General features: G+C 36.3%; 3 protein-coding genes across 3 annotated transcripts in view; all 3 read right to left on the bottom strand.

The window, feature by feature from the left end:
• The window catches only part of EPYC (epiphycan), a 17,480-nt gene extending 1,479 nt beyond the window's left edge, over positions 1–16,001 (bottom strand). The window contains exons 1-5 of the mRNA XM_059847880.1: positions 15,834–16,001; positions 5,229–5,382; positions 2,589–2,747; positions 1,794–1,996; positions 114–209 (exon numbers count right to left, since the gene is read on the bottom strand). Of these exons, the coding sequence (XP_059703863.1) occupies positions 114–209; positions 1,794–1,996; positions 2,589–2,747; positions 5,229–5,382; positions 15,834–16,001 (780 nt within the window). The remainder of the gene's footprint in view (positions 1–113; positions 210–1,793; positions 1,997–2,588; positions 2,748–5,228; positions 5,383–15,833) is intronic.
• Positions 16,002–36,866: 20,865 nt separating this feature from the next.
• KERA (keratocan) lies at positions 36,867–46,624 on the bottom strand. Its single transcript, XM_059846812.1, has 3 exons — positions 46,527–46,624; positions 44,070–44,964; positions 36,867–39,495 (listed from the first exon to the last, which is right to left on the bottom strand). The coding sequence occupies exons 2-3, from the start codon at positions 44,953–44,955 to the stop codon at positions 39,323–39,325; spliced, it is 1,059 nt and encodes a 352-aa protein (XP_059702795.1). The 5' UTR covers positions 44,956–44,964; positions 46,527–46,624; the 3' UTR covers positions 36,867–39,322.
• An 8,867-nt stretch (positions 46,625–55,491) lies between these two features.
• On the bottom strand, positions 55,492–66,694 carry LUM (lumican). Its single transcript, XM_059846811.1, has 3 exons — positions 66,264–66,694; positions 62,267–63,163; positions 55,492–56,523 (listed from the first exon to the last, which is right to left on the bottom strand). Exons 2-3 carry the CDS (start codon positions 63,141–63,143, stop codon positions 56,369–56,371), a joined length of 1,032 nt encoding a protein of 343 aa, XP_059702794.1. The 5' UTR covers positions 63,144–63,163; positions 66,264–66,694; the 3' UTR covers positions 55,492–56,368.
• Between the last annotated feature and the right edge of the window lie 5,395 nt (positions 66,695–72,089).

The raw sequence follows: 72,089 nt of genomic DNA, 5'->3' as shown, positions 1-72,089 counted from the left end.
GTAAGAGCAGTTTTGGATAAAAAGAAGAAACACTGCAAGACAAATATTTGCCCTTCCAAGTTGTGCATGCACTTTTGAGCATGATATAAAGAGCCATTTCTTTTGTAGCCTACCTGAAGATGAAGAGCTTGCAGGCTTTCAGGGAGCGGCAATGGAATGTGATCCAAGTTATTGTCAGTGATATAAAGATGCTGCAGTTCATCCAGATTCTAGAGGAATATGGAAAAAAACAGGGAGAGACATATGAGAGACATATTTGAAAATCTCTGGCAAGTAAGTTTGAAATCTATCACTGCAATGAACACCACTGAATAGCAAAATATTTTGTTTCAGCATGATATAGTAAAAAGACAGAAATTCACAGACAGTAATGAACTCTGATTTGCACAGGCTGAGAATGTTGCTGGTAAGGGTTAGGTGTTCAGAATAAAATGAAGGGGAAAAATGTTTTTCAAATATCTACAGAATTATTAAAGATGTAATTTTAATGATGATGATGTTTCCTTTCTTTTTTGAAGACCACTCAATTTTGCAGAAGTGTATTGTGTTGAAGCAAATTATAACTGTATAAGAAATGCCTAAGTTAAAAATACATTTCTCATTCAATTTCAAAAGGTAAATAATTTTCTCTTGACTTGAAGGAAGGAGTGCTTAGAAATCTGGCAGACACCATAGTCTGCTCACAGTGGCCTTTGAAAGGTCACAGGGATCAGAAGAAGTGCCTGAGGACTGGAGGTAAGCCTGTGTCACCCTATCTACACAAAGGGCAAGGTGGATCTAGGGAACTACCATCAAGTTAGCTTCACCTCCATCCCTAGAAAGGTGATGGAGTGCCTCATTCCAGAGGCCATCTTCATACCCAGGGATGATAAGAAGGTGATCAGGAGTAGCCAGCACTACTGGATTCACTAAAGGTAAATCATTCTTGACCAACCTGATTGCATTCTAAAATGAAACAACTACCAGAATGGATGAGGGGAAAACACTGAATATTTTCTACCCTGACTTCAGCAAGGCTTTCAATGCTCTCTCTCATAGAATACTCTTAGCAAACTCAGGAAGTGTGTACTGGAAGAGTGGAGAGTGAGGTGGATTGAGAACTGACTGAACAGCAGATCCCAGAAGAACAAAATAAGCAATGGCACAGCCTAGTGGGAGGTCTGCCACTAATGCTGTCCCTCAAGGTTCAGTGCGGGGCCTAGTATTAAAGTGTTCATCAATGACTTGGGAGGAGGGACAGATGCCTCCTCAGCAAGTTCACTGATGACACAAAACTGGGAGCAGTGGTTGATACCCTAGAAGGATGTGCAGCACTCCAGAAGGACCCCAACAGGCTGGAGAGATAGGACGAGTAGAACCATCTGAAATTCAGCAAAGGCAAATGCAGGGTCCTGCACCAGCAGTACAGACTGGGGGCCGATCTGCTGAGAAGCAGCTCTGCAGAGCAGGACCTAGGGGTCCTGGTGGGCAACAAGCTGTCCATGAGCCACCAATGCCCTTGTGGCCAAGAAAGCCAAAAGAGTCTTAGGGTATATTAGGAAGAGCATTGCCAGCAGGTCAAGGGAGGTGATCCTGCCCCTCTGCTCAGCCCTGGTGAGGCACATCTGGGGTGCTGTGTTCACATCTGGGCTCCTCTCACAAGAGAGAGGCATGGAGATCCTTGACCAGGTCCATTTGAGGGCTACAAAGATGATTGGAGGGCTGGAGCATCCCTCTTATGAGAATAAGCTGTACTTCTAACCACATCCTCTGGAGAGAGTAAGAAAATATTTTCCCATCACATGGAAACTTACTTTAAATGCCTCATTTGGTATCCCTCTGCGACCAAGCCTGTTCTTACTAACATCAATGAATGTTAAGGTAGATGGTAGCTCAGGGAGTTGCCTTATCCTGTTGTCACGGAGCACCAACTCCTGAAGTTGGGGCAATCTTCGGAAGGCATCCTTGTGGATATCTGATATGAAGTTTGCAGTCAAATCAATTCTCTTTAAGTGGTCTGGCAGAGAAATAAGATACAACAGACTTACAAGAATGTATTTCCTGAAATTTAAAAAAAAACCCTGCCTGTGTCATTTTTTATACATCTTTCAGTGAAAGACTTCAAAATTTAGTTTTAAGATTTCTGTGTGTTTTGGGAAACCTATAAATTACCATCTTTTGGAAAAATGACACTTAAAAGGAAATAAACATATTTTCTACTACCTTGTTCCTCATTTCTTTATTTCAACACTTTCCTATATGAAAAAATTTGATATATTGACATCTTTATAAAATACACTCAAACACTGTTCCAATTAAAAAAACCCCTAAAAGTAAATTGAATATTTGGGGGGTTTATTACTTTTCTAAAGATGATTGCAAGTAACAGCAAAAAGATCAATGATCACTGTAATTTTTAATAATTCTAAAGTTTGACAGAGATTCTGCATTTAATGTATGGACCTTTATGCTCCAAATTACCAAAATACATGTGCATTTATGTGTAAAATTTGCCATAATCAAACATAATATAAAATATTTCCCTATATTTCTGGCTGATATGGAAATAATCAAAATTAAGTTGATTTCAATAATACTGTTGTCCATACTTAAGTTAGCAAAGTCATTTCTGCTGATCTTCTTGATTCTGTTATAGCGTGAATAGAAATAGGTGGTTTTCTTAGGCAATGGTGGAACAGCATGAAGCTCACGATCATCACAGTAGACTGTGGTCCCCAGGCATGTACACAAAAGGCAAGTGGGAAGACCTGTCAAGGAATTTAAAAGAAAACACTTTGTTAGAAAGGTCATGAATAAAAGTCATACGTAAATTGCTACAATAAAATGCTCACATAAGCACCTAATCAGTCTTTGTCTATGGTAAAGTTTACTTCCCATTCTGGTTTGATTAAGAAATCATATAATTGCAATGCTAAAATGATTAAATTCTTTTAAAAATGAATTTATTTTTCTCCGTATGCCTAGAAGAACAATTAACTTGTTCTAATAAATTGTTTCTCAGACTATAATAGACTATTTGGTGACAGCAACCAGCCAGAAGTTGATTTCCCTTTAAGCTAGCAGGTGTATACTTCCATCTAAATGGAGGAATGATAGCTGATGAATTATATTTTCTACCTAATCTGTCTCTCTGACACTCTCTTTATCTCCTCCCCCTCCCTTTTTATATTTCTTTCTGCCTCTCTCTCTGTCCCTCACATTTACTATTAAATAAAATCCATCCTATTGACTTTGGCATATGGTCTCATTTACACCTTTATTCAGGCAGAGGCATCCCTCTAACAATTTTAATAACTGGATTGTAACACTTGTGACACTGACTTTTTGATACATCTTTTATGAGTATATTGTGAGTATACATTATGAGAATAAATCAGCATTTCTGTTTATCAGTTTATAATCCCATAGAAATACTTTTCTATTTCATGTTTTCCTTCTCCTTGTAGCAGATGGGGTGGTTTGCTCATGTTATTTATAGAATAGTAGGATAATTCAGGAATATGAAAACGTTTTTCTTGCAGATTAGTTTGTTGTCCAGGTCAGACGTGGCTACATGAGAGATGTACCTTCTTAATCTGCCCCAATTACCTGCAGGTTATTGAGGTGCCTTTTGAGGCAAGATTAAAGAATCAGTAACCAGAGTACTCTTTTATTTTTATGTGATAATCTCTACTTGGACATCCAGGAATACAATTTGCCTTGAGATAGGAGTCTTTTCATGCCTTCCCTAAGTTTTCTCCACAGGACAGATTAAATTGGCTGCAGAGACTAGGTTTGATACAGGGAAAAAATTATTCACATCTTGAACTATTCTGGCAAATCTAGACCTAAATGAATATTGAGTTAAGGATGGCTGGTTTTTTTTCATAATATTGCAACATAGTACCATAGTATGGGGAAAGGGTTTCACTCTGTCCTATTTTTGATCTTGGAGGAGTGGTATTTTCCACCTGTGTCTGGTGGACACTGATAAAAACAGAGGTAGGGGAAGAATTCAAAAAGATATCAACAAGAAAAATGAGTTTGGCTTAATGTTACTGAGCCTTGTAGTCTTTTATTTATTACCAGGCCAATAGCAGCAACATCTGACAGGAAAATATGTTGCTAAAATAAAGGAAGACAAAAGAAAAATCTGATTTGATACATTACTGTCTTGAGCATTTCTTTAGTTGATGAACTACTTGATTTTCATTCAGTACTCAAAAATGTTGACAGATGCAGAATTAATCATATAGAATATTTACAGGATATAATGTAACATCTTCTAATTTTCAAAATTGAAAAAATAATGTGTGGACCTGCTTTTTTTCTTTTTTTCTGGAATCTCCTTGGAAGTTCTCATTCCATTTTCATTTGTTTTGACAGTGTATGTTTTTGCCTGGTCAAGCTCACTTCTTGTATGTACCAAAATAAGATTATGAATTATTAACTTCACTGAATACACAAATTTGGAAGCAGGAACTCTGGGGTTTATGTTTGGTTGTTTTCTTTTTTTTTTTTCATTTTTCTTCTATGTGACTCAGCTGTAGTGTTGGGCATAGTAGAAAGTAGGATTTTCCTGTTACTGTATGCTGATCACCATACAACACAAAGATCCCTCACAGGAATTGATAACTCCAGTGAACTTTACCTACCATAATTTAGAGGAGCTTTTGACAAATGCCAAAAGTTAGCAGTGCAAAATTTGTGTGGGAGAGGGACAGATTGTATTTTGAAATTTTAATTCCCCTGCAAGATTTATAAAGTTCTTATTTCACTATAGATAGTCAGAAGAACTGCAAATTGTCTCCACTAAAAAGTTCTAAGTAGCTCCCTTTCCTTAAGTTTTTCAGTTTATAGCTTTCATGGCCAAAAATTCTTCAACATTTTAATTATACTTTGTATTACACATTTATAAAAAACATGTAGCAAATCATTATAAGTAAGACAGTTGATAATGATATTGAAATCTAAGACAGAAAGACAAGTACTGGTAGCATTGCCAACCATCAGCAAATTTTCAAGTTGTAAATCTTCTGGAACAACTAGCACAGTGGTTTTCATAGTGAAGTAGTATGGAAACCTTTAGACTAGGCTCCTATCTGACTTTGGAGGAGGATTCAAGATAGATTCTTTCTTCAGTAAGAGACATACAGAAACTATGTACTTCATTTTCAGTAAAAAAGGAAATCAAATGGGCTTGCTCAAAATCAACACTACACACAAAAACATTTCTCTTTCCTACTAACCATCTTGAGTCTGGGGTCCAAGAACCCCTGACCCCTGTGCTGAAGACCCATCAATTAATTTTGGTGTTGATGCTTCATCCTCAGTTTCTTCTGTCAGTGGTGCAGAAGAATAACTCTCTTGAATTACAGACTGTAGTTTTGTCCCAATATCTGTCTAGGAGAAATTAAAAGGAATTGTTACTGTTTACTTCCCTTGGAAGCTGTTTTTCTTGAAGTTATTCATATACTTCCACTAGAGGTCACTTATTTTCTGAGATTTAGTGCTGGAGATGCATTTTATCCAGGAGCTATGATGAATTCTGATGATATAGAAACAATTCATGAAAATCCAACATACTTGTTCACTTTTTGTCTGTGTTTTGTGCGTTTTTAATGTATGTGCACATGCACATACTTCATTACTGAAAATATATACTAGCAAATTTATTTTTCCATATTTATTTAAAGATAAATTAGATTTGTGATAAAAATTGATAATTTGTATATAAAAAAGGAAAATTTGCTATGAAATATCAAAAAGGGGCAGTTCATTTACCATAAAATTATAAATTGTACCATCATAAATCCAAATCCCATATAGGTGTGCAGGCTCTGCTTAGAACACTAACGTGATTTTAGAATATTACAAAATAATTCTGAACATGGTTTAAAAATATTACTAAAAAATTCTGAACTCCAGCTTCACATTCAACTTTCTAATATGTTAAAGACTCTAGTTAACTTCATTCATTAGTGGCTGTATTATGTAGTATGAAAAAATTGTTATAGATAAAAATATTAGATAAAACCTTGGTTTTAAAACTCTTACAAAATTTGGAAGATCCTTGTATGAAACTAGAAAACTTATTTTTTTGTCCTTCAATCAACATAACTAATCAAGCATTTACATCTGTCAGGTTAACTCTAATTCTAAAAATGAATTCTTTGATTTTCTTGTATGACAATTCAGGATAAAAATTAAGATATAGCAATTTTCTTGTATCGCATCACCGCTCATAAAAAGAGTATTGCAGACTTGCCAGGTTTGTTGCAGAGGGGTCTATGTTAGCAAAAATGCAGAGTTGCTTTTAGTAATCACCCAGACAGTTGTGTGATCTTTGCAAGTTACTTTCCCAGTGTATCTTCATTTCCCCATGTGTAATAATATTGTTCAGCAAAGCCAGAGCCCCTTTTGAAAGTTCACTCTTTATTTAAATCTATAACAATTAATTAGTATTATTTTAGGGTTTTACACATCTGAGGTGTTAAAAATGTAGGTAATTGTGGAGACCCTGGAGGGCATCCCCTAGTTTAGGGGGACAGAAGAATCTTCCCCCAAAAAGCTGTTAGACCCCTTGGCTCCTACCCCTGTTCCTATGTCCCTGAGCCCCTCCCTCCCTATTCCCTGATTTGCCTTCATCTTTGTACTGCCTCAAGATCAGGTTCACCCCCTGCCCCTCGGATGGAGAGAAGCCCGGACCCTCCATGTGTGTACCTGGGACCTGAACATCTTACAGGGTGGCTGAATAAAGCATCTGTGGATGCCATGCAAAGGCCCTTTGTGCTTCCTTACCCTGGGCTTTCCTAGCAGCAATTCAGGCTGCAACGGTAATGCATTTAATTCAATGGGTGCTGCACCCCTGTGCTGCAGTTAGCACTCTTTATCTTTTTCTAAGACACAGCCAAATACAGGAATTTTGTCTCAGTGTCATTATTCCAAGCACAAAGGCACCAAAGCCCAAAATTCTGCTTCAATTTTCATCCACTGCAGCTTTCTAGCACGACACCACCACAAAACTGAATCCTGAGTCTTTCCCCTGACCAAGCATCTCCTTTTTTGAAACCATCCCACAGCTACTGCTTTCTTTTCTGTCTTCATGAAGAACCAGTCGTTGAAATCAATCATAGTAGTGTTCATAAATTATAATTGTAAAAGACAGGTAAAAAATAATTGACTGGCCAAATAGTTAGAATTTTTGAAATTTGATTTCGTATGTAGACTATAGAAGTTAAAGGAACTAAAACACCAAAGATCTGGATTCCAAGCACAGGCAAATCATTGCTGTATTTGATCTCTATTTGAATCTCTTTGTATGTATATATATATATATATATATATATATGTTTAATATGTAACCAGCAGCTCGAGGGATGTGATTCTGCCCTTCTACTATGTTCTTGTGGGATCCCACCTGCAGTACTGCATCCAGCACTGGAGTATCCAGCACAAGGAGGACATGGGCTTGTGTGGAGCAAGTCCAGAGGAGAGCCAAGAAGATGAAGACAGGCTGAGAGAGTTGGGGCTGTCCAGCCCAGAGAAAAGTAGATTTTCAGTGCCTAAAGGGGATCTACAAGAAAGCTGGAGAGAGACTTTTTAGAAGGACATGTAGTGATAGAACAAGGGGGAATGGCTTGAAGCTGAAACTTTTATATATTATTAAATTCTTTACTGTGACCGTGGTAAGGCATTGGAGATGGTTGCCCATAGAAGTTATGGATTCCCTTTCTCAAGACAAGGTTGGAGAGGGCTTTGAGCAACCTGGGCTAGTTCAAAGTGTCCCTGTCCATGGCGGGGGGTTTGGAAGTAGAAGATCCTGGTCCCTTTTACACAAACAATTCTATGATTCTATGAACTGTGAAAATTTCAGAAAAAAACACTTTACATCCCATAATAGACTATCTTGCAGCATAGCTATATATAATTACAAGCAGTATTAAGCATTATGATCCTGGATTGCCTTAGAACATCTAAATAACTACCTAAAATCTAATTTTTTTTGTACATAAATAATTTGGTTTAGGTTATATAATGGCAGTAAGTTCAAATATTTTACATCAATTAGTTTCACTGAAGACAGAGACCATGAAAGCAATAAAAAACAGTAAGCACTCTGAACCACACAGGCTCAGATTTTGACTAAGAACATTTTAGTTTTTCTGTATATTCTTTCATTGTAGTCTACTAAGCTACAGATGCTATTACTAATTAGAGTTTATGGATAAAACACAGTTGCAAAGTTCACAAAATGCAAGGTAATCAAATGAGCAAGATGACCTTCAGCTTAACTGAGTAACTTGAGTTGATGTAAGTGAGAGTAAGGATGTACCTTGTTCTTTTGTGCAGACAAATACACAATGTTACCATCTGCAGCACTGACAGTAGACAGCTTAACCAGGAATGGACTTGGGGACAAATCAAAAGAAGGCTTTGGGAACAAAGGAAATGGGACAGATGTTCTCCGAATGGAGGAAGCCTAGAGGGGGAGATACATTCCAGACTTTTATTGACCCGGGTTAGTGCTGCACTAAAGTTCTTGCACATCCTGTCTACTTCTTCACCAGATTTGTGGAAATCAGATAAGAATCCCTCTTCTGAACTTCGGAATTAAATCCAGAGATTTAAGATCCGTTAATGTCTTTATATGCAACTTTTGTTCTACTGAAAGTAACACTCTGTAGAAGAATATTTTCAAGATAAGCTTTGTAAATAAGCTTCAGACCAAAGATAATTTTCCTTTCATTTGTTATGGGGTTTGGGTCATCTACACTGACTGCCACCTCCCTGCATATTTGGGGCATGCTTTATGGAACTTACCATCTTGGGATTTGTTATTTACTTTTTGCTTTCTGATGGTTCTTAGCTGATTAATCACTGCAGCCATTGGGTAGCAGAGTGGAGGTGTCAACCTCTAGTACTTGCATTTCTACACTGTTATCTCTTTCTTACTGTAGGATGTTACCTAGATTTGCAGATATACAGTTGAAAGTCTCCCAGCAGTTTCCCTGCAAATGCACTATGTCTGGGGTTTAGGGAAACTGTTCCAAATAGTTAGATTTATCTATTCAGTGTTCTGCAGTTGTGTCATAAGAAAATAAAAATTATTGATGTTAACTTAATGATGTTGCAATTTTTATACTTGCAACAGAGTAGGAGTTCATTGATATATGTGTTTTACATACCAGACTCAGAGCATGAGCAGTATTTTCTTGCTGTACATAACTTGGACTTGAACCAGTGACCTAAAGGTAAAAGTCTGTTTCCCATTATTGGTCATCTGATCCATGCAGCTTTGTATCTTTTACAAGTTTGATAAATCATGCAAGATTATAACAAGACAAAGATGTTTCTTGGACTATATGCTGTACAGAATAATCCCTCATTTTCCAGATGTTTGTTTATTTTTGGCAACTGGACTTTAATAAAAAAAAAAAATTGAAACATAAATGATTGTATATCACTTAATGACATTATTTTCCATAGGGTTTTTTGGAGGGAGGTGGGAGCCTGCAATTAGGCAGGGAGTGGACTTTTATTTCATCTGGAACTTTAAGAAATATTCTTTGTGAAAAATCACAAAGCAGGAAGAACATTGTAGAGAAATACAATAAAGTGTGTTTGCCAATATCTACAAGTCTTCAAATCTGCCTTCCAAGACAGTTTTAATACACGGCATAAGAAAAAACAGAAGGGTTATCACATCACTTATCTTTAGCCATCTATGTGGTTAATAGTTACCTTACTCTGTCTTTGGAATCAATCAAGAGATTTTGAGAATACCAGTGCAGATTAGTCCCAGAGCATGGCAAAGGACAGTGATATCTTTCCTAAGATTGCATGGAGTACCTACTTTTCCCCCATCCTATATTTATCCAGCGAAAGTTCTAAGCATGGCTGGCCAATTCAGAGGCACTTTCAGACCAGGAAGTTACAAAAGTCAAGAATGCAGAAATCGGAACACATCAGTAAGTGGTAAAATGCAATTGGTAAAATCCAACTTGCTACTTGCCATCCATAGGCTGGGCATTTAGTTTATATTAGCAACTCTTCACAGTCAGTATAGAATGAGACAAAACTTCTGAAAGGCAGCTCCAGACATTGCCTACAGAAATTCCTTTTAGGGTGGGCTCTTTAAGTATCTATATCTCACCAATGACAGTAAAAGAGGCGAGACAAAAAAAAGACTAGGAGAGGCTCAGGAGTTTATTTTATGTGTCTTTTTTATGTGTCTATTTTATGTCTACATCTCTTAGAATCAAAGCTGATGTATTACATGTGATAAGTTTAAATCCACAGGAGAATTCTGAAGTATGTTCTGTTTCAGTGTTTCTTTTACTGCAAAAAAATGCATTTAATACACAAATAAAAATTCAAAACTTAAAAATAGGCATTTTAACCTTGAGGGGGCAGTTGTTCCACACACTGACCCATCAAAAGGAACTGGTTTCTCCCATAGCTGTTTTGAAACTAAGAAAGGCTTACAAGAAAATGTCCAATTATGGTAGAAGTTATTCATAGAATCACAGAATAGTTTGGGTTGGATGGGACCATAAAAATCATCTATTTCCAACCCCCTTGCCACAGGCAGGGAGGTTTGCTTTCATATCCAAAAGTGGCCTAAATTTGTCTTGAAATTTGCATTTACAGACTTCTTTTCTCCTATTGTTCTATCTTAAAAAGAAATGGAATTGTTAGCACTGCAGACAAGTGAATAACAAGAGCTGTAGTCAAAACTTTTCAGAAAAACTAGAAAAATTCCTATTCACGGATAAAGCTTCAAATGATTAGTTTGATTCTCTGATCAGCTATGTGGCCATCTGACTTGTACATTACTGGTACCAATTAATAGAGTTTTTAAAAATTTATGTGATATTCTGAAAAGTCATTGTATATCCACGCTGAAGTCTCTTATTTAATCAGATACCAACCACAAAGGCAGGAACAGCGGTGTAAACCTCTATCATCTCTGCAGAATGGCAAGAGTGAGTTCCTGCTTAAGCATGGCTCCTCTTCACATGTGTTGTGACAAAGGAGAGATTGTTTTTGTATACACACAGACATGAGCAAATGTTTGTGTGGAACTCAAGTTCTGAAATCTGTGCAGGCACCAAAATGCCCTATTATTAGTTTGATTCTAATTCAACAAGCTATGCTAATCAAAATGCATCAAATATTAGACATTCACTGTTTCTTTCTGAATATTTTGTGGATCATTTTACAGCTCACCTCTTTTGTATAAACAGACCCAGACCAACCTGTATTTAACTCCCTTACTTTTCTGCCTAATCAGTGCTAGGAAAATCATTTTTAATTAAGTGCTCCTTTGCTTTTCAGCCTCACTGATAGTCTATCTTAACAATGAAAATATTTTTCTGATGCTCCTATATTTTTGCCTCTTATTTTTCTTGGTTTTTCCTACCTAAAGAAAAACTGACTGATTATATTTACCAGGCACTGTGATAAAATTGCATTGCCATTTTATTAGGCATTAGTAGCTGATGTACATAAGAATCTCTCTCCATAATTTGTTTTTCTCACACATTTTCCAAACAAAGTTTTAGTTTCAAAGAGGGAAAAAGGGAGAAGCTCACACAATAATTTCCTTGAGAATCTGGCTTGATTCTATTCATTTTAAAGAAGGAAATCTCTCTTTGTATATGCTTTCAGAGCAGTTGGGAGACCCAGTCTTGACTGTGGCCTCTGGACCCTATCATGATATAAATATTAATTCAAAATACTAATGAACTGTAAAGAAAAGGGGAGATACATCAGCTCATGTTTATACTGTTACTGTCTGTTTCAGAAGATAAATCCAACACAAAGCTTGTACACTTACGGTGACATTTCTTTGCTGTGGCTTTCTCCTTGAGGACCTTGGAAGTCTTTCCTTGATAACAGACTTTTCTGTTACACTGCCCTTTTCTAGCCCTTGTCTGTGAAAGAGTTGATTCTGCTATCTTAACGTCTCTATGCACAATTTATTTCTGAGTGATACATAACTTTAAGTTTTTCCAGTAGTAATTTCCATTTGGATGCAAAGCGTTAGCTAGGTCTTCTGTGTCTCACTAACCCGGGATCTTGGAAACCATAGCTTTTATAATCTATAATGTCACCTAACATGTGACAATGCATAGCTTTGATTGAGGATTCAGTACAATTCTCACAAGTAATTCACAGCTACAATTACTTTCCTCATGCAAATATTTGCATTAAAAATATATTCCATGTATACATTACTAACTTTTCCCAACCTTAAGATAATTTCAGAATCTATGACAAAATAGACTTCAAGTGAAGAACATCAAGACCCATTATCTAGAAATGTTTTCAGAAAAATATTTTCAATCCAATGGAGTGTGTGTGTATATACACACATACACTCCACACAAGAAACAATAATTCCAGAGTATGAGAATTAGCCAAGTCACAATTTTGGACTCAGTCACCTTTACTTAATTGCATTAAGAGTATAAATTCTCATACTAAGCCTGAAACACATGTCTAGTGTTCATCAAAAGTTATTTGAGGAAGATATGTGTATGGGCTGGAATGAACTTTCCCCATGGCATCCCTCAGTGCTGTGCTTTGTGTTTTCAGCTGAAAAGGTGTTGATAATGCACCAGTGCTCAGTGACTGCTGAGCAGTGCTGGCACAGCACCAAGGCTGTCTCTCCAACATTCCCCTCTCACCAGTAGGGCAGGGGTGGGCAAGATCTCAGGAGGGAATACAACCAGGACAGGTGACCCAAGCTGAGCAAAGGGATATTCATCAATATGGCATCTGGTCAGCAGTAAGAGCTGAGAGAAAGGAGGCAGTGAGGGTAGGGGATGGGCTTTATTATTAAGGTGTTTGTCATCAGGAGCACCTGCTACACGTACTCAACTCCTACTTCCCTAGAAATGTTTGGCCATCACTTGATGATGGGAAGTAGAGGATAAATCCGTCGTTTTCCTTTGCTTCTGCGATGCAACCTTTGTTTTTCTTCATTAAACTGCCTATGTGTCAACTCCCAAGTTTTTAACCTTAATTTCTTTCCCTGTCTGTCTGAGAAGGGGGAGTGAGAAAGCATTTTGGTGGTCACCTTGTTGGCCAGCTACGATCAACCCACCTCAACAGATATCCCAAGAGAATGATTCATACTTGTCTTGGACCATGGTATTGGGATGCCAAGCCTAATTTTTGAGATAGAATGAGTGGAAAGAATCCCTTTGTAATTATCTTCAGGTCTTTCCACACTTTGGTGATTACACATCGAATGTGTGATTACAGTACCTAAAAATCTGGAAAAGGACAGGTTGACACAGGTGCTTTAGTTTAACTCCTTGAGGTGCACAGGTTAATTTTTACTTCAATTCACATTGAAATTATCAGGAGTAGCATCTGAATGCATCTGAGGTACTAGAACTTGTCAGTTTCCTGGACCTCCTGCCAATCAGTTGGATACACAATCTTGCTAAAGTTTGCATTTTTGTCAATGAGCGTAAAAATGGATGAAACAGAATGGCTTCTATTTGCACATAACTGAATTTTTAAATCTTAAATTGAAGACAGCAAAAACAGAAAATGCTATTTGAGTTTTTTCTCCACTGCTTCAACAGCCTGAATACATGATTCAGAGCTCTCTAAATGGAAATTCAAGTCTTAAAGAGTTACTGCACACAGGCTAGATCTGTTAAAGGCCTGCTGGTTGTCTGGGTCTCTGTGGTATTGCTCATCATGTAAACTATGCATAATAAAAACTAACCTGTGACCTTGAATAAATATTTTGCACATAGATCCACTTGTGTTGTTCACATCATTATGATAACAAGATTTTAAGCAGTAAAGTAATAACCACAATCAAGAAATCAAACATATTCTGCTTAAAACTTGGGTGATATCAGTAATATCAGTGGTTAAAATATAACTTGCAAGACTGACATGCCCTATCAAATAGTACACTGACACGTCTATAAAATTTTCTTGATTTCTACAGCACTGACCACTCATATCTCCTGGGATATGGGGAATTATGAATGCTTAGGATTCTCTTGGGTGGTACATGGTATTAGGAATGTAAGCAAAAAAAAAAGATTTTGGCTAAACGTCTACGAAAAAAAGGCTCTCACAGTGAGGTCCATCCATATGCAAAACGGAACTCTGTTCAACTGCTGTGTTGGATGAACTTTACCTGATGAATTTTAAAAATGTTATCTGAAGAGCTCACTAATGGAAGATAATCCTGCTCTGGAAAAGAAACTTACCACTTTACCCTGACTCTGACTCTTCCATGCCTTCTCAAAAAAAACAATCTGCATTGGCATTTAATATCTTTTCCTGTTGGATGCAACATCAGTAATCCTGAATTTCCTTTTGGTTGGAAAAGAGCATCAAAGCCTTCTTTATCTCTGTCCTTCACCCAGAAACTTGGGAAGGGCCACGCCATGCTTTGGTGTTATGGGACCTCACAGAGAGAGCACAGCACAGGAGAATCCCACCTACCATTAAATGCATTACTAAGAAATCTGTTGTTGAATGAGAAAAACTCAGTAATGAAGCACATTCAAAATAACTTCTCCCATTTCTGGGAAGGAAGTAATTTCTGTTGGAATGATAAAGGCTTCATTTCTAAGAGCAAAGAGAAACAGAAACTGTGGTTTATTAATCAATGTGAAATAGAGCACAGCAACTAAAATTGGTAGTGACTTTATCAAGAAAGTGAGCTCAAACAGAATCAAGTAGAGCACAAGAGTGGCACAAGGGAAACAGGCCAAAGGCAAGGTAAGTTCCTCGCAGAAAAGTTCTTCTCAATCCCTCTTGGATTGAAAATTTATTTCCTACAAATTATAAGGTTCTGATCTTAGTGCTAACTTTAAGATTATTTTTATCTCTTCAGTTCTCCTGTTTTGGAATATAGTTATTCTTAAATTGTCTCTGTCCTTTGATTTCAAAGTTGTTATCCAATTTCTGTCTCACATTGATGAAAGAATAGCTCCTGTCCCTCCTGCTGTAATCATGAATCTTTCAAAGGATTGTATTTTCATGAATTATGCATTGTTATGTGAAAAAGCACTAAAACATTATGTATAAAGACACCATGTTATTTAAATGTTATAGTTTTTACTCAACTTCTATCACACACAATCCTGTATCACAGAGTGCTTATGTTACCTTCAGGTAACATAATGTCTAATCAGCAGGGTGAGAAAAAAAAAAATTAATGTAGCCTTTAAGTAATTGTAAAGAAATAAAGGATTGTAGGAGAGGAAGGAAACATTAAAGTCAAGAAGTGGAGTCCCTTGCTTCTACAGGCAACATATCTTACCCACTCGTACTGTATCAGAATTTCAACAGGTTATTTTCAGTAATTTTTTTTACTTTCCTGTGTTTGAATTCAAATGCTTTCCCTTTCTTTTTTTCTTCCTTCTGCCACTTTCCTAGCAGCGAAAGAAAACATTAGCATTTATAGCCTGACACACTTGTAGTGAACATAAACCTAAGGAAACAGCATTTTACAACCTCATTTAATGGGAAATGCTGGAAATCCTGTATTAACTGCCTCCATGCATCACCCAGACAGATAAATTACAATGATGATCTCCAACAGAATTTGTGGAATTGCATGGAGACCTGAGGAAAGCATAGTACCTTTTACCTATTCTTAAAGATTACTACAAATAAAACCCAGAAAAATTAGAATATATTTTGGCTGTGTTTGTAGGTTAGGGAAAAAGTAAATGAACTGCAAAGGCAACAGAAACCACATGAGAAGATTTGTCAGATAAGTATTTTCATGGCCAAGAAAAACTGATCAGTAACTACTGCATTTATGCACTTTGGAAAGACAGAATAAATTAAGTTCTAATTACCTCTACTTGGTCAGACTGCTTGTTTTCATCATAGGCAAATGGATGAGGCAGCTCTCCAAGTGGTATGTCATAGAACTCAGAATCATAAATTATGGTATCACTGATAGGGGCAGCTACAACAGACTCAAAGATAAAAAATCCCAGGAAAACATTTACAAAGGTCTGCATTCTGTTTTCTTTTCTGAAAGAGAAGAAAATGGACAGATGGTAGGTACTCTGGTGTTGACAAGGAATCTATGACAATTTAATGTCACAAATACAATACTTATATATAAAGCCCACAATATTTATGATGAATAATTAACATTTATTTATGGTGACTCAGTAATTTAATCTGGTTTTCTTCATGAAGAGTCTCTAGAGCTGAGAATTCTTCATGCTGCTGTGGCCATATTCATAGTAATGTAATTTAGAAAAGACCTATGGAATTTTATTGGTGTAAAAATAAACATCTGAATGATATTTTTACTCTTTCATCTCACTTCACCTATTTTCATTGCAATTAGATATGAACTTTTGAGAAACTAGAGAAAAGGTAAATTATTATATTACTTGTCTCTATCACAATAAATAATCTTTTGGAATGTATAACAATGTAATATTATATCTCTCCTCCATCATAAAAAACACTAAACAGAATGAAACAAAGACACCAACCTGTTGGAAAACATTAGGAACTCCGTCATTTCTGGATAAGCATAATCAAAACGCTTTTCACCCGTTAGTTGTTTTGTCAGAACATAATTTTACTTGGTGTGGCACATCTGGACCATACTTTTGCCAAGGTCTTGGGAGCAAAATAAAAAATAATATGTTGCCCCATGGGCAGTAACACCAGTACTCTGAATTCTTTTGTTATTAAACCAAAACCATTTTTAAAGTAGTGAGAAATTGTGGCGTGGTGTATTCACCTGTTCTCCTTGGAAAACAGAATTGTAAAACTGAATTATCACCTATTTAAAGTTCCGTAAAATTGAATTATCACCTATTTAAAGTTCCAGAATTTAGTAAAATGGTAGAAAATTCATGCTAGGCTTGAGAAGTAGTGTTTATGCAGTCCCTTTTCCTTGTAAATATAATTATCATATAAGATGCCTGACACAAGGCTCTATTCAGTGTTCTTTACTTACATCTCTATTTATCTACAGCTCACATTAATTTCACCAAAAGCACAGTGATAATGAGCAATGTATAGGTCTAATAAACTGTATTCCTTATGTGGTGCTGTGATACACACTCTTAAATATTAAATTTCAAAATTGTAGCTACAATTTCTTGTAGTACAAGAAATACATGAGACTTTTTTTTAATGTATGTACTGGGCAACAAGCTGAATTTTAGCTTCATGAAAAGAGGTCTTTATAAAGTTGGTTTAGGCAGGAGGATATAAAATCCCTCTGGGGATGGTCAGTAACACAAGGCGTTCATTTTTCTCTCATTTTCTTTATTCAGAAAGACTTCAGCTGCTGCTGGAAGAAGCTAGAATCACTATGTCTTCTCTTTGAGAAAGCTTAGATGAATTTCACCTTTCAGTGTTAGATTCCAATATTACTAAAAGTATTCTGCTTTATTAAAAAAATGAAATAAAATAAAATAGAAATGCAGTCAATGTCTGAAATAGGCAAGTATGCTAGAATTAGCGAGTTTTTGTCAGTCTTTGTTTTCTGCTGCCTATTTTTGACAGAATTGGTCTCGGTATTGCTTTTCCTTTCCATGTCATTTATCTCAGATGATTCAGCTATAGAGGGTGTTATCTATCAACCCAGAATGTAGTACTAACATGTATGGTGCAATTTTTCCTCTGAATAAACAATTCTTAAATAAAAAATTGTTCACTACACGTAATGGTTTGCATGACACAACTCCTAAAAATAAAATATTTTTAAAGGGTATGAGGCTTGGTAAGTATTAAATTTTACATATATAGAGACAAACCCAGCAAATATCTGTGGAAAAAAAGAGGTTTACCTATGGCTATAGTATCTGCACTAATATGCAGGGTTTGCATGTCTCTATTTCCCTTTCATGTAATATATTGGAATGTACTGTAGAAATATTGGCATCTGCAGTAGCTGTAAGATCAAATATTTTGATGAAGATTATGTCCACCTCTCACAGGAAGGAACTAAGACATATCCAGGGAAAAATAAATAGTCTCCGCAATCTGCGAGCTTTGAATCAGTATTAAGCATGATAAAATAAAACAAATACTAGTATTTCCAGCGATAAAAATTCAACTAAGAGAGAAGTGCCAAAACTTACCTTTAGCTTCCACTGTCTCAAATAGGATGGAGCTACTCAGAATGCAGAGCCAGTGCTATTAGACCCTGACCAATGGCAGTGGCATTCTGCGGCTGTGGGAGGTAGTACAGCTTCTACCCTCAGCTGAAGACCTCAGCCCAGGGAGTTTCTCAGACTTCAAACACCTTTAATATATGATCTTGCTGAACTGAATTTTTTGGAAGGTCAAACAAAGATTTGTTGTAAGAAAATGGCATTTATTTCACATGACAGTTTTTTAACCCTTCCCCTCAAATTTCTTGCTGCTCCTATCAATATAGCAATAAGTTGTGTTCTGGAAACAACTTTTGTGTATTACCTGAAAACCTACAACTACAAATTTGTCTTTGTCCAAAATCAAGCCTTAAGCAAATTGAGTTATACATTAATATTTTCCCTATGTGTAACATCTCTATTTTGTGACTTATTACATGTGATGTTAAACAATTTTCCATCTACTGCAGGTATTATCTGGTATGTATTCAGAGGTACTTTCCCCCCGCCCCCTTTACTTTTCTGTGAGTACTTATGAAGCAATGCTCAATGCACATAGAATATCCTATTTCAAGTGTTTTCCTTCCAAGAGGAAATGCCACTTTCTTAATTGAAATAAACCTCTACCATAGGCTGCAAATAATGGGCATACACTCTAATATAATGTGCTCTATCACACCAGAAAAAAGTTTTACTATATTAGCATGTCAAGCTATGTCTTTTCCTCACTGATTTTGTTTTCTTATTATCAGTTCCTACTTAATTCTTTACTTTTACATTATCAATATTTGTACAACATCCACCTATTCCTCTGAATATTTTCACAATTTTTCCAACTCTTCAATTAAATATGCCTTCTAATACTGTCAACGTCCAATATTAACAGCAGAACCTCTCCTGTATCTCTGGAGGCATGTACGATTCATGTATAAGGTCCAATGTGCTAAGGAAAATTTATTCCCTTTGCTTTATGTAACTTCCACAGCAATTTTTTTTTTTTTCCAATAAAGCCATCCTAGTGGAAAAAAATTTTCATGAAGCACTGAAAGTGCATCAAAATTTTTAAGCCATGTGCCATGTGGCAAGAATCCAAGATGTTTGGCCAATAGGTCAAAGGGTAGAAGAGCAATAGCTCAGTTACCAGATAGTAGAGGTTAGGGTGTTGTGGGACATACCAAATAGCTCCAGGTATCATGTGGTATTTTGGCAATTGAGTCAAGTCTGCAATGGCTTTTGGAATATGACCACTCTTGGATGATAGACTTCTTTCTTAGGAAGGTTTAGCATGTATTGCTTCTACGAAAATAGAGGTCTTGAATCATTAAATCAGGTATTTTTAATTTCTTTTTTCACAGTCTTTCCCGTTACAAGAGCATCTTCTTCCATGAAGAATCAGAGCAGTAAGTAGAGTGAAAACACTACACTATTGTGTCCTGTTGGTCTTCTCTCTCTTCAGATCAGTAGCCTCAGTTTACTCCTTAGTTTAGTGATCTAGTTCCTTGCAATGCCTGTGTGCGCTCCTTCCTGACAACAAAGCAAACATCTGTACCTGCTGCAGTAAAAATTCGTCATTCACCTTCTTAATGCTACTGATAATTTTTATGCTGCTCCATTTGCAAGTAGTTAACATTATTTCAATTTTCAGTTTAGTATTTTCTGCTGTGCTTGGTAATTTAAGATTTATTCTGCTAAATCCTCATTTCCAATGTGTCTCCTTCATTTACAAATCATTCTCTCTAGGCAGGTCCAATATTCATTGCTTTCACATGTGCAAAAGATCCCAATTTTTTATTTTTTAGTGGAGAAAAATTCTTATCTGAACAAGTTATTAATATAATTATTAATGCTTATCTTCGTTCTTACCCAACTAAGTAGATTAAGGCATACTGAGACCCAGGGCCTACAGAAACCTTTGTATATGTAAGTTTGCTTTTTTTTGTTTTATAATACCAATAAAGTTCAAACCACTTTGTGTCTGGATCTTTGATTTCAGTGGTGTGCTGTACTCCTGTCAGAATACAACATGCTTTGCTCACCTTGTTTTCCAGAAACACTGAGCAAGCAAAATTAATTGGAAATGTTAACTTACAAATATTGGATTTCTATTTTTAATTGGAGCTAGGGAAACTTATCTGAAAAAGAATATATTTTATATAAAGAATTTTACATGCTTATGAGAATGATAGTTTGCTAAGCCCACAAATAAGAAAACAGTTTTGTTTGTTTTGATTTATGCTTTAAAGAACAAGAATGTGGAGACTGAGTGGTGTATCTGTAGGGGACATGCCTTAGTTGATGCCAAAATTAATGTTTGGCAATTTGTTAGAGCTTGGATGACAGAAGTCCTGACTCTAGCAATTCTAGACCAGCTAGAAAGCCAAGACCCAACAAAAAAAAAAAAAAAAAAAAAAAAAAAAAGAAAAGAAAAAAAAGACTACTTAGAGGTCTTGTGGCATCGCTGAGCAAAACCCCAAGCTTTTTAAAAAGCTCACAGAAAATTTGCACTTGAGTTAGAAACTGATTCAGATCACTGCTTGCATTTTCTGAGTCCTGTTATCACAGAAGATAATGAAATTCTTGAGACTTGGGAGTGAGCTTTTCATGTCCTCTAATTAGTCCCTTCACCGACACTTGGGTTTTTTCCAGATCCTCTGGCCTTGTGCAGTCTAAGTTACTGTCTTGTGAGCTTCCTCAGCTGTCTTTAAATCTTGCTGTTTGACTTAGTTGGGCTTGATTAAAAACTCACTGAAGTTAATAGAGAGTTCCATCCCATTCAGTGGTTTTTGGGGCACTGCTTATAGTGGAAGCATACCCAGCTGTGACCATTGCCTAACACATTCCTAGGAAGAATGCATTCCCACTGCATAATTTCTGGCAGTAGTAAATGAATTAATTTATTCCCCTGGTTTTTTGAGAGGGCTTTGTTTCCATTTCAGTTCTCCCAGTTCTTGGAGGTGCAATGACTCCCAAGAGTGTTCTTGAACTCAGTGCCAAAGCCTCAGGGTCATCCTATTCTTGTTTTTCCAAAGCTTTGATTATAAAGCACTGAGCCTTTGATTCAGACTGTCAACATTCACTCATTATAATTTTTTCTTTGCTTTCTTTTCTTTCAGTCCTCACAGATTCATCCTCAGGAACTTATGATAAGAAAAAATGTGTGGAAAAAATGTTCCCTTTGCCATAAAGTGAAAAATCCTGTCTGAATCTCAGAAAGAGCTTGGGTATTGTAGCAAATTTCCCTCTTGTCAGCTTCTTGGCCTGCCAGTCTGAACAGAAGCAGAGGTCTTCAGTCTACAGTGTCAGCTCTGGAAAATTTTAGTACTGATTTTTAACAAGAGGAGCAAGATGTGTCCAGCATTGAAAAGAGTGACAGGAGAATCCCAAAATAACTTAATCATTTTGTTGTTTCACCTTGGCATCTGGATAAAAGATTCTCCTGGTCTGAAGCTATAGTGTAAGAGTAATAAAGTAAACTTAGTTGACATGTTGATGTATTCTCATCTAGAACAATAGGAACAAAATAAAAGATCACCTTCTCCTGGGCCAGGGACCAGTCCTACATAAGGGGGGAGGCAATACATGATTGCTCCTGTAATGGTGACAGTAAGTTCAACTGTTGGGTTACTCAGTCTCTTGAAATGTCACATTCAGTTTCCTCCAAATTTTTCATATTCTGTTACCAGAAAAGCATCTGTCAGATGAACAAAATTGGGTCACTCATATTGTGTGACAGAGACAATTGTGTTTTGGTCAGAAGTGGGAGGTCCATGAATATTCATTTGAATATTAATTTCTCAAAATATGCTATGACTTATGAGCTTGGTAATGTTAATATGAGGAAGCAAATGAATGTTTGTTTTCTTTGAGCTTACTGTAGACAAGTAACTGCAAAGCAGATGTAAGTCCTTCTACAGACACTTTAAATTCTTTGGAAAGATATGTATTATTGTGAATTAAAAAAAAAAAAATCTCAGGATTTAAAATACGACTTTTTAAATATCCTTTTACCTACACATATGTACTTTTACCTAATTCAAATTGTTTGGGTTTGGTTTCCTAAATAAAAGTAATATTTAGTATTCCAGATTAGGCCCACTGAATGAAGAATTTTACTACAGTGCATATCAAAGAGCACTAGATCAAACATCTTTGACATCCTACTTCTTCCAGTCATTTAATATGAAAAACCTCCAACATTTTCACAGACGTTACATGATGTACCAGTGTGTCTGTTTCATGTCCAAATAAAAGCTTTTCTCACCTTGTTTTTAATGACTTTATTATTTCCTGCATCATTATTTATCATTCATTTTCCAATCTTAGATAGGTGGTCAGACTTGTACTGAACAAAGGATAAGCACAATGTGAAATTCTGGAATCATTGAAGGTACTACAATCAGTTTCAGGGCTAAAATTCAGGCCAGTACTTTAGAGTGATTCCTTCTGCAGTACTGAACACTCTTGACTCTTTTGTTTGTTTGTTTGTTCTGTAGGCATAAGAAGAGGATGGAGAGGTAGGAACCTGCTTTGATAGATCCCTTGCCTGTCTCAGTACCAGTTGCATTTCATGAATTGCTGGTTGTGGAATTTCGTTCACCCTAGGGCCCTGGGAAAAGGAGAGCATCTTAAGAAGCTCTCTGGGACTAGGGAACAAAGGCTGGATAGCAGAAAAACAAATATCTCAGAGAGCAGGAGAAAGGAAGGAAATCATGTGTCTGCTGAAGGGATTAGCATTTCCATTTTGCTCATCAAAGTTAAAAGAAGTACAAAAGAAGGATTTAGAGTGCTCCAACTGTTCCATCCCCTGTGCAAATTAGCATAAACAGCAGGGAAAAGAGAGTTAAACAGAAAATGTGAGATAGCTACAATTGTTTTTGCTAGCAAAGTCTTGTTTAGATTTAATTATTTCTGCATAAACAGTGAATGCAAGCAATAAAAAGCTTTTTAATGAGTCACAGAAATACCTTTTACATACAGATCTACTCAAGTGTCTTATTTCTCATGTTTGCCTCATTTTTGTTCTTGATGGCAGATTCCTTTTCAATTCACGTACTCTTAAAGTCTGTTATTCTTTTCCTCTATGTTTACTTTAATTTTCACCTCTTACTTCCATGGGTGATGCAGGCAGATAGCATATGACTTTTTCCCTGTCCTTCAAATATATATTGCTGCTTTTTTTGTACTGCCTGTCCTGCTGTTTGGTTTTAGATTTGGGGGGTTTTTGGTTGTTTTTTTTTGGTTGGACAGGGTTTTTTAAATCCTTCAGAAAAAAAATAACGTGACAATTTAAATTTTTCAGGTGTATGCTGGATCCATTTAATATTGCTTACTAGCAATAAAATCTCGGTATATTTTCATGCAGTCTGGTCTACCAGACTGATGAATTTCTAAATGAGAAATCAGAGTATTATTTCCTTGCATATGGAAAGACCATATCTATATAGTCTCTGATACATCATTGCATTCAGTATGCTTGGAATTTCTTAGTTATTAAGAAAAAGCATTCATTTCAACAGAGCCCATGCACATTTACAGTAGAATCAAACAGTCCATAGTTATAGCAACAGGAATGGATGGCTCTCACTTTACTTTCAGAAAGGGTGATTTAGAATCTTCAATATCTGCTTCTGAAATTACTAAACTTTGTTGCAAACTGTCAGCAAGATCCAAAACTTATTCCTTTCAATTGCTTTAAGCCAGGCTTGATATAAAATTCAAAGATCCTCCTTAAATGCATTGCTAATTTTACATCTCTAACATTTGTTGATAGAATAAGCCCACAAGTTAAATCCATCATAGCATGCTATTCACTCTTTCTGTGTGATATGAATTTTAAAGCAGATGAAAACTTGTCAGATTGTCACTATATATTGTATACGAATAAACCATATTGTTAGCCTAGAAAAGCACTTTGGAAATCAGAGAAGTCAGAATATTCAAACTCTGCTAAAACAGGTCTGAAATACAGGTTATAATCAATTATGTTCCTTGCACTTCTTTTTATTTGATTAGAAAGTATCAAGAGAATATATTTTTTGAAGGGTATGTAGTAATTTTGGTTTTGAAACAGCTGGGAGGTAATACTATATTATCTAAATATAATCTAAATTGATGTTGGTGCCTAAGCTAAAAATTTTCCCTGTTCCATGTGAATATACATATGAGAGAAGGAAAGATGATTTTTTTTCTGAGGATTTTGCTGGACAAATCCTAATGGGTCAATATTTTCTACCTTGTTACTACTCCTTTCATACTTTTGAAATTACTTGGGCTACAACACGCCTGGGCTGGTCCGTTGGGTACGTGCACACATGCAGATCTTTGCAGGTTGTACCAGAGCTCCTGAATGAAGGAAGTTTCAGGAATTCCCAGTGAGGCCAAAGGCAGGAGTCAGAGTTTCAGGCTCACATATTTGGACTCTATTCCACTCACATTAGACAGACTGCCATTCTTCTGAAACCAAATTTACAATTTGCTGCTTAAGAGGTATAATTTACATCAGTTTTGAGAAGGAGAAGGGAAAGAAATTGCTGTTCTTTCTTTAATCATGGCTGAATATAAGATAGTACTGCTGAGTATGCAAGCATGTGGTGTTGCAAAATGGTTTTTATTAGCATACAGAGCTATTGTCTGCTGTTCCAGCCCAGCCTGTGGAGTGGTGGCGTTAGACCCTTTCAGGAAAATGCAGTTCCTGGCCCCAGAGATGGAAAATTTCAGTGTGTTTTTGCTTAGCTAAACAAGTACAGTTCAGAGCTGGGTTATCATATTTATATCTAGAAGACAAATGATATTTTGCTTGGGATTGAAAAATAAACCAGAAGCAAAGTTCGATTAGACAAAGATTTGGAATTCAGTAGAGCACAAGCTTTGTGTTATTATGTTCACATTCCCATTTATTCAAATGAAACAGTGAACACTATTATACTACACTTATTTAATGGATAGGGAATAGAAAAGAATTTATGTAGCATAGTGTCCTCAATATCCTGAGAAAAATTGAAATTGATGTAATAAATTAAAGTTGGTTTTCTCATTAGCATAAATATTTCCTGCTTTCCTGTGAAGTTTGATTATGAAATTTTATGTGTACTCTTAGGTTTACATTTTATATTACATATATTGCAGTGGTTTATACCCTCTATGTGTGTTTCCAAAATGTTAAAAAATGTTTATAAAGAATTTGGCATGATCATTTGCATTTGACTGCCTTCAACACTTGCAACATGAAGGAGTTCTCTGCTGTTACTGAATTTATTACAATATGCATGGATAATAATAACTCGTAGTATCTTAAATCTTGTAACAAAACAACTTACTAGCAAGTAATTCTCACACACAGTGATCCCAAAAAATTATAATTCCTCCAGACTGTAGAATACAATCTGGGAATTATTAGTGCAGTGTATAAACCAGTCATTTGAAGACTTTGCTTAGTCACCAGTGTGTCAGACATGCTGTTAGTGTTCAGGTTTTCAAAATATAAGTCGTACCCTTCGATGCCATATATGCATTGTCTCCTTTTGATTGTTTCTTCTAGCAGGAGCCAAGGTAGTGGCTCTGAGGGCTTGGATCTCAGGGGAAGCTCCACTGACCTTAATTTACGTTGCTCTGATCTAGTATATTTAAAATATATTAATTCTCCTAATCTCTTATGGAATCAATGATTGAGTATGGGTCCTGTTAGATGATCCAACCCTGACTATAACACAGAGTTTCAGGCTCTATCCAGCTTTTGGATGCTTCAGTACAGGAGTGGTGGCACACAGTGGGTGCATGGGAGGTGGGTGCTGTGGCCAGAAAACGTGGGCAGAAGTGAAGGAGCCAGCTGCACAGAGTGAGACAGACACAGCTGGTGTGGGCCAGGGCTAACCACAGCCTGACTGCAGGACCTCTGGCACTGCAAATAAGAGACATATCACCCTTCAGCCAATAGTTCTGTTTATTTGGTTTGAATTTCTGCTTTAAACTGTTTTTTTTCTGAGTAGATGTGGGAACATGTCCTTTGAGACACTAATGTACAATGAATGTGAAAATCTTGGTTTTTCTCATAGGCTTTAAGGAAAACTATTAATTAGCTTTAGTTCTTAGGATGACGATGGGCTTATTTATTACCAATAAAATAATGTGTCTGTGAATGAGAATTAAAGATGCTTTTAATCAAACCTTCATTTATACAAATTAAATGTTTGGAAAGCATCTTTAAAAGCTTTGGAGAAAATATCAGCCCAGATAGCAGTTCAGCAAAAGTGCAGGTTGCTATGAGCATGCAAATGAAGGAAACTATAATTTGTTAATAAGCAGCATGTGAATTTCTCTGCTATTTTACAGGTCAAACAGTCATATTTTTAAAATGCAGATATCCAACAAACATACTGAAGTTTATACTCTGTGTGTGGTTGAACTGAAGTATTAAAACATTGCTTTTCAGCTCTATTTGTAATATAGGTGGCGTTTCCAAAAGAATTTTTCTAATTTATACACATACACACACACACAGATCCTGGTAGCTTCAAAAGACCTTGAGTTAGTGTGATCAAATGGTCTTTAAACTTTTGATTAGTGGCATTGTCTTTTAGGAGGTTTCTTTGTTGTGTTTCATTTGCCTGCACATTGTGTCTTTGACCCTCATTGCTTAAAATCAATGTTTACTCAGCTGACCATCTGCATCAAGTTACCAGGTGTTTCTGCTCTGCAAGCTCCATCACCTCTCTGTTGCTGTTAACAGAAGCAGGACCAGAACAGGGTGATGAAAGGCCTTTTATCCAACATGCTCAATACCTGTTTTCACACAAAGCTGTGCTGATGAATGTGTGAAGGAATCATTCATGCGGAAGTTTCAGCTTGTGCAAGTTTTCTGAAGTCTATAAACCCAGAGTAATCTGGATTCATCCAGTTTTAGACTAAGGGAATAACTCCAACTCTGTGCAGAGAAAAATTCTACATCCAGGCACTTGGGAAACAGTGTTAAATTTCATTGTATACAAGGTGCTTCCTTTTTGTTTCTGTCCTTTGATGAGCAGTGCAGTGATTATAGCATTGTTTGCCCAGATGCCCACAGTTATTTTGCTGATCCCTTTGTTGGTCAGTTGGTCCACTGTAAGAAACTGGGGAAAAAATTATCTGCTGGCACCATGGCAAAAGGCCTTCTGTCATCCATTTAAAAATTCAGGTGGAAACTTTACATTCCTAACTATAAGAGTAGTAGATGAATTGTCCTATGATGGCAAAAAGCCTTTGGTCATTTTAGTGTAAAATCACAAAAATTAGTTAATTAGATTATGTGATAACAAGTAATGGAGATTTTTGCTCCATATGAAAAAGTTGTACATGAAGATCAGAAGGGGTTCTTTTAGCATTTGGGGAAAAGAAGTGGGAATATTCAGCTATAACCTGTCATAGTCAAAATGGCAGGCAAGAAGGAGTATTTGAAACTGGGTGTTTACAATGTATGAAGTGTATCTGAATGGCCATGTACAAGGAGAGAAGGAATAAAAAAAGAATTGCTGTACTGGAGATCAGAAGGAAGTTATTTTAATAACAGAGCTTTATAAAAACACTGACTGACAAGAACCATGCATAGGAATAACAGTTCAGGTTTATGAAACAGCATAGCATGTAGTGCAAATATTTTACACCATAGAATTGTGGTATCCAAAAGAAGAGTGGGTGAGATATTAGTATCATTAAGGAAGACACATAGATGACATTGTGGAGATTTGTGAAGACAAAGAGTAAGCTTCATTTTCTCCATTTAAAATTCCAGTTTCTTTAATATAGTTGTCAGCAGGAGACTGGGGAATCCCTACCACAGAAGTTAAAGATCAAGTCGTGTGAATCAATAAACTTGTCCAAGGAAGATGAGCAAAGGGAGATCAGCAAGGAGTGGAAGAGATTGAGGGAAGGACTAAGAGCTACTGAAGAATGACCTGAGAAGTCAGAGCATACCCAGTTACTAATGTTGCTCTTTAACCCATAAATAAGATGCAGAACCACCACCTTTTCACATAATCATTTCCTGGAAGGAAAAAAGACATTTTATGTATGCAAAGGTGAAAGTGTTCATCTCGTTTGTAATTTCTAGTGTTCATAGATTTTCTTTGCCTTAGTAAATTCTGAGGGACACAGCTGCAGCTGGTGAAAAACATCAGATTTTCCTGACAGAGTGCAGATTAATGAAAGTTGAGGCCTGAACATTTTATGGTGGTTTAATGATAGCTAATACATAAGCATGACAGGCCAAAACTAATTAAAGAACAGTGCAGTGTGACTTGTAAAACTACATTACTGAGGTAAAGCCATCTCTGAGGTAAATCATTTGGAGCCTGTGGTGAGCTTAGTCTGCTGGCAAAAGTCATTGTTTTCATTTACACCTCTGAAACCCCATGAACAAAGGCAGATTTTGGCCCATGTGCTACTTTAAATAGAATTCAAGGGTAGGTAATAAGTCAGACATGTCTATCATTAAAAAGAATCCTGCTGAGGGGACCAGTCAGCTTTGGTTGCTACTCTGTAGTGCCAGGGACTGTCGCTGTATCAGCTGCTACAGAGAGAAGTTTGGTCTTGAGGAACTTAACGCAAGAGCATTTGAAATGGTTTCATTTCATTATGTCTGGAATTTTATATCATTGAATAAAGATAATAAAGGGAGCAGAGGAGAACTCCATAATATATAGTCTGAGAAGAATAACCAAAGGCAACAAGAACTTTCCCTTTGGCAGTTAGTTTTTTTTCCTTTTACTCCATGAAACATGAGAACTTTCATTATATAAAACTGTGCTTTCTTCTGAATTTTTCCTTTAGGTTTGCCAGTGAGAGATGATGATTTAATTCTTTCCAGATATTCAGTTGATTTAATATAATTTCTTTCATGTGGAACAAAAGGGGATAAATGGGCACAGATCCTAGAATATCCATTCTTTTTCACAAATCCTTAAGGGTACATTTCATGGAATCACAACACATTTTTGGCACTCAATTCTTGAAATAATTACACGGTGTTTGATTATAAGGCTGTTTATTGAAGATCATATGGTGTTTGTCCTATGTGCTTACCCTGGTTTTTTTCTTTGTTTTAATGGATTGAGATGTATGCTTGAATTAGAAATACTATTAAAACAGACATATTTGAATAAGAAGCCCTCTTGTCCAGGTTCTCTAGACACAGCTGTTACTTTTGCAAACCCAGAAGCTTTCATGTACCTCATTCTCATTTCATTTCTCTTGGATTGTTTCCAGAATGGCTTGAAGCATTGATTATGGTTAAAAGCTTCATTTTCCTCTAACTAAAACCAGTTTCATAAAAGTCTTCATTTCATAGTATCTTTTATTCACTCTTGTGCCTCTTCCTCTATCCTGTGTCTTTTACGTGCATGCAGTATGTTTCTTTTGTGTGCTGCACATATTTATTTGGAAAAAATCATACTGAAACGAGCATATGCATCACTCAATTGGGAGCTATTGACACAAAGAACAACCTTGCCACTGTGGAATTCTGGCAAGAAGATGAGTCACTGTGGAGAGGGAATGAATGATCCAAACCAACATTTTATACCCTAATTAGATTTTTGTATTGAAATAAAAATATGTTGTGTTAAGGTTGAGCCAAAAAAGCAGTTCTGTGGGATTTGGTAGGAGAGTTGTTGGATATTTTCTTCTCAGCTTTCTCTTTCCTTTGAAATTCACTTTCAAAATTGATATCTTTTTTTTAATGTTCTATATATGACTGAGGTAAAAAAGAGCTTAGAGAAAGTCACAGTTTACCTTTTAGCCCTTCCTTCTACCTTAGTTTTTTTTTAATAGGAACCCATAAGATCACTCTCCCTGTCTGGGAGCAGCTGCTTCACTGACTTAATTGTCCCAAATGAGGGAGCAGCTGAATTTCATTGCTATTGCTGTCATGGCCATTTCAAAACAGTGCTGTTCTCACTGTCAAATTGTTGACCAGAATCCATTTGGGAACAATGTCACCCCATCTATCTGTATAGTAAGAAATTCACTTTTGCATTCCTGGAACCCCAGAGGAGGTAAGATCAGATATTTATCTGCCTTTAAAAAAAAAAAAACAACTGAAAAATATTTGACAGGTAACCTGTTCTTCAGTGAAAAAATAATTCAAGTTGGATTTCTTACATTCTAAAATATTAATTTAAATTTAAATTTAGTCTGTATCAATCAACATTAAGTATTCAGTTGTTTTCCCATCAGGAGTAAGATGACTTTACAAAGCCATCCCATTTAGATGGCCAAAGATTTTATATTAAGCAATGTTTGGACATTGCTTTATATTGACTTTTCTCCTTCAGCATGGACAATTTGTTTCAAGGGTTCCTAGACAAAAATAGGATGTTTTCATTGCATGATCTGAAATGGAGGCTAGCAAGAGGCACAACTTTGCTTTTGATCTTGTAGTACATCTGAGCCATGATTCAGCCCTAGAAAGTATTTCGGGGGCCATAGCACTTCTGCAAAGCCCAACAAGTAAACATGCCTCTGAAAATTCGTAGACCTTGGATCTTACATCTGCCAGTATCTGACATGTCAGCTGATAAAACTAAGTATATAAGCTGATAAAAAATGGAGAAGCATATGTTTTGCAGGATGAAGACTAAACCTGAGAAGCTGGCAGAGCTAATTTGCCTCTGACAATACTGAAATTACCTCTTCATGTGGTTTCCAACTAATGAAATAGATGGTTGTGGCCTATTACCATATTCCTTTTGGAATTCATTCTAAAAGGCATGAAAAAAAGCATGAAATACACAGAATACAGCAATGCATGATCTGAAGAAAGCTCAGGGATATTATTCACACATCTGCACACTTCCTTTGTGTTTGGGCTGTGCATTAATCAGCGCTTTAGTCAGCATTATAAATAGCAAGCACTTACTCTTAGTTGTTGCTGTCATGCCAGTTCCCAAACTCTAGCCCAGGCTGCAGGATTATAAATCTCAGACTATAAGCACCTTTGTGGACTGATATTTTCCAAGATTTCCAACTCACAGTTTTTCTCCCTAAAAGCTCATGAGCACCTTGTGTCTGCTTGCCCATTCTTTTCCTCTCGTGAAAAGGGATGCCCAGTAATGCTCTCAAGCTTCCTTCTTTCCCAACTGTCTTTCCTTCTTCCTCCTTTATGCCCTCATCACAAGTTTTTCCTCTTCCCTTCCTAGTCATCCTTTTCATGTCTTTTATTTTCTATCTTCTAGTATTTGACTTCTTTTTTCTTCTTCCTTATCAAGGTGTGGTTATATTGGTTACATGAAAAATAAAGGATAAAGTTGTTTTGTTACTTTTTCAGACACAGACCACAAGAGCCTTTTCCTATATCTGGAACTACTGAGTAAAAGTGGTAACAACTAAGGCTCTTGCACATATGTTGGAGATCTCTAAGATTTCCCCCTAAAAAGGCAGTTTTTCTACAACTACAATACTGTGAAAGGGCACTTTTTTAAAAAGTGGGAAAAGGCCATCTATAGGGCTAAAGTTAATATACCTTTCTAAGTAAAGAATGCCATCCACAGCTATTTTGACTGTGACCTGTTACCTGATTTCTGATTTGTTCATATCACATCACTTCCTCTTCATCACAGCTTCTATCTGCTCCTACAACTGACAAAATAACTCCATGATTTTGTGATGCAGACAAGGAAGTCTCACCTAGTCCTGGTCCAAGGCTGTACTATCTAATTTTATTGCAGTTTTTTTTTCACCTTTAAAAAGGACAAGGCTTAACTCATCTTTAGACAAGTTAAAAGGCATCAGTCTGAGGGCTAAGTCTCTTGAAAAAATAGGGATTTATATTCCCAGCAAGGAAGTTAACTAGAGTCAATAGCTCTAGTAATTCCCAGTACATCAGACATTTGGTTAAATTTGAAAAGACTCTTAAAATTATCATATATGTTACTACACACACACAGGGCAGGACAATTTAGAAATATTAAATATTTGCTCTTCAATAGGAGGGAAATATTCCATACAAAATGTGTCTTCTAGCAGATCAATGCAAAAAAGTTTATCTAACACGTTTCAAATTGTCTACTAATGACAAGATATGATTTTTCTAAGTTCATTTCTTTTAAATAAGGCAAACAAATTCCTCTGAAAGTAGTTTATGAAATAATGAAAACTTAATGCAAACTGTACAAGCACTTAGTATATTCTCCTATAAACACTAACAGCTTTCAAAGGAGAGGCAGTCTTTTTAGTTTCCTGGGGTTTTTTTAAACAAGTTAAATGTTTACATGAGCTTTCAACAGCACAAATGACTGCTGGGCTCTTCCTAAGCTGGTATGTTTTAAACAGTTTCTGAAGATCTAGAAATGTTGTCTGATGACTGTTTGGACCCAATCTCAGTGATCAGTATAGGAAAAAAATGTTTCTAACCAACCCTATTGACAGCCTGCTGTTTACCTGTGAAAAGGTAAAAAAGAGACAAATCTTTACACATTATTAGAAAACTCTGTGAGTGTTAATTCAGCCAATGCAATCAAAAGAGGCAGTTAGAGGGGATCAAAGTGTTTCCATTTCTGCATTCACAGCTTTCCACTGTTTCTTCCCTCTGAAGTCCCTCTGGGTTTGTGCCATAGCAGCAAGCTGCCCAAGCTTCATGATGGGTCTCCAAAGACCTGTACAAGTACTTGCACATACTTAAGTCTGACAGTTTGCCCCAGCTGCATCTTCATCTCTGTCTGTCTCGCTCTGGTTGGTTTTCTGCTTTGCATGTTTGCAATGAAATATATTTCAATGAGTTGTTGAATCCATTTTTGCATTGATTCCTACACATAATTCAGTGCCTTCATAAGTTGAGCTGCTGGTCATTTGCCTCAGCTCCTCAGACACAAGAGACCCTGTCTGTCATTCCCTCACCAAGCCCCGATGACCCATGTCAGAAGCAGCCCACCAGCAACAGGACTTATCCCCCTCCATGCCTTACAGTACCAACATTGGGAAAAATCCCAGTATGGAGCTAGTATTAAACCAGCAGGAAATAAAACCACCTGAGTGGTGGGACTTAAGCAGAGGATGTCTAAACATGGGGAAAGCAGGCACCACAGAAAGCCTTGAATCTCTGGGAGCACCTTTTTTCCTGAGTAAAAAAATGGAGGCCATAGTGCAGAGTTTTCAAAAGTAGGAAAATACAGGTATAAATCTTATTAATGCTTTGAGGAAAATCAGAAACATGGATAATACTGCAACTGAAATAATTTTCAATGTTCCTCAATACCTAATAAGTCTGCTACATTGATCCCAGACAGAATGCAGTTGTAAATAAAGAACAATGGAGAAAAAGAGGAAAGCATGGGAATTTTGGCTTGAGAACAGAAAATTTGCTTTTCTGATTGTTTGTTTATTTGATGGTCAGTCCAATGTAAAATTATTTATATTTATTTGAGGAGAAATTAATTATTTTAGTCTTCTTCAAATAAAAATGAAAAATAGCCCTCGCACCATGTTCATATGTGGTATTTTAAATTTAATGTTAAAGAACTTGCACCAAACCAAAATAAACACATAAATAATTAGCTTTTTAAAAGATCCAAACCAGTGAGACTTTTAGAGAAAACCTTCATGCACAGCTTTCTCTTCCCAAATTGGTCAGCAATTCAGAGGAAAGGAATGTGGGCACCTTGTTTCTGGGCAAATTTTAAGTGTAACTCACTTCTATTCTGCTACAAAGCAGAGTTGAGAAGGCTTGCTATCAGTCTTCTTCAGTAGAAGCAGTTCCAGTTATTGAAAGAAACAAATCTTTGGATTCACAAAAGAGCAGAAACCTTTAGTCTGGTGCTGACAACAGCCTCCTCTGAGAAAAAAATAAAAATCTACACTCCAAATCAATCTGCTTCTGATTCAGACAGGGTCTTGAGCCTAGATCCTATAATACCATGAAGTGTATCCTCACTGCCAGGAGAGAGAATCAGTGATTATTTGAAGTCCTGTTACAAAGCAGAGCATCACAAGGAGATTACCTTCCTCAAAATAGGCTTCCTAGAAGTGGGAGCATGATTTCAGACAAATTCAAGGATTTCAGTAACTGGTGAAGGGCACATCATGCTGCCTGGACATCCTAGCAACATGAATATTAAGTAAGAAACATTAACATTATTTTTTTTTTCTTTCCTTTCCTCTGGCTGAAAATATTTGCTTTTTTTTTTTTTTCTGAATCCACTAAGATTTCATAAAAATGGTTATAGACCATTTTAATGAATAAAAATATTTTAAAAACCTAGCTTCACTGAGAGCTGCTGAGTCCATATGTCACTTTCCTTGCCCCAGTCCCTAATTAAGAACAGCTTTTCTTTGTGGAAGATGTGATTCTAGTTTCTTCATAAATTTTCCTAGAAAAAAGACTGGGAGTGGGGAGACATAGTCTCAAAATAGATTTCCAGATATACTCTACCTACAAGGCAGCAGCAGCCTGGGTCTGCAAAGAGACACTGGGGGAGGTGTGAGCACTGTGAGCAGGGGGGCTGTTCTGCTGCCATGGCTGTGTGCAGGCAGGGCAACCCTTTCCCTAGGGAATTCCAGAGGGAGCTGAACTGCCAGGGAAGGGCAGGACATCAGGACAGAAAATTTGCTGCATAATGATGCCTAAGCTAAAAAAAACAGAAGAAACTAAATAAAGCTGATAGGCAGATAGTTTGGTCAAATGGATGTAGAATCATAAAGTGATTTAGATTGGAACAGTCCTTTAGGATCATCTAATTCCAAGAGCTCTGTCATGGGCACAGAACCTTCCACTACACCAGGTTGCTCAGATCCCCATCCAGCCTGGCCTTGAACACTTCCAAGCATGGGGCACCTACAACTTCTCTTGTGCAGGCTGAGCAGCCACAGCCCTCTCTGTCTTCACAGGAGAGATGTTCCAGCCTCCTGATAATCTCAGTGACCCTCCTCTCGACTCATCCCACTGCTACAGAAATCAAAACAAAACCAGTAAGGAGAATATACAGGCTGTTGGCTGCAGTGCAGGGAGTATAAGACAAAACTGTTTGGGGAAAGATTTTGAATTCATTAAAGTGTAGATTTGCTGGAACTAGCACTGTTAGAGCAAGCACAGGGCTTAGAGACAATATCACTTCTACTAATGGGTGAGACAGTAAGTGAGCTAGGACAGAACATGGTTTGAATTATGGATATTGTTTCATACACTCAACCTGAAGTGGTTATTGCTATTCCTGATTATCATTACACAGACAGTGTGGGGCCCTCTCATCATGTTTAAATGGGTAAGCAAGTCTGGGTAAAAAAAAATGCAATTATGGAAGAGACTTTCAGTCAAGAGAAAGACATTAACTTGCTGACTTTAACAGCACCAAGGATTCTCAGCCATGCTTGGCAGAAGAGGGATATTAGCTGTTTAACAATCAACACAGAAATGTAGATGTTACAGTAACCTAATTCCAGGTAGGTAATGAAAATAACTGCAATTTGATATCAGCAAATACTTCTTCTAGGCTGGAAAAATGATCAGCAACTACTTGTAGCAAACATTGGAAACCATTTGGGTGCAGCAAGGGTCACTAAAAATCCGTCAATGTGCTGGAGTTAGTAATTACAAAAATGCAAGTTAGTTTTCTAGTTGTCTCCTGAATTTTTACCTCAGTGTTTGTGTTCAGTTGTCCTACAGGCTGCTGTGGTCACTGGCATCTATGCATGATTGTTATGGTGGTGTTTTGCCCTCAGAATGTTGAAGAATAGTGGTAGCACACTGGACTCTTGTGAAAGAAACAGAAAATGTCAGAGAACAGTATGGAGCAGGGGGAATCACACATGTGGCTAAATTTTTAACTATGCTGGCAGCATCTGAAAAGGACTTTTCTTCCTGCAGAGCCAGCTGTGTTATGAAACCCCACAGCCTTTCGATAGATCCAGCATTCCAGCCTCCAGTCATGCTGGCAGACATGTCAGAAAAGTCTGGGTATTTTTCAGTTCTTGAGTCTCTCACTTTGCTTTAATACTTTTCTTTACAGGACAACTGTCTGTACCCTGGCTGAGGTGACAGCACATCTGTGTTAACAACCCTAATTTCAGAATTACCTAATATGTAAGATGGATTTCTGCAAAAAGCACTGGATGTTTGTGGTTTGATTAGTGATGGACCATGGCTGCAGTGTGCTTATGGTGACCTGTTCTCAGCTTGTCATACTTGTAAAAGTCTTTGTTTCCATGGTATTCCATTCAAAACTGATTGCAATGTGTTCTGACAAGTAGGGAAAGCAAACTGTTCTGTGATGCCAGCTGCACTTTCAGACAGGACAGCTGAGAAGTGTGTTCCTCCCTTCTTTCAGAGGAAAAGAACACCATTTTTTCTGAACCAGGAAATATCTGTGGGAAGTCTTAGAGAAATCTTGGATTAGGAAGAATTAAGATCAGACTTTCAAGCACAGTGATGCTTTTTACATTGTATTACTGAGTCTCAACATTAGGAAAAAGACAATGGGTTTTACATATTCCTTTCTAGTCTTCTGGCACAATGAATGAACTGACTGTGTAGTGGCTAAAAGCCTACATTGTTCAGTACCACACAATAATGCAATTTAGGCCTGCTTTTGTAGTCTGAAAGGAAATTTCACCAACTTTACCAGGATGGCTCAGAATCTTAAAACTGTTGCAAATGGCCACGCACATGCAGTAAAGAAACTTAACCCCCAATCAATATTGATTTATTTTGTGAAGGTCACTGCAGCAGCATAACTGGTTTTTATTCTACTTTGTAGAGCTGGCTCTGGGAGAGAGCATCAAGATGGAACAAATTAGCCTAAGTGAGAATACTTAAGATTTTCTCTTTATTAAGTAATTCCCAGACATGGAGTCAGTGCATTGCAGTGTAGAAGGTGCAGAATATAGAGCACTTGGCAGCAGCAGCTCTTCAGCCCAACAGACGTTTGTCCAGGTTGGCTCACGAATTTTCACTTCTCTCAGATTAACTGGGATTTGACAGTAGCAAATCTTGAGTGTCAATCTGCATGTGTTCTAGAATTGTTGCATGGCATAGTACTGACTATTTGAAGGACTGATTTATAAGGATTTCCACATTACACTGCATTGGAAAAATAGCAGTACAGCTGGTGAAAATTACTGTTAAAAATTATTTCATCACATCTTGTGCTCTTGATTCCATCACATAATGCCCCTATCCAGCAAATGGAATACCTTGATGCTCTAGCATCCCTTTATGATTTTGCATATCAACCTTTGCTATATTTAAGCTTAACATCTCTCTGGGAAGGTTTTGTCTTTTCTTCAATGTTTATATGGTACCTAAAAGGGTGATTTTTACTGGATCTTCAAGATCCTTTCTGTACTATTGGAACTGTAAATAAGATTAATAAATGTGTATATGCCTGTGAATATTCACTTTGAAGTACCTGTATTTGCTCTTTGTTTAAAGTAGAAGTTAATTTCCAAGTACAAGAACATAATTATTGTTATAATTTAATTAGTAGTATTGTCACATAATTATTTTTCCAAAAATAAATTACTGTGCTATTATTGAGTAAGAACATATCTAAACATGCATACATATTGTAAAGACTTTTTAAATCTGTATTTTTTCATATAGGGTGAACACAGAGGTACAGAAAATACTTTTGTTAGAAGGATAGGAGTTTCTCAGCAAGCTCATAAAAAGAACAGCAAAAATAAGTGATTTAGTGATCAGATTTCTGAATGGGTTATTCCTATGCTGGGTTTCTACACTAGGTTATTTCCACAAGTTCTCTGGATCAGAATAAGGACTGATTTTCAGATAAAAAGGTTTGATTGTCAGAAATGACTGTTCTCAACACTTTGAAAAATCTACTTTTAAGAAAATACCTAATCTGCAAAGCAAAAATTATACCATGTGCATAGTCTTTAAATGCTTGCTACTGAGGCCAGTCTTAAAATGTCAGCAATAGATGCAACTAATTACTTCTATCTAGAAATGCAAGAAGACTGAAATAATGACTGATGGATAGTCTGCTGTGCTGGTTAGCAGAAATAAGAATGTCATACTCTGTCAGTGTATAGTTGACTCCAATATTCAAATCATTTATTGAAAGCCAATGTTATAAAATAGAAAAAAATCAACTAGATTTTATAAAATCAGCCATATTTCATTAAAATTTACCTTTTGATATCTCCCTTGTTAGTGAATTGTCAATGTTTGTGTTCTAATAATCTGGACTTCTCTAAAATCAGTATTATTGTTTTCATGTATGTGAGTTAGCAGATAGCTGAATACTGCTCTGAGTTGATTGTATTTGCTTAAATGATACAGTTCCTACACAAGTGCTCTCCTAGTTCAGTAAATAATTGGGAGGGGATGTATCTCTGAATTTCTTAATTTTCTCTTCATCACCATTGCGTTAACTAGCCATTCAAATTTTTCTCAAGTATCTAGTCCATGTAATCATTACTATTCTTGGTTGTAACTCTCTGCAAACTAAAATTAACCAAATATTCAATGATGATCCCAAAGTTGCAGAAAGAAATGGTGTCAAAACTAGAAATGGAATAAAAAAGCAGAAAACTGGGGCTTGAGAGAACAGGATCATATCTCATGTTCTCTTATCCCTGGATTTGAGTTGAAGCAGTTTTTTCCAGTTCTGAAATTCACTGAATGAATCCCTACAATGATATATATTCAGTATACTTTTTGGATGCTAAGCCTCATGTACTTTTCACCTTAAAAGTATTAATCTTCAAAGGATGGCAGCAATTTATGGGTTATTTGCATGTCAAGTGGTTGTTCACCACGAGTCACTATCTGAAATGTCAGTGGCAGTTCTGATAACTAGTAATCATGCAGCTCATCATTTTATTAGCATATGTATTTGGCCAAGTGCACCCAAATTCATTGTGTTAGTTACTATATAACAAAATTAGGACCCATAACCTGTCTATAGGAATTATGTTAGCAGGGTAGACATTGCCACATTTGACAAGAAAGATGGAGTAAGTAAAGGTTTTCTTTGGAATACTTGGTATCTTACACCAATGATTTTCAATATATTCACATTACGAATTTATAGGATAAGGTGTTAAGCACATGTTTCAGGTCCATACAAAATCCCTTCTGAATGAACAACCTTTTGAGTTGTAGAAAAGATACAAGCAAAGAAAAAAATTAAAGTCAAATAAAGCTGTTACTTCTTGATTGGAGTTAGAACAAGTTTCATTCCAGCAAAACTTGTATCTTAGCACTCTCACGGTACAAGAGTGGCACTGCAATATCTTTATATGACAACAGCTTGAAGTAGTCGGAAACAAATCATGATGTCCAGTGGGATTGGAGGCTGAATTTCATTTCCATCCAGACGAAGGTATCGGAGGCGAGGGATGTTCCCATAATAACCATAATCTTCCTCTAGGGCAATGGAAACTGGACATATCTGAGTGCCATTGACACCTGAAAATGTAAATCAACAGGTTAGGTTATTTCCATGGGAAAAGTTCATGAAGAGAAAATTCACTTAGGACACAAATAAAGTGAACTTCCACTGATGTTAGCATGGGAGACTGTTGCTTTTGTTTCCATTTAAATACTTTGTTGATTGAAAACATATAATGTGAGCTGGATCAGTGAATCGCATATTTACTGTGGTGCAATGATGAAAAAAGGCCATTAGATGCATAATTTATCCTTGGACGAAGGGGATACTAACTTATACAACTACATGGTGAGCATTGAGAAATAGCTCTTTACACTCTGGTGAGCAAGGCAAGATAACTTCTGACAAGTTTTGAACATCTTATTTCAATGTCAGTACATTAATTTTAGGTTGATAATATTCCCCAATGAAGATCTTGCATCCAAAACAATAGCAGTATTGAATCAGAGGAACTTTTTGTATAGAGTTTTTAATTTTTAACATCTGTACTTTTCTGTTCTCTGACATTATTAGGTGGCTTTGGTTCTAATTGCAAGAATATAACTTGTGCAATGGGATATTTTTCTTCCTAATCCGAAAGCTAACAAGTCCTCAAAATTCTACATACATCACGCATAATTTTTTTCTGTATAGATAAAATTTGAAACTATGGCTTCAATCATTACCCATATTCTGAAGTGTTGAATAGCTTGGGCTTTTTGTCTCCTCTAGGTTACCTCTGCACTGTCACTTGGCTAGAATGCTTTTTATATTTTATCTTTAGTTGTTAAATAGTCAGGCAGCCTCAAAATAGCCTCTAGAGAACACTGAAGTGTTGTTTGTTTGTCAAAGATGTCAAATTCCTTGACCAAATTACAATATTTTTTGATTGATCTAACTGCTTGAGGATCCTGGCCCCAGACTAACTGAAAAAAAAAAAAAAAGAGTGACTGGAGAATGTGTATGTAACAGATTTTTTGGAACAACTTTCTTTACTAACAAAAAGATAGGAAAAAAATTTCTCCCTTTATATTTAATGACACCATGCACAAATCTTCTGACTACAATCCCCAAAATCAGAGAAATGTTATGAAGTAAAAATAACAACATAACTTACTTTTGTTTCCCATAACTCTTTTTTTTTTCCCCTCCACTCTATTTTGAAAAGCTGCCCAGATGTTTGCAACATCTTGGAAGTGGACTCTATCTTTGTCATGGAAACTAGATAAATACATCCAGTTGGCCAAGGCCCAAAGCTTTTGTTATATCCGTGATAGCAAAATGTGTTTGTTTATCCTGTGAAATTAGATTAATGTTGGCAAAGCTTTTGGTATTTTTGGAAGAAACAAGCTACAAGCTTATCTCTATGTGTGAATTTACAACACAGAAAGCTTAAGAATTTTCATTACAAAGGCAGCTATTTAAAGTTTTGGGTGAACCAACACTATCTATCAGAAAATATCTGCTTTGTTTGATCAGCACTACTGTTCATAGAGACAAGATGGCTTCAAGTGTATCCTAAATCTCTGTCTTCTCTGACCAAAAACTATCTCACTGCACTTATTTTCCCTGAGTTAATTACTCCAAGCTTGGAGTGAGGCAGCAGTTATCTAACCACAGGCCACCTAGGAAGAAGTTATTTCCTGATGATGTGTGGTATGAATTGGTTTGGTTTTTATTGTTCTCTTCCCATTAACAGTAAATCCTACCCAAACTATCAGGGGAGTAAAAGCCTCTCTCTTTTTTTCTCTCTTTCAATACTTTTCATGGATATATTGCTGAATTTTGTTAAAGTAGGAGGAACAGGTTATTCCCTCCAGAGATACAATTCACCTTGCCATGACCCACGTAGAATTTGTGTCAGCCTATGTAAACAATTTAAACTCTCTGTATAAACTCTAGAGAGAGGTGAATACTTCCAAAAGGGGACTGATAGCTCCTTAAGATGGGATGAATTTCCCTATACAATTGTGTTTCCCTTTCCATTGAGAAGGAGGTCTGTATGACTACCACAAATTAGATAAAAAAATATAGGATAGTTTAATCAAAGATGAATTCCACCACTTTTCAACAGAATTGTTATGTCCTTTAATATTTAAACATGAAACCTAGAGCTGCTGTAAGGGAAAACTGCCAAAGCTCTCATTAATGGCTAATACTGTATGACTGCTGCAGAAATGCAGAAGATCTTTTTCCAGTAAAAATTTAGAAACAAAATTTAGATACATGGCCCAGGGAATTCTCCCTTTCTCTAAATGTGGAATAATATTAGCTCACAGTATCTATCTTGGCCTCCTGGTGTTCTTCCAGGGGAACTTACTGTTTACTCCCTTTCAGCTGTCCTTTGATAGCACTGTAATAATACCACCTGCTTACCCTTGCTCACTCGTTACATCATTTCATACCTTCTCTTTGCTTACTTTAACATTCTCTTTTCCATTATTTAACAATTCCCCAGAGCCTCACAAGTGTATCTCCCAGGTAAATATGTAGACATGGGTGCTTTAAAATTCCAGGTAAATATGTACCCATGTGTGTTTTAAAATGTGTGTTTTAAAATAGAACAAATGTGTTGCAAATCTGTTGGAGCCATAGTTAGTTTCACATTTAAGTTGATTTTGATTCCAAAATTAGAACAGTTTTTTTTCCTCTGTGTATTGACATCCTCAGGGAAGGGACTACAGTGGAAATTCTTGAGACAAATGATGAGGCTATCATTGGCTTTCCTGGGCTTCAGAAGAAGACCTTGTATCTTCATAAATGGTCTCTGGAGAAATAAGGCCATGCACTTATTTGAAGGATTGATATTACAAAATAGCATTCAATAAAACATAGTCAAATGGTATTTACATAGAAATGCTGATGTCTGAACTCTTGCAACAACAGTGTAACTATGATTCACCAATAGAAAATAAAACAGTGATTTGCAGTTGTGAAGAGAATTAATCTTATAAAAAGGGCTCATACTGCACACATAAAAGTAAACCTTCAGCACAACTCTTTTGTGAAGAAATCAGATCAGGACTTTACAGATATTTTTCCTTCAAACCTTTTACATTGATTATCCTAAAATTATGACTGATCTGGCTATAAGAAGACAAAACCAATCTGCAGAATTAGTGTCAGTTCTTACTACTCTGGCCTGATGGAATTACATTCCTTTTTTGCAATCCTAAAGGCCCTTTAAGATATTATCTATTAAAGTCTCATGGAGACTATGTCATTATACCTTACTTCCTGAACAATTATTCTATGTGGTAAAATATCCTTACATGATACCCAAGTTTCAGTTTCATTGCACCTATTTTATATTCAGTTACTAAAAATTTCCTTTTTTTTTCCTTTTTTTGGCTAAAGTCACTTAGACACAAGCCAACTTGTGCCTAATTTGACAATGATTTTTGAAAAGTGGCAAAGATATTAAGGAATACAAGATTTGTGGAAAAGCATCATGATTCAGTTTCACAGGTAATGTATCACTGGAACACGAGACTTGATTTTGTACATACCACAAAAGTTAATTTTCGTGGTCTTAAGCTTTGTCAAACTTACTCAGGGAAGGAAGAGGACTGGACAGCTCTTTAAATACTACCTAGATACAAAACTGTTCTTAAACTGGACAGGCTACATTCCATTGATTTCAATTTTGTGTCTACTTGAAGTGACAGAATAAAGTCTGCACCTGAGGCCTTGCAGTGAAGCAATTAAAATGAATCTCTTAGTAACCAGGGGGCAATTAAATATGTTCAGAAACAACATCTGTCATAAGCTTTAGCTCTAATTAACAGATAAAATTCTTGCAGGCCACTTAAATATGTGCCAGTTATACAAATTTGTTTATTTATTTATATGATTTCACATTTTTATTTTGCCAAATGCAAAGAATAAATGTAAATTGTCAAGAAGTATCTTCATTTCCTAGGTCCTTGTTTTGTGCAAAAGCCAAACCATTATTTTTCGTATATTTTTGGGCTACAATGGCACAAAAAAGTGGTAAGGGACCATGTATTCAAATAAATCACCATGATGAGAAGATAAATATAGAAACTTGGCTTCCTTCTGTGCAGTGGTGAATAAAAAGTCATCATTTTTATTTTGGCTTTTGGCCTTAAATGAAGTGCTCCCTGATTAGATACTTTCATTATATGGAGTATGTAATGTCCCTAACCACCACACTCCCTCTATACCTGGATGAATTTGGAAACAGTCCTGGAAATGAAACTATTAAAATCAACAGGCTTCTGTTGCCTTGGGTATAAAACCTTGTCTCATTTACACAAAATGGAAAACTTTGGAGGACATTAATCTTAATAGAACATACATGCTGTAAAATCAGTAAAATACAAAAGCAGTTTGCTCAGAGAGGTGGTGGATACCCCACCCCTGGCAAATTTAAAGGTCAGGCTGGACAGGGCTCTGAGAAACCTCATCAAATATCCCTGCTTGTTTCAGGAAGGCTGGAATGAACAACCTCTAGAGGTCCCTTCCTTCCCAAATTATTCAAAGATTCCATGATTTTAATCACTTTATCTCAAAGAGAATTTTTATAGTTAAGTAGATATTTAAAATGGAAATGGTTTTGAAGGGTTTCACACTGGTAATACACACTTACTTTTGATTTTGTTGTGATCAAGATGAAGATGCTCAAGGTGAGCATTGATTGGTGGAATTTTAGTGAGCTGATTGTGAGACAGCTGTAGGTCTAGAATAGATGAAACATTAAACCCATTGGAAGGGATTCCATCATCAGATAGCTTATTGTAGTTCAGCCTAAGGAAAGTCACTTTGGGTATTGCACTGAAGTAGTTTTCTGGTATAACTTCGATGGAGTTGTTGTCCAAAAACAGCTGCAGTGTATTAGCTGGAATGCTTAAAGGCATTTTCTTGAGTGAATTTTTTGCTATGTTGAGCTGCATAAGGTTGTTGAGTCCTTGGAAAGTGTCACTTTGAAGAGCGCTGTCCAACAAACTGTTCTGGTGCAGGTCTAACATAGTGAGGTTTTCCAAGTGGCTGAAGACTCCTTCTGGGATTTTGGAGATTTTGTTTCTAGCTAGTCTTAGCTGCTCCAGACCCACTGGTAGCGGGGCAGGCACCTCTTCCAATTCGTTATCTTCAAGGAATAAGTAGAGCAGCCTTTTCAGCTTGCTCAGCACACCACTCTCAATCCCACTGTTGGTGATCTTATTCTTGTTCAGATTTATCCACCTCAGATGAGTGGCATTGGCAAAAGGCTTCTCTGAAATTGTTTCAATTTGATTGTTTTGAAGATAGAGGTACCAAATTCTGGCTGGAATTGGAGGTATTTCTTTAAGTCCTTTGTTATCACAGTATAATGCATTGGGGAAACTAGGAGGACAAAAGCACTCCTGAGGGCACTCAGAAGTATAGTGGGACCAGTGGCCAGGATCCAGATCATCATAAACTTGTCTCACAGTTCGAGTCCACACAGAATTGACCAAGAATAAGAGCAAAAGGCTTGTATAGACTTTTAGAATCATGGTGTTTGCCTTGGAAGGGGAAAAAAAACAATTAGCTATTTCTCAATGAAACTCCCTAGAAGCATACTAGATTAACAATGCAATTTTGCACATAAAATAATATTTCCTTTATAAACAGCCAAATTCTTTCCTCTAGGGTGGTATCCATGCCCTGTTAAGGAAAAACTGAAAAGTAATATAAAAGGTATAAACAATTCTGTGCTATATGTTGATCAACATTTCCCTGATTCAGCTTAGACTCCACAATGGCTACCAGTTTGACTGGTGTTCATGCAAATATCATTTCAAAAAAAAATGAAAATGTGGATCATTTTTAGACAATAAATCAGTACCTCTTTTACATTTGTGTAAGCTTTCCTGTACAGACTTATAATCTACATTATATAATGGTTAATCTTCAGAAAAGATATCATTACCATGATGATATAAATGCTATTGTACTCAGTGTTCCTCCTTTTAAAATTAATCATCCCCTCTTTTCTGTTTTTGCTCTCTCTTAAATTATAATGGCATCTGGATCAGATTTTCCAGGGTCTCTTGTCTTCATTGAAAAGTGGAAGATCAAATAGTGTTTTAACAGCTGTTTGTTGGGCATGGTCTTAAAAGCTTGGAGGGAATATGTTTGACTAATCCATTCCCTGCCTCACTCACTCTCTCATATCCAAAGTTACAAATTTCCTTCCCTAAAGCAAACAGACAAAACAAATGCCTGCCCTAAATGACACAAAAAATAAGCCCTAACCAAATTATATCCACAATAAATAAATCCTGACCTAACTGTTCATATAGCTTTATGCATATTTTAACTATTTTTCCTACTTAATTATATGATTTTTTTAGCCTCTTCCACAGTTATAATTATGAACAAAATTATCACTGATAATTTACTCAGAAAGGAAATATTTGTGTAGCACAAAAAGAGTGCATTACAAACTCTGTTATCTTGCTTACTGGCTCATGAAGGTTAACAAGCATTTTACAATGTAGAGGCAAAAGACAGATAGCTGAAATTTCTGGTCAAAATTAGGAAGTTGGCTTTGACAAAAATAGTATTTAAATAAATGTAAGCTCTCTCATAGGATTAATGCACCAGTAATGTTAAGAGTTCAGTTAAGTTGCTGCATATGATATGTAGTAATTTAATTGTTTTCAACATTGTTATTAGCAGTAACAAGTGCAGAATCCTATAGCTTTTCCAACCCCAGAAGCTGCTATCTGGAAGCATTTCAAAGAAAGGGACAAATAAAGCATTTTTAAATATCATTTCTATTTCACACAGTGAATTTGCAACCTTCTTGCTCTGTAAATATTCATGACCTTAATAACACTTTAAAGAAGGAATATAAAGCAATTTACCTTGTTAGTCAAGTTCCTGCAGCTATCTGAAGCCAGTTAGAAATCACTGTAAATTCACCGCTTTTGGCTGCTAACCCCTGTGTTTGTTTCCTGCCCTCCTAAGAATTAGCAGCACATAAAACTGGAAGCACATGCTAGTATTCCCAGATGTATTTCCATGCACACCTTATTAGCTATTTCTTCTAGTTTGACATTGTTTCAGAGTTTGGGCTTACCTCAGCTTTCTTGGATCTTCTTCTCTTTCTATTGGTCCCTGTTGTTAGACTGTAATAGCTTGAGTCAGGCTACAAGCCGTGTTCTAGGAATACAGCCTCATATATACGCATCAGTGCTTACAGCTTTTAACCCCTGAAACTGCTAAGGCACCTCAGCACCTAGGCTGGGAAAGAAGGAAAGCCTGGCCTTAATATCAACCAGCCTCTGAGCTGAAGGCATTGGATTTTTTCATGTTCTATCAGATGAGGGCAGCTGGTCTAGATGAAACAGGTAGCCCAAAGTGTACATTTATTCAAGATTTTTGTTAGAAGATACTTTACAGGCAAAGCTGACTTACATCATAACTCATTCTCATAATACCTGACTTGGCCACAAAGGATTAAAACCAGTGCCATCTGTTTCTGCGGAAATATTTTATTTGATTTTTATTAAATGCAGATGCTGTCATGCCATTTAAAGACAAAATTCTTGATTAGGAGAAGAAGAGAGCAAATGCATTTGCTAAGAATTTTTTAATAACATATTTTCAGTTCTCTAAAATTTAAATCTTACCTTTTCCTTTTTGTTCAGAGAGATATTTACATGTATTTCTACAAAGTTATAATATTCCTCAGTGTCTCCTGCAATTTTCTATCATCATTGATCTAAAGCAAACTCTTTGCAGCCAACTTGCTCTCCAAAGATAGACACATATTTCTCACATTAAGTATTTTGGAAGATTTTTGTTTTCTTTTTTAGTCCAATCTTAAAGTAACAACTTCATATCAGAAAAACTATTCATGTTCAAAGCCAGAACAATGGCATAAATATTTTGAGGGAAAAGTTAATGGAAAGTATAAAAAAAAAACATAAAATATATTCTAGTACTTTAAATGAGTTATATTCATTTTAAAATTTTGTTGCATAATCATTTTAATTCAGTTTCATCTGTTTGATTTTAACCATTAAACCTATAACAGCCTATTTCATAATTTTTAATCCCTTGCTTTTTTAAACTCAGAATGTCTCAAAAGAAGTTTAGAAGCAAAAAAGACCAAAGTAGTCAAAAAAAAGGAAAGCAGACCTTCAATACATGGGCAGCTTTCACTGACTTCAGTAAGGCTAACATTAAACATGTAATAAATTTTTTTCATTAGTTATGTTTGTACCCCCACATTTCTTGTTTATGAAAAAGTGCATCCTTACCACCAGTAATTTTTGCATTGTTTATGTGCTTAAAAATAAAATAAGTTCTCAAGTATTTCACTCTACTAGCACTCCAGGCCCTTCAGCACCTCTTAAAGATTATCAGGGATTTCTTACAAAGCAGGTGTAAAACTGATTCCTTCATGCATACTAAATATTTTAATAATTTAAGTTGGATTGGATTAATTTACATCTGTGCCTTAAACAAAGGTTCTAGTTTTAAGCAGATGTACTAATTATAGGACAAAAGCCATAACCCCCACCCCCCCCAATTTTCATTATGAATGTCACTTTAAACACCTATATCTTAAAATGTTAAGGACTTGGACCTCCTGCAGCAGAGCTGGTACCCCACATGAGCAACAAGGATGCTTGTCAGCAGGGAGATGGGGAGGGGCAGAGGCACCACTTTGTGAAATTTAAAATAGTTATATGTCCAATTATGAGCCATTTAAGGAGGCTTCACCATGAAAAGTGCATCTATGATTCTTGTTATTCAGTATAAAACTGTTTTGTTTTTGTGCTAAATCTTCACAAAGTCTGAAGTGAGAATTTGGAGGCCTCTTTGCCACTAAAGAAAGAGCTGAGTCCATCTCGAATGTTATACTGAAATTGTGACTCCTGATGGCAGATATCTGCTGTGACACACCTAAATGCATGTTGCCAGACGTTTGCATTTAGCAACAGCAAAAAAGATTGATTTATCTTATGCTTCATGGTGGTCTGAATTTACCTGCTATTTTTACCTGCTAATTATGTCCAGATATTCATTATGCTATCACAGAAGTCCCTGGCAAAGGGACTTGCTGTTTACCTTGTGGAAGGCAGTGGTACTATTTGCATGAAATATTGTTCAGCCAGGGGTCACAATCTGCCCTTTGTGGATTTAGAGACCAGGTATTGGTCCTTATCAAACACACTTTTCCATCCCTTTCAAAGGAGGAGTCCTTCACTAGAAGAAGAATATAGTAAAGTACATTTTCTAAGACTTTCTCAATAGTGTGAATTTCCATTTCTTCTGATGCAAACAAAGCAGAAAAAAAATGACAAGAAATGTCTTCAAAATCAAGAAGAGTGTTTACAATGGTCATACATATTTTCTTACATGCTTCAAAAATTTTTGAGATATCTCTGCAGAGACAAGTGATTGCCTGGGTGTCTAATCAGGCTTTGCAGAAAGCCTGATTTGCATGAAGCCTTCAAGATTATGCACATCTCATGCATTGGTTGTTGAGTCCTCTGTCATCTGGTGTAAAATATTTCTTATTTAAATGTTGCAGTCTGTGGTGATAAAGTTTTACAGACTAATAAAAGACTGTGGCCAAGATTTTCAAAAATGACTAATGGTTTGGAGACTTTTTGTTTTGCAGATCCAACCTAAGACTCTTTCCAGAACCTTATTTTCAGAAAGAGCTAAGAATTTTGTGTTAATGAGGTAATTTTTAACTTGAGAACTGAGTGATCAAAGGCAAATATCAGTGAAACTCAAAGTGCTCCTGAGACCATGAACAATCTCTCAAAAAGTAACGGTATGAAAGGCATTTGTACAACAATAAAAGGAAGGAAAAAATATTACAGTAAAAATACTGCGGACACCCACCCTGAATTTTGGAGATAATTTCTAAGAGATACTGTTGGGTTTGTTCTAGTTTGAGAAAGATGTCTGAAGCTATTACAGGATTTTTACTGCATGTGTCTCCTTTCAATCCACACTGTTAATCAAGGAAATTTGTATTAAAAAAGTATAAAAAAGTGAAGAGCATCATCAACTGCAGGGGGTAGTAGCATCTCCTTGAGAGAAATAATGTTCATGCTTGAAACTAAAACAGCTCATAACCTTGAGAAAGACTAGAAGAGTAAAAAAGACAGACTAGAAAGACCCACTGGGAGGAGAAATGGACAACTGGGACTGCTGTTTGGAGCTGTTCTGTTTTAGCATCTGAGCTGCTGACAGGGAAAAAATGCGTTGCTTTCTTTCAGTAATGGCTGCCATATGTCTCAAATTGAATTTGAAGCAAGGTCTGTTAAGCATCAAGCATGTGTATAGTTCATCACCAGCAAACCCAGGGGTGTACTGCAAGCAGAGCTCGCTCATTAGCCTTGTGCATTGCTCCATTTAGCAAAGGCTGCAATCCAGGGTGCCTAAGTTTGGGCAGTACTTTACAAAAACTGTGTGCCTTGCTCCACAGGACAATCAGTTCATCTGAAACAGGCTCTTGAATTGTCTTCATGGTTACTAGAGAAAAGGTAGTGCTTCAAAAGCTGAAGACAATAAGTCCAGTTTGTGTATCCTTCATCCTATACTCCTAATGGTAGCTCCAGACATCTTCATGGGGGTGTTGACTTTTACTCAGGCTTCAGCCTGCCTATTTCACTTCTGATAACAGGCATGTAGTGATCTCTCTCTTTCTGCCTCGCTGCTCTGAGTTTTACCCAGAGTCAAAAAGACAAAACTTCTATTTCCAAACAGTTCCCTGACCACCAGACAGTGATAGAGCTCAATTAATAATATCTGCTGCTCCTTTTAAAAAACAGCCAAAGGTCAGCAAGATCAAAGAGTCTAAAAGAAAGCAGATGACTGAGCCCTTCAGGCTAGCCCAAGGGACACTGCAGAAAGATCAAAGGACCAGCCCAGATGTTCCAGACCCTGCTCCTATGGATGTATTTTACTCCACATCATTCTTAGTGAACAAAAGAAAGTAAACCAAAACAGATTTAGGAGCAGGAATGCTGCACCTCTCCTAGAAATCTAGAATTACCTGCTTAGACCTCTCAGTGGTAGAAATTGCATTTCTTATTTAAATAGGCATTTTTTGTGCATATGTAGGCAGCTGAAATATAGGGAGTATATGTGGGGAGCTTTCAGTTTAGATCAGAATACACTGGTTAAAGAAACCCTGGGGAACAGTTGGATTGGCTTAATTTGTTAAAAGGAGATGTCACCTGACCTCTTGTTTAGATAGGATTTAGGAAGATAAGATTCTATTCTAAAAGTCCAGAAACAAAACTTTCGCAGTTTACTTTCTGCACAACTTCACTCCCCTATCAAAACTACAGTGGGAACTGAGTAGCTTAGCTGAAAGAGATCTTTGCAGAGCAACACATTTCAGAAAAGAACAACTATGGAAAAGGGCTCAGCTTTTATGGGAAATATATTGGTCTCCTGAATATGCTTCATTAAATAATTTTTTGGCACTCTGTTAACTTTCTCTCTGGTTTGAACTCTTTACCACAGTGACACCAAAAAAGTTCCATGACACAATGCCAAAATCTCGTATTTGTCTTGGCTTGCTAGGTTTACTTTAACCACTATGGAAATGTTACTGTCAATCTCTTGCTTTACTTTGTTTTCATGATTTCAACAATTTCAACACTGAAGCAAATCTATCCCACCCTGGGACTCTATTTTTAAAATGCCAACTCTATCTCAAATTAAAATATCTAACATGCATTTATCAATTACATACATATATTGAGTTGCTGGGACAATTTGTAGCTATTTAGGTGATTTATATTTTCCAGACAACTAATGGTAAATGAAAATATGTATTAGTGATCTGATGCCCATTCTGTAAACATGTATAAGTTTTGAACCATAGACCATCAAGGATTAAATATTCTGAGATAACATCAGGATAGTGAAAACAAACTGGTTTTACTATCCTTTAATTATATCCTTATCCTTAATTTATGTTAACTTCTGTTTTCTTATTTTCTTCTATTATAAAAGAAATCCAAAACCATTTTAATTCATCTTTATTTTAGATCTCCACAGTAAGACAATATATTTCAAGAAATTTAAACTTACACAAAGTTTTGTCCTCTAAAATGAATGACAAGGGTTGCATAAAAGAGAAGGCCCACAACTTAATGAAAAGAAAAAATTATTCCCTTTACAGTAATGATCTGCTACAGTGATTTTGCCACATGAGAAATTCAAGGTTCAGGGGCTTTTTTAATATTTATAAAGAAAAGCCAAATGGCATAAGCTATATGAAAATGCAGCTCTTATTTTCCATTAATTGTAGTAATTTTTGCTCTAATTTTTAATGCAGATACTCTTGGGAAATACTGAAATTAAACATTAGACTATGTGATTTTTATTTTCCTAAATTGCAATATCAGTCATCACTTTCAAGAGCTGGCATTTCCCAAAGCACTTGAGTTTTCTTCCAGAGTCCCAACTCCAAGCTCAAATCTCACTCACCATGACTACTGCAGTCACTGATTATCCTTTCAGATGGAACATGTTGAAACTCAGTCTTTATTCTGCAGATGAAATTCCTCAACACCCAGCCCTTTGATGCAAAGTGACACCACCTTTTTCTTTGAAGGCAGCTCTGGAACCCAGCTCCAGGGAGAATTCATCACCTGTCCCTTTCCAAGCACCATGAAGTGCTCCACAGCCCTAAATAAGGACCTAAATAACCCAAAATAATCAAAGGGGTGTTCTTCAACACAACCTGCCCTTTTCTTAGATGATTCCATGCTCTTCATGGTGGCAGCTGGGAATCCCAGCAGTAAATGCCTAGTTCCTTTCTGCTTTTTCTGTGTAATACTCACCTCAGCTCAAGGCTGTGATTTCCATTAGGAGCAATGCACCTTTTCTTCTTCTGAATTGAGGGTGGGAATAATAATATTGCAGGGGATGGTTCATCTTACCCAAAATTAGGAACCCGTACCAAAAAAATCATTATACACCGGTAATCACAAATGCTTCTTCAAACCAGTGCAGCATTGCACTCAATCTTGAAAACTTACTGGCCTTACTGTTTATTTTTTTGACAGCAAAATGGCTGTAATGGTGAAATCTAAAATGAAGTTCAGGAAACTTTTGTTAATGCATTTTAGAAAGCAGTGTGTGTAGTAAGATGGATGGCAAAATCACTGGAAAGATAATGGAAATAGGAATTTTGAAAGGCTTGTTTAGCTTCAAGACAGCTTATTATTAAATTGGTTTATAACATATGAAATTTATAAAGACTTTCAGTACTTCTGTCTGAAATATTTTGCATGTCTCAATGAAAACATTATCATCAACAGAAATAATTCTTATAAGTATTATTTAATAGGTTCCAAAGTGCCTTGGAACCTATTTATTTGAATTGTGCTCTGGTCAGGTTGACCAAATACTGCAAGAGACTTGTATGCATTGCCCCACACTGGGATTCACAGGGCAAAGACAAAACTGCTTTTTTTTTGCACAGTGCAGCAGCTTTCCTCTTCTTCAGTAGTCAGGTGCATTTGACCAAATCCCTTTGTTTCTACACTGTCATATGGAGAACATAAATATTTCTCTTCTCATTTATTTACCTAATTTCTTCACTTTCTTCCTAAGTAGACTTTATTTTCTGCTTTCTTTAATAATTTCAGAATTAAAAGGTAGCTTTAGCAGAGATGTACCACATAAGAAGGACTATACTTTTAAAAAGAATTTTTTCTAGTAATCATGACTTGTTAAAAATATTGTGTTATTTGATCTGTAGATTAAGAATTCAAATTATGAAAATGAAGATGGTTCACGTTTTAAAACAGGTAGAAGGGGTTTCACCCACAAAGCATCATGTTTATAGCTCTAAAGAGTAGCAATATGTACATTTTAGCCCACAATCACTATCTTATCTTAGAACAGTGTGATAAAAAGTTCTCCAGCCTCTAAAGCTGCTTTTCTTTACATAATGAAGTGATAATTTGCCCTGGTACTTGAACCTGACCTTTCTACATTCACGGTGAGTGTCCTAAAGTGCAGCTAGAACTTTTTAGTTTCTTATTTCAACTGATGTTGAACTTTTCAGACTAAGTAGGAAAGAGAGTTATTTCTGTGTGAAAGTTTTAAGGCCTACAAATTAAGTTCTTTTTCTTATGAATGGAAAGCCTTTTAACCAATATCAGAATCTGAAAAAAAATTCATGACCAAAATGTTCTCCATGAGCACTCTGTCCATTAGGATGGTGGAATGTGTGCTAGGGCTGTCCCACATGGGAGAGTTAGAAGGGATGGATCTCTGATTTCACTGCCACTACTCAGTAAATCACAAGTGTTAAAGTGGGAGCAGATTGGCACAAGCCAGCAAAGATATCGAAAGAAAGATTCCACAGTTCCTGCCTATGGAATCTATATCCAAATGCCAGCAAAGTTAAGATTTTGTGAGTATCATAGAATTTGGAATATGGACTGGAACCTGAAACAAGAAATTTTCCACGTGAATTTCATGCTAAACTCTTCAGCTGTAGAACTGGTTAGTAAAACTGATATTTTTCCCCATTGGTTACTAGTATTCTTAGATTCACAGATTCACAGAAGTTATAAATAAGTTTGAAGAAACATCTGAAGGTTTTTTAGTTCAACCTCCTTCTAAAACAAAGACTAGCTTCAAAGACAAATCTGTCCCTTAGGGCATTGCCCATGCACGTTATGAAGATTTCTGAGGATGCAGAGTCCGCAGCTTCCTTGGGCAATCTGTGACAGTACTTTATGAACTCACTGAGAAGAATTTTTTTGTATGTCCAGCTGAAATTTCTCCTTCTGGAACTTTCTCTTTGCCACCATTCCCTTTTACCATGCACCCTGGAAACTGGACACTTTTTCTGTATCACTCTTTTGGGCAGTGTCAGACTGCAGTAAGACATGGACTGAGACATATGGTATATTCAGAGAGGTTAAGGGAAGCACCTTGGCATTTCCTGGAAAAAAGAAGGTTGAGGGAAGTTCTCTTAACAGGTTCTGCTCTATCATGAGTTGGACTGTTCTCAGTCCCACTGTTCACATGCCTTCATTTTAAATAAAAGTAATCAGTGTACTGAAACAAGCTGAAAAGAATCATACTTTTCTGTTGTGTTGTTTGATTACAGCAATCAAGTGACACATCTCATTATCAGTTTGTGCTCTAGAAGTCTCAGTGTTTATATTTTTACATGAAGGGAACAGTTGGGTTAAAAGCTCTCTGGAAATGGTTAAATACCATTTCTCATTCAATTTCCTTTTCTTTGGGTGTGTTTTGCACGCACTTCCTTCTTCTTTTTCTGTGTTACAATGCCTAGGTGCTACTCCACAGTGATTCCCACCCTGATGTGTTCAGAAAGCCCCAGATTTAGACTTCATTCTGCAATGAAAATTCTAGCCAACTTGTAACAAATTTTACTGTCAATTCTTCCTGTACATGGCTAAAAATCAGCAACATTTATGAATTCCAAAATAAAAAAAAAAAAAAGGGAAATATTTCTATTGTTTTCTGAATCCCTCCTTTTGTTTTAGTCCCAGGTTTCTTTGTGAATTGTGTTTTTGTTTTGAACATCTGGAACTGGCAACGTGCCGACTAAATGGTTTGGTATGAATTGGTTTGGGGTCTTTTTCAGAGGTGATAGTTTCTGCTTTTGCTATAGAAACTAGCAAAGTTTCTGTTTGAGTGATTAATAGTCTAGTAGTTGAAAAGAAAACAGTACCCATGGGATGATCTGTACTTGCAAGCAAGCCACTTACAGCTCTCAGTTGCTAACACATTTATTTCAGTGTATTCCAAGATGCTGACAATATTTGGACTATTTAGTCCTGGGTGGAACATACTACCATGTCTTTTCCATGTGTAGCTGCATTTTATTCACCACCTGTGGTTTCTGAGAGATTTCACTGTTCTTTTGACAATGCTGAAACATTAGTTTGCACGTTTTCACAGTGCCATGGTTCTCATACTGCAAACTTCATAAGGCATCGATTTATTGGCCAACCCAAGTGTGGTGGCACATGTTAAATTATGTCTACAAACATATTGAAACGTCAAAGTGGAGAAAACAGTTTATTTACCCTTACAATAAATGTCAATAATGATAGAATAGCTTAGATTGTCTTGTCCTAACCTGTTTTTTTTTCATTTTATAAAAGAAAGGAACATAGTTGTCAATGATATGGACAAAAAGACACTATTTGATATGTTTTATTTTCTACAGTCTGGTTAAAAATAGCATGCAAGTAATGGAATAAAAATATTTGTATATATGATTTATTTTGAAATAACAATTATACCAGCAATGAATAAAACCTTACCAAGACAGTTAAATGAAAGTATGACAAAAAGAAGAGTAAACAATTATTTAACCTGAATATTTTTTTCCTTGTTGTCTTTCATGTATTCCATTAATATAACAGTGTCATAGGCTCTGAACACATATTTTCACAAATTTTAAATTGTTCGTGTATTCTGAAATCATTTTTTCCTTTGCACTGGGTAACCATATAAAAAAGGCATGATGATTAGGAAAGTTGGAGAGGAATCTTGTATGGATAAAGACTGGCCCATACTGCTCACCATAACTCACAATGGATTCCACCTAACTTCCCTGTGAGTCTGGAACCTGCTGGCATGTATTGCATGCATGAGTATAGAATTTTATGAAGCTGAATCTTTTTAGTCAACTCAGCCAGATAAAGACATATTCTGCATCAGATTTGGTAATTCTTGTGCTTTCTAAATAGAACCATTTGTAAAAATACGCACACGTTCCCTTAAGTTTGCCAAGTCCTTGCTAAATATTCACAAACAGAATGGATAATATGCAGACTGACACTTGCTTTAAGGCATATCCTACTTTTAAAGCACTACCACGGTGTGTTATTCCTGCAGTTACTGCTGCTGGAAGGGACCTGGATGATCCCAGGGGCCTCACTCCAGTGAGATCTCAGCGGCCACCCGCAGGCAGTTGTACATCTCCTGCGGCAGGTCGGCCCGGGTGAGGTTGTTTCCGTCCAGGCGCAGATGTGTGATCTTGGAGTAGGTCGTCGGCCCAACCACCTTGCAGAAGCTGCTCAGTGGGAACTCTGAAGCAAAGAGAACAGAAATAAGAGAAAAATATGAATAACTAGGAAAAATAGGACAAAACCATTATTTTTCTGCTTTTTTCTTAATTTCAGTTGAAAATTGTGACCTTGTTTCATTATACTATTTTCAATATTTTGCATTTACACTGATGTAACTTCCTGTAAATTTATTAGAACTTGAGGGACTTGTGTTGAGAGAGGTTCTTTCTGTTAGTTGTGAGAGGTTCAGAATTTCAAGACTGAGTTTTTCAAGTGCCTTTTTCTTCCAGTACAAGTTTGACTTTTAGACTTCAAATTTTTTATAGAGGTCTAATCTGGCATTTAGAGAAAAGGAAAAACCACTCTTAAAAAAAACTAGAGATGCAAAGAGAGGAATCAGTCAGTTTGTGTACATTACACTGGAAGGGTAAAAGTGTTTTATAAGATATTTTAGAAAGTAAAAAGTTTCTGGAGAAATTGAAACCATGAAACAGCTTTACCCTAAAGAACAGGCACTCCAATGGGTGTCTGTTATTTTGTATGTATTTTATATGTGCCATTTTGATTTACCTGCCTCAGAATGAAATTTGGGTCTAGAGTTGGAGAAGAGTTTTACATTTAAGCTGTGCAGCTGAACCTTTCCACATCAGAATTAGGTGAGTATGAATGCAAAAATTACTTATAAAATATATATCTTTATTGTAATTTATATATCATGTTATATATGGTCTCTATTCAGTTGGGAGATTTTTGGTTCACATAACGCCGGATAGATCTTGAACAGAAATTTGTCTTGTGTCCTATGATCAGTATTAACTGTAAGGTAGAAATTACATGAATTACTGAAGTTCTCTGCTCAGTATGAAGAGCACACCCCCATCCACATTTTATACCTCTTTCATGCAGAGAAGATCTATCCTCAGGAGAGAACGTATGTGAATAAATCTGTTGTCCCCTGCATACCACATTGTGTAATTTTGCAAAGAGAGTCTTCATTCACTGTTTCCTTTGAATCAGACAGAGGATTAATCTGTTGAAAAGTTCTAACTACTAAAGAAACAGTCTGAGAGACTTGTTCTTCTTCAGAACACTGACATTGCATGAATTCACAGAGAAAATACTTTAAAGGGTTAAAGGGACTCCTTCAATGAACTCATGCCTCATAATTTCTGAGACATCAAGTTAGTATTATCAAAATCAAATGCCATTTGATTGACCTTTCATAGGTCACCTTATGGATCTTTTCTATGTGGCTACTTAACTCATCTAAGAAAGTATGATCAAATTGTAGCACTAAAGAAAGTGGAGGAAGTACCTTTCATGCCTTCTCATAAAATTTTGGATTAACATTCTTCTAATTGGATTCTTCCAGGACATACTTTACAATAATTTTCTATCACTAATGAAACATGGCTTTTGTAAACTAAGTATAAATGTACAGGCAGCTCTTTGGAGCAAAAGAGCTTAGGAAATATTTTGGATAGAGATATGGTGTTAAGAGTGGGTAAAGATTCAAGTACCATCCACAAAAGAAGTTGTTTTGAGTAGGAGTTAAGGAAATATAATTTAAAAGTCAAATTTCAATCATCAATTTGATTAAAGCAAATCAAAGCAATTTCCTAAATTTTGTGTAGAGTGCCGCCTTCTTTTGGAAGGGTGAGAGGTGAATGACATCCTTTGGACAGTCCATATTGTAATACAGTAAAATTTTAAGACCTCAGACCAATTCTGACACCCTTCTGGTTCAGAATGTATCAGCACAAGCAAACTAATAGTTGTTCATTAAGAACATATGATCAGAGATTTTTATAGGATTATGTCTGGGTGGAATTTTGCTGAATGAAAGCATAAATTCCTGAGATTTTAACTCATTTTCTTGGGCTATAGGCTATGTCATTGACTATTTAGTTCCTGTTTTCTTCAGATAACTTAGATTTTATTTGTAAAGTTTAAAAGAAACATGAATTCTAATATCAATTTTTTCCATCTTCTTGTCATTCAGGAATGACATAGTAAGTATATTTTTGCTGATGACAAACATTTAAAAACTTTATCAATTTAAATTTTAGGGTTTTTTCATATTGCTACTTTTTAGCATAAATACTTGCATTTGGTTGCAAAAGAAGATGTGCCCATACAAGCTGGATAGATGGTTAACTAACTCAAAGAACATGAACTTCATACATGTAAATCACAAAATTTAGCTGTGATAACAAAACTCTGATTGGTGCTGACTGTCTATGATGCTAAAACCACTTGGGAAGTGGATGGAGATCTTGGCCTTACAGAAGTCAAATGAACTCAGTCATGGACCTCAGTGGGATTTTGTTCCAATATTTGATCCACATCTTTTAAATGTGGGTATCAATTATTTTTATACTCTTAATAAAATTTTCAGTTGTTAAAAGAATATTAAAAATTTTTTAATTTTAGTTTCAGTCTCTAGTAGCAGAAAATAAGACCAGTGGTTCTTGTGGGAGCACTTGATGAGCTGTTACCTGTCTGATCTCTATCAGGAATTGCAGTCCTTTAGACTGGAGTACTGTTGCATCAAATATCTCTGTACTTTACTTCCTCTTTTGTTACACTTACTAATGCTGCAGGTGAAAAAAATGTCTTCCTGAATTGATAAAATTCGGGTTCAGAACTAGTGTAGCTGGAATTTTTTCCCAACATATTTTCCCAACACAGAATTCTTGCATAAGCCAGAGACTGAGAGAATAAGAAGTATTGGGTGAAAATTGGATTTTCATCTAAGAGTACAGTGGGCAACCCTAACAGAATCTGAAGTTACATAGTAATTTTTGTCGGTCTGTTGTCCACTAATCACATGTGACATATTTTTAGATAGTCCATGTTTAAAAACTCCTTTGGGAACTGTTGGAATGAGCCAGATAAAAAACCATAAAGCACCTCCACAATTTAATAAATAGTCTCTTAACTGTCCTCTGGAACATTTTCATTCTCCCCTTTTCTACTCCATTTATGTGGAGTAACCCTATTACTTCCTGGGGTTTCATGTGGAAGCAGCAATTTTCTCCTTAATCCCTTACAAGTACAGATGAAATATGGAGAAGGCCATCTTTGGATCCTCTTCTTGTTTCACTGAACCTCTTTAGTTCTTGGGGTCTTTTTTTCCATCCTGCAGGGTTTCTTTTTGCCTTGAGGAGTCTGTAACACAAGCCTGTGTCTGTGTGTGTGTGTTTGTGTACATGCCTGTGTGTGTATGCAATAATAATGACATCTTAAAGGCATTTCAGTTTAGAAACTGCAGTTTAGGTTTGAGCTATGGAGAAAGTAAAAGCTTTTCTAAATCTTCCATTGTTCTATTCTAGCTTGGAGATCCAATGAGCTCCAAGTACAGCAGATAAAACTGGATTTGACACCTACAATCAATATAATGGATGTGCTTCAATTTATTAGTTAGAAATCAGAGGAGTTACTCTGAGTTTGATTTCTCAACAGTTTGCTATCTGCCTCACCCGCTGCTTCTTGCAACACAGAGGTAAACAGCACCTACTAAGGCATAGCCAATTCTGCTACATATTTTGATGTGTTTATTCATCAGTTCTTGTTCAAAAAACTCAGAGTCACTCAAATAAAGGTATTTCTCAAGCAGATTATTTTTTATGAATGACAATGCACAATGATTGTAGCAAGCCCATGGTGAAACTCATGGACAGTAATTTAGAGAAATATTCTTTCCTGAAATATCAACAAAGCTAATTGATATTTCAGGATAATTCTTTCTTAGACAAATATAAATGTTAACTTCAAGCTTTAAGGTACCTGAGAAAAAGGGAGACATAGCAAGTTAAGAACTCTGGAGAAATATCTTTATGTTAGTTCTCAGTATAATGAAAACTTCAAACTAAGCAAGCACAAACTGAAAGATTATACCTTTTGAGTATCTGAGGACAAATTATCATTACTCCCTAGACAGAGATCTCTCACTGCATGTGTGTACCATAGGCCATCACATGGAACAGAAGCTGGCCTAGTTTACTTTCATAAATCATAACAATTTATTAAGTAAAGGAACTGGTCATTGGTTTGAGGCATAAATAATCACAGATCAATCAACTCAGTTTCCCAAAAGACTAAGCACTCATAGCTGTAGATCAGATGTCATGAATGGTGAAATCCAAGGGCTTTGTTTGCCTTATATTAATGATTATTTCTAATTAATTTTTATACCACATTGTCAATCAGCATCTTAGGGAACTATATATTATGCCTGTAAAATTAGCTGAGAAAATTGATTCTTGAAGTCTGCTAGATTTTATGATAAAGAAAAACAAACAGTAAATCATAATTCTGTTGCATCAGTCCATAGGGTAGTAATGATAGTGTAGCACTCCCCACACCCTTCCCCTGAAAATGCAGTGTTCCATGAACAGCTAAAATTGTTGTCATTGCCCCTGACTCTAATGTCCTCAGAAAAGTGAATACAGCCAAGCTTGGAACCCGTTATCTTGCAGAAGGCTGAGATCATTCTAAGCAGGGGAAAGTGCTTCATGAGAAATTTTAAATCATCATTGTTAACTATTTTAGGAGTGTCAAAGTATCTGGTAGAGTTCCACAGGTTGCTGTATGTAGTGCCTTGAGTGGGAACTATTAACTCATTGTTTTCCCTCATGAAAACAAGAAACTGAGATGCACTAGGAAAAAAAAAAAAAGCCACTGAGAAAAATGAAACATAGTAAATACAAAACATTTCAAAATATCTTTCCCTCAGTCTGGCAAGATCTCCACTAAAACTATTTGGTTTTAAAGGCTACATCTCCATGGAGATGTGTGTATGGAGAAGCTAACACTGATACTCTTAATCCTTGACAGTCACAAGCAGGCAAACAGAAAGGAGGATTTTATGGTTTACTCTGTATCAACAAGCAAGATGATATAAATCCTCCTGAAGAACCATAGTCATATTTGGAATATCTCCCTCTGCAGCTGGAGAACTTCTGGCACGGTGGTGAGGCCTCTCCAGCTCTGCAACACCTCCTTGTCAACCCAGGAAGGGCACAGCCTTGTGAAAGCCCTGTCTCTGCAGAAACCTTCATGGTCTCGTGCAAGGTGCGGCATTTCTGGACTTCAGAAGGAACATTTCTCAAATTTTAAGTGAATGGAGACAAACTTGCCACCTGATCATATGATGCTGAGAATGGGAATGAAAAGAAAGAACAGGGGCAGCTCTTTGGATTTCAAGAGAGGTTTGGAGGGATGCTGCATGAGGCAAGGGAGGAAAGGAACAAATGCAGTTCCTTTGATGTATCTTTTTCACTGCATCTTATGAATTCGTTGTTTACTCCCGTTCTCCTCCCTCCAGCACTTTGATTACCAGCTCCTGAAAGGTTACCATAGTCAGATCCTCACCTGAAATCTCTCTCTTTTTGTCAACTTGAGAATTCTGAACATCTTTTGCACTGATCAAAATTTTCAGGTTTTTTCCCGAATTGTATTAGACAACTCCATTGGCTTCTATGTAGTTACTCCATTTTACACAAGATGAGGGTTTGGGGAAAAAATCCACATCAGTATGAAAGCATAAATTTCTCATTCTGAGGCTATATTGAGTGACTATTCAGTAAATATCTATATTTTAACATGAATGTGGACAACTGTTAGGTAAATGTCAGTGCTCTAACAGTGTAACCAGTACTATTTTTTCAGACTGGTTCATGTGTTATTTCAGATACTTGCATTGACCTTGCAGTATCTTGTCTGGGGTAAACATTAATGAATATGTGCAAATTTAACTTACTGTTAATTTTGTTGACTTGGAGGTAGAAGTTTTCCAGGTTCTCACTGACAATTGGAATGCTCTTCAGCTGATTGAAGGAGAGATCCAACTCAACTAGTGATGTGATGTTGAAGACATTACCTGGTATTCCAGAATCTGTTAATTTATTGTGGGATAAACGTAAATATTGCAGGGCTTTAAAACCTTGGAAGTACTCGTCAGGAACATTGGAAATCTGGTTATTATCAAAATACAGCATGAGCAGGGAGTGAGGCAGTCCTGTTGGTAGCTTTGTAAGTTGATTGAAGCTTAAGTCAAGATACAAAAGTGAATTCAGGCCTTTAAAAGCCCCAGAAATAGAATCTGCTTTCAGCTGGTTGTTCTGGAGGTGAATGACAGTCAGATTCATCAGCCCCTCAAATGCACCAGGATTGACTTTTGTGATCTTGTTGTGACTTAATTGCAGGTCATCTAGAGTTTTTGGAAGCGGTCCAACAGCTTCAGTCAAATTGTTGTAGTTAATGTGAAGTTTCTTCAGGTTCTTTAGTTTAGAGAAGACTCTTCCCTTAATTTTTGAATTTTCCAAATGGTTGTGATCCAGGATCAGCCACTGTAGGTCTGTTACATTGTCAAACGTGTTCTCTTCAATTCCCTCAATCATATTGTTTCGGAGATAAAGGTATTTAATTCCACTTGGTACAATTGGAATGGTTTTCAGCTTAAGATTGTCACAATACATGGCAGTAGGGTAGCTTAAAGGACAATTACACTCTGGGGCACAGACTGCTGCAGATGGCCCAAAGGGATCATAGCCATAATCATCTCCAGGACCGTAGTCATACTGGCAAAAAATGCCACTAATCAACAGCAGAAAGACAGCTAGGAAGTTTAGAGTCATCTTTCTAATGTGTCTTGTTCCTGTATGGTGAAAAGGAATAAACAGGATATAACTTTAGGTTTTTATCTCTCACAGCAATATTTGAAATTTTACCACATAAATATTACATTTAAAAACTAATTATGGTTCCTATTTAAAGTTTTTAATTAAGAAAAAATATTGGGTCGTTAGTATTACATTGTTAATACTGTATTACTGCCCCTGTCTTATATAATCTTCCTTTGCAATGCAAAATTACTGGCCATTTTGCTGTTGTAAGTAAAACTTCTTTTATATCTTTCTGCATTCATTGATTAAGTCACAGGAAAGATGATGAAGTACAAGGTTTTTAAACTTGCTACAGAAGTTTTCAGTTTTTCTGAAGACCACGTTCAGAGGCAGTTCCAACATTTAATTCTACCAAGGCAGTTCCACCATTTAAATTCTACCAAGCATTCCTAATGTGCTGAATTGTCTCACAGCTAAACATGTGGCTATTTGACTTCAGTTTGAAAGCCACAGGGAGGTTAAAACTGAGGGTAATGTTCTCATGCATAGTGTGTTGTTAAGATGTGTGTAGCTTGAAAGCTCTTTTTCTCATGGTCCATGTTCTGTAAAGCATGGTCCACTAAGTTTCATAGTCACCTAAACAAACTAATAGGAATATAAATCATGTTATCTTTAACATGCCAAACAACCAATATTGAATAAGTTTGCAGTGGATCTGAAATGGCTGAATCTGACAGTGGACCTGAAATGACTGAATTTCAGATAGTGAAAATGTTCTTGCAAATTCTCTATACAACAAAGTCGTTGCTTACATTTTATGCCCCTTCTAAATTAATTGAACAATAAAACACACTGGCTTTCCATTGTCAGTTTTTCAGTTCACATACAGCAAAAGGACATTTGGTGTCCTTGGAGGTGTTTGTGATTCAGTATACATGGGGTCACTTAACTCTTTAAGGCCATAGCTTTCTCATCAGGTACTCCACAAGATGTCAATTAATCTGTGAAGACTAGTATCTTGTTTGCACCTCTAACTGGCTAGACAGATGTTCTGCTGGAAAAGTAGGTCTAGAATCAATAAAGTCAGTGAGCTTTGATTTTCACTTGTAAAAGACAAGGCTCCAAGTACTCAACTACTGTTCAGCGAATGAGAGGATTAAGAAAATCCTTAAAACCTTTTTTTTCCTCAAGGAATTTCAGAAAGTATGTGGAGCCTGTAAACAGACCACAAGACATTGATCTCAGATCTGGGCAATCTTCCAGCAGAGTAAGTTTATCTTGGTGTTGTTACACAGAGGACTTAATGTTAAAGTGCAGGGCCATAGCTAAAAAATTTTCCCTAATTCTAAATGTCTTTCCTTCTATTGACTTCTTAAAAGCCATACTATATTCTAGTGAGATAACTATCTCATTTAAAGCATCTCTAGGCAGGGCCTATTGATCTCATGCAGTGCAGCACAAAGAATTTTTTAAAAATGTTCTTATGTTAAGTCTACTCAATAACCTATAAAGTCCCACTGCTAGATATTAAGTTCCTGTCCCCTGAAAAAAGAATCTGATTGCATATCATCTCCATGGTGCTGGTCCCATCACATTTACCTGATTATAAACCCTATGATAATCATTGAAATATTAGTTGACAGTGTGATTTTCTTTGCCTGTCTTTCATTACTTCATGAGAACATGCAACGTGAACATGAGCTCGACCTTTAGTCCCCTGCTGGTGTAAATAAGTACAGCTCATCTGAAAGCAAAGGCTGCAGTAACACAATTCATCTCAAAATCTGATCCTATTTAGGTACTAAACATTACAGAAAGGAAATCAAGTACTTCTGTATTCAAAGTATAAAAAGAGTGTAATGAACTCCTTGGACTACACTCTTTGGCCTTATGGTGACATTTTTTACACACCTCCTTAATTTTATAGTTTTAAAATAACATAGACATGTAAAATGCAAACTCTTTTTTTTTCTGGTTTTAAATTATATTTGTAATGGGAAGTTTTATTATTGATATCATAGTCTTCCAGTCCTTTAAAGAACAGCACAAACTTTTACTGCTCTGCAGAACCCTTCAAGTAACTAAAAATGTTCGACCGGAAGTGTTTTCAATTAATTTATCAAGACGTTTTAGAATTTATGTGACAATTCTATAGTTCAGGGGTGTATGGGCATGTGTGCTACATAAAATTGCAAAGTAAACAGGAAATTTATTTAACTTGTTTTATTAATGCATTTCTCATTCAGGTATCTGAATGTCTCACTGTCAGAAGTGTAAAAGGTTAATAGATCATGCTTGTTTGTTGCAATGAACTACATGACTCCAAAATATAAAATCAGAATACATTCTTAGATGTTTACATTACAACATAAACATGCTTTAATTAATTGCCTGTGCCTGTTCTAAGCAGTTGTATTGCAAAATACCTGTGAAAATATTTGTGAAGTTGCTCAGGCAGCTTGCCAAAGCATACTAAATGGTAAATCCATGATTTTGGGAAAATGCTTGCTTCATTAGGGTAGAAATACTATCCAAGCTATGTTTGACCTTGTCTGTATTTCCTTAATGATTAAGTTATTGTGAAACAAAATAAATATAAAATTAACAGTCAATCAAGTGTAATTCTGTAGCTTAACTTCTTACATAGTGTGCAAAAGACTATATTTTTTAAAAGTTTCACTACTATATTTAAAATGTGTTTCAAAATTAATTAGATCTTTAAAAAATGCCTACTTTTTTCCCTCTCCTTGTTTATGTGATTAATTATTTAAATATCAGGATACGTTGTCTTTTTGCAGAATGAAGCAAAATGATTTAGCAAATGGGGTTGACAAAGCTCTCACTAATATTATGAATGAAAAAGTAAACAGTGAGTAGTCCTACACACTTCTTTGTACTCTATGTCAAGTCTTATTCCGATGTAGAACAAAACAGACTGCAAAAAATTGCAACACTGATGTACAAAATATGTGAAATTGTTCTAAGGAAACTGAGAAAGAGAATCGAGAGTGAAACTGTTGATTTGTGCTCAATTTACAAATTGGCAAACTTATCCTGTCATGTCTTCATGTTCCCATTGCAGCTACACTTAAACAGCTGAACATTACGGTTAAAGCATGCAGCAGCACTTACCTTACTGCCTTCAAGCTGCTTTCCTTAATTCCCAGAGCAGATGCAATAAGAGGCTGTATCCACCAATATATGCTCTAAACAGTGTCAGGAGGTAAAAGTCTGCCAGATCCTCTGTGTTACAAGAGGGAAAAAAAAAAAACCCTAGTCACGCTGTTCTCTGAAGCTGCTATGTCATCATGGTGATCTTGTGGTGTGGCATGTACAAAAATGCAGCTCTCTAATGAAGTGCAGGTGGATACCATATTTTGTACAAGGACAACCCAATCTGTTCCTCCTGTGGGATCAGAGAATGATATTTCACAAACCTGAGAAAGTTAAAAAAACCATAGGTTTATACAAGATTTTGTTTTGTATTTCAGAGGGAAAACATGTTATATTGTAAAAGAAATTGCAAACAGGCTTTTGTTTTCCAACTTATTTTATACTGCTAGACATGAGCTAACACATAGCACTCAGACCTCAATGCTGCTGTTCTTCTTCAGCCAAGTGACTCATTCATTTTTCTGCCTTTTTCTTTAACTCTCTTATGACCACAGTAAAATATCCTTAATGAAAACTTTAGCCTAAGGATCAGATTCAAAATTATCTTTGAATCATACCCTTTTCCACATTACATACTGAGTTCAAAGATTACATATTGGAGTTCAAAGATTCTTCTGCAAATCATTGGAATTGATTTGGTCTGGAGATTTTCTTTGGTGGCTGAATGTATGTTTGTTTAATGAAAACACATCCCAGGAATGGGTTTTGAGCAGTTACTGTAAACTCACTCCATACATTCGTTCATTTTGCACTTACAGTTTCTTCCCGCTTTTCAGAATCTGGAACTACTCAGCTTTATGTTGTCTGTTTCTTATTCCATGGATGTAGTTCAAGAATGCATCTTAAGGCTTGGATGAGATGTTACTTTCACCAGGCAATGTAGAAAAAAATTACATTAAGAAAGTAACAGTTTAAAGGGGATCTTAATGCTTCCATAAGAACTTTCCCTTATCTCCAAATGGAGGATGTCTTCCTTTTTATGGGAAACATCTTTTTTTGATAGATTTGGGTAGGGAAAAATGTCAAATGTGCTTATAGAAAGCACGCACAAGGCATTTAAAGTGTCTTGTGTGTTTAATTGCATTTGATTGTAATTGTTGGGGTAGAAATTCAGGGATCTTGTCCATTTTCAACTTATTATCTTTATGAAAAGTTGTAGTACAGAATGTATTTGGGCTGGAGAACCCTGTCAGTTTCCTGAAGAGGAGCCTGGATATGAGCTTCTCCCAAAATTTGCTGGTGATGCATCTCAGTCTCCAGAGCAGTGAAGGCTACTGGGAGCAGGGAAAAGCCAGTGTCCTTCACCAAGAACAGGAAAGACAACAAACACTTACAGACCTTTGTGATTCTGCAATGCCCCAATTAGCAAACAATTTGCTTAACACAGAGTGCCATGTGCCAGTGCAGCCCACGGGGAGGAAATGTTATGCTTTTGATATTCTGACAACATGCCTGTCTCCCTGGTGTGGGAGAACCATTTGCACTCTGGGAAACACGTTGGTGACAGATTGTTGCTGCATTACTGCTTGAAGGGTGCCAAAAAGTGAATGTGAAGCAGTGGGATTACAATGGTGAATTAATCTAAGTGAAAAACTGCATGGTATCAGGACTAGAAATGTAGAAGTGGACAAAGCTGCTGTTGTTCTGCATGTAGACAAATGGAGACCAGATGGAGTTTCTCATGCACAGAATGATATTTATCTGAAAACTACTTCATTAACTTTAGTTGACCAAGAAAACCTCAACTATGACTTGACTGCAAATGTAGCAACAAGCAGCACTCAGCAAGAGATCAGTTGGAATAAAAAAATATTTTTCATGCAGAGAGAGATAACCTTTAAGGTAATATCAAGATTGGCTCTATGGAAGAACATATAAGAAGGTGAGCAATGGAGCATAATATTTATAAAGAGAAATTTTAAAAATCACAGGAAAGGCATTAATTGTGCTTTCCCTGACTATAGATTTGTTTTGAAGGACAAGCCAAATATTATGATAAATTAATTTATATTTTGAATTCTCAGTAATAGGTGTAGTTTTGCATTTGCAGTACAAATAGAATTAAACATTGGCTGCAAGTACAGGATAATCCAGGCTTAATATGCTTTTGGCACAGTTGTATTTATGAACCAGTTTTTCTGTACCTCAAGTATGCATCCTTTTTCCCATTCTGATAACAGAAATACAAAACATGCATATCATTTTAGCGTACAAATCTTTTTAAGAAAACTGATGATATTTTGAAATTAGCATATGGTAAAACTTGGGTCACATAAAGTTCAGCTGAGACTTGTTCATTCATATAGTTCCTGTCTTGCTGACTGTTTTAAATTAGCTATGGAAATTGCACAGTCAAGATGAAGAATCACTTGCCTTCTGAGGTTAAGATAAAAAACAATAGATTTTCTTCCCTTTTTAATAAGATTTTTACCATCTCTCCAATCTGTTATTTAATACTGCCTTTTGGCATAATTTTTATGCTCTTTCTAATCTTGCAGTTCTAAGTCATGCAGCTATCACCTCATAAACCTGTTTGGGAGAGCAGGTAGGTCCTACAACCCAGCAAATTAAGGTATTGCTTCTTCTGCAACAGAGGGTGGGACTGTGGCTGGGTGATTTCTTTGTTTCTGGTCCAATTTTGTGTTCTGTGCAGGGGTTCTTTTGATAGGTCTCAGAAGTTGTTAAACAGCATGTGAATGAAGTTTAATTCCTTAATTCCTTAGGAATACACAAAATAATATGTAAATTCACCTATGTCATCTAAGTTGTAAACTGGTTATAAATATGCTTCACACTGATGATGTCAGGACATACTAGTATTTCATTTTTGCAACTACTGTGCTCCAGTTTTTATTCAAAAAATTTTTTTTGTACCCTGATTATTCATATTTTTTGATGGGAAATATGATCAAAACCTATTCTAATCTAACTTTCTTTGTTTTGTGATATATGAATAGAAATATTTTTTATGTGACACAAAGCTTCTTTTTTGTGTTTTTTTTTTTTTAATTTGTATTTTCATTGCTAGAGATGGCCAAGTCTAATGGGTTGGAATGAAAGAATCTGAAAGCAGAGCTCACTGCAAGTCAATTTGCACTGGCTGAGATCTAGCCATCAAATATTGTTGAGTTACAGTGCATTTTGTTTCTACACTCATCAGTGGTATCCTCTCTGCTTTTAGTCTCTTGTAAAACTGCCCTCTTTATAGTTTCTATGCACTTCTGCATAAAGGGAAGTGCCTCCCAATCTATTTGGATTTAATACCCTTTTCCCCAAAAGATTCAGGTTACTGAAACTTCATAGATACTATCTAAACCAAAACTGCTGCTTTTATTTCATCTTAAACCTGTGCACACATCTGGTGCACAGAACCAAGAGAATTGGGTGCCCAGTATCAGGAGTAGGGTGGTTTTTCCATGGGAACATCAAGCTCCAGAGGAATTCCTCGTGGAACTTTTCACACTGCCACACGAAATGAGCAATGAGGTTTCTCCTCTGATGGCTCAGAATTTAAACTAAATATTACTCTCAAGATGGAGTGGTTAGCTCATTTTATTTGGCTACCTGCAGCAGGGGTTAAGAAACCTCCATCAAGGGAAAAGGCTTCCATGGACACCATGCAGCAAGCCACTTAATTATAAAGAGGCAACATAGTGTTTATACATGATGTTTTCTATGTCTCTAAACCGTGAATATACAGCCTGTCAGCCTATATATAGTGAATAAACAAAAATATGATATTGGCACAAATCTCCAGGATCAATTAGTTAAGTATTTCTGTAAAGTTATGCAGCATTTTGAAAATATTACTGAAGGCTGACTCATGTTTAATGAGGTCCACTAAAAACAATTCAGTTCCAGGTTCTGGAGGCCATAAGTGCTTATTTTTTCATCTGAAAACTTCCATTCCTCCTAATTGAAATTTTATTTTTTCAGTCTCTACACTGGACTTACATGTTAAATGGAAAGTGTTAGACCACATACTATAAGCATTACAAAATTTGTGGTGATCCAAATCCTTCTTTTCCTTTCTCCTAAAAAGGAAATGCCAGCTATGGAAACTTACAAGAATGGTAACAGTGTTACAACCTATTAGCAGACCGCAACAGATATTTTAGTTGAGCATGAATTTTGTTTTTGTCCTTCCGAAAGACTGCTCACTGTTTTGCTTCAAACTTGACAGTGTCTGTATTCTAGTTCTGTTTTCCTCCTCTCTGTTGCTTTTCAGACTGTTCTTGATTTGATTCAAATGGTCAACAGAAAAATTTCTTTGAGTTGATCCAAAGTCTGATCAAAGCTTTTTTGGATGAGGACTAAGCATGAAGGCAAGAGTCTGTTTCTAAACCAGACTCCTTAATCTATCCTGTTTGTTTTGTCATTGCATTTAAAATCTGCTGATCCATGCATAAAAGAAAATTAGGTGGCCTTGGAGCATGAGACAAATGATTCCTAAGGTAAAGAAGCCAAGAGTGTCTCAAGGAGCTGTTAAGTTTGTGAGTTGTGGTCACAGGTAAAAATTATAGCAGAATCTCTGTATTTCTGTATTGTAAACAGTACAGATAATTTATGGAAAAGGACGAGCTGGACTTGGTCAACTTGGTTAGTTCACCACCTATTATTTGTACATGCTAATGTTGTACCAATATAGACCTGCTTTGAAAATCATTCATCCTAAACACTTTCACAGAATCTAAGCATTATCAATGTCTGCCTTCAGATCAATATAGATTAAGGTCAGAAGAGATGTTAAATCATCTGGATTCTGCTGTAAAATGAGAATATAGCATATGGCCTTCTGCGAGTTTAGGTGATCCTGGACTTAAACAGATCCACTAAGTCATAAATTGTCTTTGCCATGATGGTGGGACAGTTTTGGGAGCCACTTAACATGCAGCTCTTAAAAATACTGCCCATTGTCATTTCTAAAATGAAGCACCTTGGACAAATCTACTGCAACTACAGAAGATGCTTTTACCAAAATTAAAACCTCAGCAGCAAGTAAATTTTGATAGATAATATCTGTTATATCGTTGGCTACCTATTAGTGTCTATTTTGACATGAGTTGTCACTTTGTTCATTACCCCCTGAATGCTGTATGAGATTTTTGCATTATTTCCCCTAGGACTGGAGGCAGATTAATAGCCCTGAGGTAGAGGCAGCATTTACCTGCTTAAAATCCATGAACAGTAACACCACATCAGTGTTCTGGTATTCCCAGGTTCATGAAAATGGACTGTAAATGAACCAAACAACTCTTGCATGTCTTCCTGAGATGTTTAAGTACAAACTATTGTGACAACCAAACCTAAAAGTATTTCTCCCTATCAAACATTTTTCTTGGTTTTTTTATTCCTTTAGAAAGAACATGATGTAATAAAAGTGCATCAGTCTGAAAAAGCAGATCTACTCCTTTCCAAATGCAGGAAACAATGCTCACTTTTATTCATATTCCATTGCTAACCATTGGCTTGTGTCTCTTTAGTTGTACTAAAGGTAGATGTATCTACTATATATCTGTATAGTAGGAGTATAATATGTACTATTATAGATAACATTACTAGAATTTCTTTTCCTCATCAAAATCTCCATCTTCTTCCATGTCCTGCCCTGCTATCTGTGGATCTGTCACTGACACATTCAGTGCAACTGCTTTATTTTTTCCTTACTCATAATATGTACAGGGATGCTATTATTTAATCTTAACCTGTCTTTTTTTTTTTTATGTCTCATAATTTTTTCTCTTCTACTCACATTTTTCTTTTCAAGTGAAATAAATAAAGTTA

Source organism: Haemorhous mexicanus, chromosome 5, assembly GCF_027477595.1.
Source record: "Haemorhous mexicanus isolate bHaeMex1 chromosome 5, bHaeMex1.pri, whole genome shotgun sequence".
Taxonomy (NCBI): Eukaryota; Metazoa; Chordata; class Aves; order Passeriformes; family Fringillidae; genus Haemorhous; species Haemorhous mexicanus.
Note: the sequence above shows the minus strand (reverse complement) of the source record. Positions and strands in the feature narration are given on the sequence as shown.

Coding starts and splice junctions, on each gene's coding strand:
- LUM (XM_059846811.1), bottom strand. CDS start 63,143: ATGACTCTAAACTTCCTAGCTGTCTTTCTGCTGTTGATTAGTGGCATT. Junction 56,524..62,266: donor CCAAGTCAACAAAATTAACA/GTAAGTTAAATT, acceptor TCTTTGCTTCAG/AGTTCCCACTGAGCAGCTTC.
- KERA (XM_059846812.1), bottom strand. CDS start 44,955: ATGATTCTAAAAGTCTATACAAGCCTTTTGCTCTTATTCTTGGTCAAT. Junction 39,496..44,069: donor TGATCACAACAAAATCAAAA/GTAAGTGTGTAT, acceptor TTACATTTTCAG/GTGTCAATGGCACTCAGATA.